The sequence below is a fragment of the Bos indicus x Bos taurus genome, chromosome 15 (assembly GCF_003369695.1).
Source record: "Bos indicus x Bos taurus breed Angus x Brahman F1 hybrid chromosome 15, Bos_hybrid_MaternalHap_v2.0, whole genome shotgun sequence".
Taxonomy (NCBI): domain Eukaryota; kingdom Metazoa; phylum Chordata; class Mammalia; order Artiodactyla; family Bovidae; genus Bos; species Bos indicus x Bos taurus.
The window spans coordinates 34554590-34625886 of record NC_040090.1 but is presented as its reverse complement, the minus strand read 5'-3'; the positions used below and the strand labels follow the sequence as shown (position 1 = coordinate 34625886).

The window sequence follows — 71297 nt, the reverse complement described above, 5'->3', positions numbered from 1 at the left end:
AGAAGAGGTGGCAAGGGTACACAGAACTATACAAAAAGATCTTCACGACCCACATAATGATGATGGTGTGATCACTCCCCCAGAGCCAGACATCCTGGAATGTGAAGTCAAGTGGGCCTTAGGAAGCATCATTATGAACAAAGCTAGTGGAGGTGATGGAATTCCAGTTGAGCTATCCTAAAAGATGATGCTGTGAAAGTGTTGCACTCATTATGCCAGCAAATTTGGAAAACTCAGCAGTGGCCACATGACTGGAAAAGGTCAGTTTTCATTCCAATCCCAAAGAAAGGAAACGCCAAAAATGCTCAAACTACTACACAGTTGAACTCATCTCATACACTAGCAAAGTAATGCTCAAAATTCTCCAAGCTAGGCTTCAATGATATGTGAACCATGAACTTCCAAATGTTCAAGCTGTATTTAGAAAAGGCAGAAGAGCCAGAGATCACAATGCCAACATCTGTTGGATCATCAAAACAGTAAGAGAGCTCCAGAAAAACAGCTGCTTTATTGACTATACCAAAGCCTTTGATTGTGTGGATCACAACAAACTGTGGAAAATTCTTCAAGAGATTGGAATACCAGACCACTTTACCTGCCTCTAAGAAATCTGTATGCAGGTCAAGAAACAACAGTTAGAAATGGACATGGATGCCAGTCCAGGTTCGATGCATGATACTGGATGCTTGGGGCTGGTGCACTGGGATGACCCAGAGGGATGGTATGGGGAGGGATGAAGGAGGTGGGTTCAGGATGGGGAACGCATGTATACCTGTGGTGGATTCATGTTGATATATGGCAAAACCAATACAATATTGTAAATTTAAAAAATAAAATTAAATTAGAAAAAAAAAAAGAAATGGACATGGAACAACAGACTGATTCCAAATCAGGAAAGGAGTACATCAAGGCTGTATATTGTCACCCTGCTTACTTAACTTATATGTAGAGTTCAGTTAAGTTCAGTTACTCAGTTGTGTCTGACTCTTTGTGACCCCAAGGACTGCAGCACACCAGGCTTCCCTGTCCATCCCCAACTTCAGGAGTTTACTCAAACTCATGTCCATTACGTTGGTGATGCCATCCAACCATCTCATCCTCTGTCATCCCCTTCTCCTCCACTTTTAATTTTTCCCAGCATCAGGGCCTTTTCAAATAAATCAGTTCTTCACATCAGATGGCCAAAATATTGGAGTTTCAGTTTCAACATCAGTTCTTCCAATGAATATTCAAGACTGATTTCTTTTAGGATGGACTGGTTGGATCTCCTTGCAGTCCAAGGGATTCTCAAGAGTTAAATATGCAAAGTATATTATATAAGTTAAACATGAAGAGCACATGATGCGAAATGCCAGGCTAGATGAAGCATAAGCTGGAATTAAGTTTGTCAGGAGAAATATCAGTAATCTCAGATATGCAGATAACACCACACTTATGGCAGAAAGTGAAGAACTAAAGAACATCTTGATGAAAGTGAACGAGGAGAGTGAAAAGTTGGCTTAAAACTCAACATTCAGAAACCTAAGATCATGGCATCCTGTCCCATCACTTCATGGGAAATAGATGGTGATACAATAAAAATAGTGGCAGATTTCATTTTCTTGGGCTCCAAAATCACTGAAGATGATGATGGCAACCATGAAATTTAAAGACACTTGCTTACTCCTTGGAAGAAAAGCTATGACAAACCTGGGCAACATATTATAAAGCAGAGACGTTACCTTGCCAACAAAGATCCATCTAGTCAAAGCTATGGTTTTCCCAGTATTCATGTATGGATGTGATATTTGGACTGTAAAGAAAGCTGTGTTACAAAGTATTGATGCTTTTGAACTGTGGTGTTGGAGAAGACTCTTGGGTGTCCCTAGGATTGCCAGGAGATCCTACCAGTTAATCCTAAAGGGAATCAGTCCTGAATATTCATTGGAAGGACTAATGCTGAAGCTGAAACTCCAATATTTTGGCCTGCTGATGTGAAGAACTGACTCATTGGAAAAGACTCTAATGTTGGGAAAGATTGAAGGTGGGAGGAGAAGGGGACAACAGAGGATGAGATGGTTGGATGGCATCACCTACTCTATGGACATGAGTTTGAGCAAGCTCCAGGAGTTAGTAATGGTCAGTGAACCCTGGAGTGCTGCAGAGGTCACAAAGAGTCGGACACGACTGAGTGACTGAATTGAACAGAGTTTCAGTGTAGGATGATGAAAAAGTTCTGGAGCTAAGTTGTGCTTATGGTTACATAAAAAATGTGATTATTCTAATGACACTGAACTGTATATTGAAAAATAGATAAAATTATAAGTTTTGTCTTATGGATATTTTACCATCACACACAAAAAAGTCTTTATCACACACTTTATTAAACTGAAAACAAGGAAACCCTATGGATTTCAAATCAAAATAGTTTCAATTTAGACATTCCAAAATGGAGATTCTAATAGGCTGAATAATGACCCACTAAAGATGTTTAAGGCAGAGGAACCAGAGACCAAACTGCCAACATCCGCTGGATCTTCAAAAAAGCAAGAGAATTCCAGAAAAACATCTATTTCTGCTTTATTGACTATGCCAAAGCCTTTGACTGTGTGGATCACAAGAAACTGTGGAAAATTCTGAAAGAGATGGGAATACCAGACCACCTGACCTGCCTCTTGAGAAATTTGTATGCAGGTCAGGAAGCAACAGTTAGAACTGGACATGGAACAACAGACTGATTCCAAATAGGAAAAGGAGTATGTCAAGGCTGTATATTGTCACCCTGTTTATTTAACTTCTATGCAGAGTACATCATGAGAAACACTGGACTGGAAGAAGCACAAGCTGGAATCAAGATTGTTGGGAGAAATATCAATAACCTCAGATATACAGATAAAACCACCCTTAAGGCAGAAAGTGAAGAGGAACTCAAAAGCCTCTTGATGAAGGTGAATGAAGAGAGTGAAAAAGTTGGCTTAAAACTCAACATTCAGAAAATGAAGATCATGGCATCTGGTCCCATCACTTCATGGGAAATAGATGGGGAAACAGTGGAAACAGTGTCAGACTTTATTTTGGGGCTCCAAAATCACTGCAGATGGTGACTGCAGCCATGATGCAGTCATTATTATTTATTATTATAAAAGACACTTACTCCTTGGAAGAAAAGTTATGACCAACCTAGATAGCATATTCAAGAGCAGAGACATTACTTTGCCAACAAAGGTCCATCTAGCCAAGGCTATGGTTTTTCCAGTGGTCATGTATGGACGTGAGAGTTGGACTGTGAAGAAAGCTGAGCACCGAAGAATTGATGCTTTTGAACTGTGGTGTTGGAGAAGACTCTTGAGAGTCCCTTGGACTGCAAGGAGATCCAACCAGTCCATTTGAAGGAGATCGTCCCTGGGATTTCTTTGGAAGGAATGATGCTAAAGTTGAAACTCCAGTACCTTGGCCACCTTATGCAAAGAATTGACTCACTGGAAAAGACTCGTATGCTGGGAGGGATTGGGGGCAGGAGGAGAAGGGGATGACAGAGGATGAGATGGCTGGATGGCATCACTGACTCAATGGATGTGAGTCTTAGTGAACTCCAGGAGTTGGTGATGGACAGGGAGGCCTGGCATGCTGCCATTCATGGGGTCACAAAGAGTCGGACACGACTGAGCAAATGAACTGAACTGAAAGATGTTTATGTCCTAATCTCTAGAACCTGTGAATACATCAGTTTACATATTGAAAGGGAATTTGCAAATGTGATTAAGTTAAGCATCTTAATATATAGAGAAGTTTATGCATTATCCAGATGAGATTAATAGTGAAACTTTTGAAGGTCAAAATCAGAGAAGGTAATGAGTCAACAGAAGCAGAATCATATTGGGAATACAATCTAAGGAATGTAGACAGTCTCTGAAAGCTGAAAATAGGCAAAGAAACAGATTCCTACTTAGACTCTTTAGCAGAACAGATACCTGGTAACCTATTTTAAACTTCTAACTTCCAAATCAGTAAGGTAATAAATCTATGCTTCAGCCCAACAGATTTGCAGTAGTTTGTTACAGTGATACTAGAAAACTAATACAGAAATATATTACAATCAGTTGAAGAAGCAGTTGCTGTTTTCAAAACAGGGCAAGATTAATCCTGTAGAAATTATTATATTGATGACCTATGGAGAAATAAATGGCAACCCACTCTAGTATTCTTGTCTGGAGAATCCCACAGACAAAGGAGCCTGGCAGGCTACAGTCCATGGAGTTGCAAGAGTCGGACACAACTTAGCAACTAAACCACCACCACTTTGAATTTGATGACTTAAATCCTGGTAGCAGTCTGTCTGTGGGTGTAATATCAACATAGGACCATCAGTGAAGTGGGCATTTTCAGAGATCTTGGTAACTGGATTCTAAAGCACTGGAAACATAGAAATGAATCAGAAATGTCTTCTAGAGAAAATGGTTAGAGGTTGCAGAAGGATGAAAGAAACATGTAGAATATTTTTGCATAATGTTAAAGATTCAATTTGAAAAAAATAAATAATTCAAATAATATATTCAATGTTGTTATATAATGGGACTAGAAATCCTTATGGACTCATGGTGCTATGATTTTACTGACTCAAATTCTCTCTGCAATGGGATGATATTTAGGGTTTGCTTGGCAGATGATGAAAGCATTATTTAGCATAGTCCTTATCTAGAATGGAAAAAAATAATACATTCATTGAAAAGCAGTTAGCCAATTATTTGTCTATGTAGATAAAAATTGCAACCATGTATTCCACTGCTCATATGAATTGAAAGATAATTCCATATGTGTCAAAATGCAGACTATTCTGGATAAGCCCATACCAACTTAGTGCAAATATAAAGCTCATTTTCTTCCTAGAAATACAGAAAAACATGGAAAGAAATATGTAACATTGCCAATAGATTTCTTCAGAATTCATTTATTCATTTGTTTTTTAAATAAAACTTGTATTGACAGTACCCGCTGACTCATGGCTAACTGTAGTATTGAGGATGATGTGTGGCAGAACCAATACAATATTGTAAAGTGAAAAAAAAAAAAGGAGAAAACTCAATCTCTTAAAAAATAAAATAAAATATAAGATAATCACTAAAAATGATGAATTCATCAAATCACCATGATGTACATTTAAAATATCTTAAAATGCAATGCCATACAGAAATCCTAATGGTAGCTAGCTGGAAGCATCTTTTCGGCACAGGGAACTCAGCTCAGTGACCTACAATGACCTTGAGGGATGAGACAGAGGCTTAAGATGGAGGGATATATGTATACTTATAACTGATGTTGTTGAATAGCACAAACCAACACAACATTGAAAAGCAGTTATCTTCCAATAAAATTTTTAAATAATTTTTTTTTAATTTCAAAAATAAAACCACTTACTAACTTTCATAAAGAAAGCTGAGTGCTGAAGAATTAATGCTTTTGAACTGTGGTGTTGGAGAAGACTCTTGAGAGTCCCTTGGACTGCAAGGAGATCCAACCAGTCCATCCTAAAGGAAATCAGTCCTGAATATTCATTGGAAGGACTGATGTTGAAGCTGAAACTCTAATACTTTGGCCACATGATGTGAAGAGCTGACTCATTTGAAAAGACCCTGATGCTAGCAAAGATTCAAGACAGGAGGAGAAGGCAATGACAGAGGACAAGATGGTTGGATGACATCACCGACTCAATGGACATGAGTTTGAGTAAACTCCAGGAGTTGGTGATGGACAGGGAAGCCTGGCATGCTGCAGTCCATGGGGCCACAAAGAGTCAGACACGACTAAGTGATTGAACTGAACTGAACCAGCTTTCAAAAAAATATTTAGTAAAAATGTAGAATGAAGTGTATTCATGCAATAATGTCATCTTAAAAGCATAGAGATAGATTAAGAAGACAATCTTTGCAATAGAGAAATTATCAATTTTCTTGTCAAAATTCCTTCAATAGACTTCCATAAGGTCACTAATGGGGAAAAATAACTAGATAAAAGGGAAGGTTCTGCATCAGTTTCAGATGATATTTACATCACCACTAGAAATGAGGGAAACCCAATTTTACTGCATCATATGTTTTGACATGCTGCTGCTGCTAAGTCACTTCAGCTGTGTCCGACTCTGTGTGACCCTATAGATGGCAGCCCACCAGGCTCCGCTGTCCCTGGGATTCTCCAGACAAGAGCACTGGAGTGGGTTGCCATTTCCTTCTCCAAAGCATGAAAGTGAAAGTGAAGTCGTTCAGTCGTGTCCGACTCTTAGCGACCCCGTGGACTGCAACCCACCAGGCACCTCTGTCCATGGGATTTTCCAGGCAAGAGTATTGCAGTGGGTTGCCATTGCCTTCTCTGGTTTTGACATGAACATTACATAAAAGTCTAAACCATAGATGTATTTTCAAAATTTTAGTTAATTAGAAATAGGTCTAGATGATTAACATATTGATGAATTTGGGGTAACACAATTTTTATATGATAATCATGTTTAAAGAATATGTCCATAAAATGTAGAGACATTCATTGTCATGTTTATAAGAACTATGATTACTCTACAGCAAATTTCAGAAGACTGTCATGGAATGTAGATTAGAAAAACTCAATTCTCACTTTTATGATTAGCAAGACATGTAAGTTCTTTATATTCAAGCCCTCATAAAAGAACAAAAAGTTATAGAAAATAATACTCAAAGTGTAAATGGTTGCACAAATAGGAACTAGCATATTGTGTTGTCATTATAGTATTCTTACTGATAAAAACAAAGAGTTGTACTACATTTTCAGAGAAAACCACTTCTTCATCCTGCTTCGAATCTGTTGGGTCTTTACACTATAGATTATTGGATTCATCATGGGAGGAAAGAGAATATAGATGTTGCCCATAAGGACATGAACCAAAGGTGAGAGATGCTTTCCAAAGCGGTGTACCATAGTGAGACCAATGATGGGAATGTAGAAAACCAGAACTGCACAGAGGTGGGAGACACGGGTCTCCAGAGCCTTGAGCCTCTCTTTTCGAGATGCAATCGCCAGCACTGTATGCAAGATGAAAACATAGGAGATGAGAATAAGGACAGCATCCAACAATAAGGTACAAACCACCAGAGCCAGGGCATAGAAGCTATTGAAGCGAATGTCAGAGCAGGCCAGCCGGAGTAGATCCTGGTGCAGGCAGAAGGAATGAGAGAGAATGTGGGGTCTGCAGTAAGGAAAGAACTTCAAACGGATGATGACAGGAAGAATAGACAAAGAGCTTCTTGTCAAAATGGTCACCATGAAGTAAATGATCCTGCTATTAGTCAGAATGGATGTATATCTCAGAGGATTGCAAATTGCTATAAAGCGATCAAAAGCCATGGCAAGAAGGACTCCAGACTCCATGAAAGATAGTCCATGAACAAAATAAGTCTGCGAAACACAGGCATCTAGACCAATCTCCTGGCTGAGCCCCCACATAGTCCCCAGCACTGTGTATACTGTGGACAACCCCATGAACAGGTCAGTGAGGGCCAGCATGGCCAGGAAGTAGAACACGGGCTCATGCAGGCTCGGCTCAGTATGAACCACATGCAGCACCAGGCAGTTTCCCAGGAAAACCACAGCATAGATCAAAGAAAAAGGAACTGAAAACCAGGGATAGTATTGTTCTAGGCCAGGGAACCCCGTGAAAATGAATATCGAAGAGTTGATATTGGAAGCAGAAGAAGCAGACATGAATATTTGAAAAATAATTTCCAAGTTAAAATAAATATTTATTCACATTTTTGTTTAAACTGTCTGCTGCCTATAAGAATAGTCAGATATAACACAGCCTCTTGGATTATCACCCAGGGAAAGCTGACTGTAGAATCCCAGGGAGTGTCAACTCTATTAGAAGTTACAGCACAAGATGACTTCATAGGGAACCTCCTTGGTATTAGTCTCAGAAGTTAGAGAAGATAATCAAGATCCTGATGATTTTAGGCAGAGTGAGTCATAAACTTCATTCCCTTTCAGTCTCTGAGAGACTAGCAGCATACAAGCCAGATGACAGTGACTGCAGTTAGTGAGAGCACAGTGCTGTCTGTTCTGCTGCTCCTGAGAAGCCTCTGCACACTCTCTCCATCCCAAGTCCTTGAGCCCAGGCAGTCAGAGTGTTCACATTTATGAGGAAGGAAAGTAGAGGACTGATTGTGTGAGTTCAGTGAACCCATGCTCCTGGGACACCTGTGTCCTCTTGGGTAAATGATGCAAGTGAGAGATTCTGTGTGGTCACTTAGAAACTAGTAGTTCCCTGGAAATGTGAGGAATAGACAAATAACTGAATTTTCCCAGGAGTCCACAACTCTTTTTTAATCTTCAGTTCAGTTCAGTCGCTCAGTCGTGTCTGACTCTTTGCGACCCCATGAATCACAGCACGCCAGGCCTCCCTGTCCATCACCAACTCCCGGAATTCACTCAAACTCATTTCCATCGAGTCGGTGATGCCATCCAGCCATCTCATCCTCTGTCATTCCCTTCTCCTCCTGCCCCCAATCCCTCAGAGTATCAGAGTCTTTTCCAATGAGTCAACTCTTCCCATGAGGTGGCCAAAGTACTGGAGTTTCAGCTTTAGCATCAGTCCTTCCAAAGAACACCCAGGGCTGATCTCCTTTAGAATGGACTGGTTGGATCTCCTTGCAGTCCAAGGGACTCTCAAGAGTCTTCTCCAACACCACAGTTCAAAAGCATCAATTCTTCGGTGCTCAGCTTTCTTCACAGTCCAACTCTCACGTTCATACATGACCACTGGAAAAACCATAGCCTTGACTAGACGGATCTTTGTTGGCAAAGTAATGTCTCTGCTTTAGAGGAACATAATTGCATGGACTGAAAATTCAACACTTACTCAAAAGAAGAAGGCAAAACATGAGCATTCAATAGGAAAATAGAATATCAGCATTCTGAAGCCTTTTTCTTGATTTGTTTTCACGTTGAAATAAGAAATATGTTTTAGTAAGTCTTATTTATTGTTTTATTTTTTACTTATTCATTATTTATTGCTTACTTATTATTTATTGCTTTATTCGTAAAGAGATGGGAATACCAGACCATCTTACCTGCCTCTTGAGAAATCTGTGTGCAGGTCAGGAAGCAGTAGTTAGAACTGGACATGGGACAACAGACTAGTTCCAAATCAGGGAAGAACTATGTCAAAGCTGAATATTGTCAACCTGCTTATTTAACCTACATGCAGAGTTCAATTCAGTTCAGTCACTCAGTCGTATCTGACACTTTGTGACCCCATGAATTGCAGCACGCCAGGCCTCCCTGTCCATCTCCAACTCCCAAAGTTCACTCAAACTCACGTCCATTGAGTCGGTGATGCCATCCAGCCATCTCATCCTCTGTCATCCCCTTCTCCTCCTGCCCCCAGTCTTTCCCAGCATCAGAGTCTTTTCCAATGAGTCAACTCTTCCCATGAGGTGGACAAAGTAATAGAGTACATCATGCAAAATGCAGGGCTGGATGAAGCACAAGTCAAGATTGCCAGGAGAAACAGCAATAACCTCAGATACGCAGATGACACCACCCTTATGGCAGAAAGCAAGGAAGAACTAAAGAGCCTTTTGATGAAAGTGAAAGAAGAGAGTGAAAAACCTGTCTTAAAACTCAACATTCAGAAAACTAAGATCATGGCATCCAGTCACATCATTTCTTGGCAAATAGGTTGGGAAACAATGAAAACAGTGAGAGACATTATTTTCTTAGGCTCCAAAATCACTGCAGATGGTGACTGCAGCCATGAAATTAAAAGACGCGTGCTCACTGGAAGAAAAGCTATGACCAAACTAGACAGCATATTAAAAAGCAGAGACAATACTTTGCTAACAAAGGTCCATCTAGTCAAAGCTATGGTTTTTCAAGTAGTCACGTATGGATGTGTGAGTGGGACTATAAAGAAGGATGAGCACCAAAGAATTGATGCTTTTGAACTGTGGTGTTAGAGAAGACTTTTGAGAGTCCCTTGGACTGCACAGAGATCCAACCAGTCAATCCTAAAGGAAATCTGTCCTGAGTATTCACTGGAAAGACTGATGCTGAAGCTGATGCTCCAATAATTTGGCCACCTGATGCAAAGAACTGACTCAATGGAAAAGACCCTGATGTTGGGAAAGATTGAAGGCAGGAGTAGAAAGGGACACAGAGGATTCTCGAGATGGTTGAATGGCATCACTGACTCAATGGACATACATTTGAATAAGCTCCAGGAGTTGGTGATGTACAGGGAAGCCTGGTGTGCTGCAGTTAATGAGGTTGCAAAGAGTTTGACATGATTGAGCAAGTGAACTGATTTATTGTTTTTCTCTAAATTTCTTTATTTTTTTTGGCTGATCTTTCTTCGGAACTATAGTTAAATATGTCTCCTTTTTGACAGGCATAATAAAGAGAACCATATAATAAAATTTTTTGAAAATATGCTATAATAATGACACACATTTGGGCTTCACAGGTAGCACTAGTGGTAAGAACACACCTGCAATCCAAGGGACATGGATTTGATCCCTGCGTGGAGAAGACCCCCTGGAGGATGAAATGGCAACCTGCTTTGGTTTTCTTGCCTGGAATATTCCTTAGAAAGAGGAGCCTGGCAGGTTACAGTTCATGGGGTTGCAAAAATCAGATAAGACTGAGCACATACACATATTGCTAAAACATTCAATTAGGGTTAATTATACTTAGTTCATCATGCACTTGTCTATGAAATACTTAATTTATTTTCTCATCTTCATACGTGTATAATTATTGTCAAGTGCTGAATATGAAATTTTAGATAACGTTTATTCAATTTGTTCCTCTGAGACAATTCAGTAAATTTTTTCTTGATTAAAACTTTCAAATATAGCACACAAAACAGTTTTACTGATTCATTTAGAGTAAGTTTCTTATCTGATGTCTCATGATCCTCAAATTCCTTAGTATGTGTTTTCTACAAATAATGACAATCTCCTACATGACAATAATACAACCATCAAATCATGAAATTAACACAGACACATTACTACCATTGAATTTGTAGAACCCAATGTAACTTTCTCCAATTGTACCTTTAATGTAAATTATATTAAAAAAATTCTGGTTCAGAATTATTTGTGTTAGTATTAATAGTTCTGTTATTTTAGTCTCTTCTCTGATACTTCCTCAAACTTGTCTTGTTTTATATGACACAAACTTGAACATCACAGGTCATGTAATTTGTAGAATGTCCCTCAATGGGGTTTGTTTGATGAATCCTCATGGTTAGATTCCAATTATGCAGGAATGCCATGATTGTCAGTCTCTTTTCTTCCCATGCATCTGTTTCAGGTTATGCCTGAATTTGCCCCATTGTGGATGATTATCTTGTTAGGTGAGGTTAGCCAGGTTTTGTCTCTATAAAGTTGCATATTTTCTTTTGTCATTTAATAAGTATTTTGGGGGAGAGAATATTCACTATCATTATTTTTATTGTTCAATTTAATGTTGATTTTATAATGTTCCAGATTTGGCCAGTGGGGGCACCATAATCTGGCTTTGGGATGTTTTTGACTTGTGTTCATTATTCTTGGAGCACTTCTTTGGTTTTTGGTACAACAGTGTATTCAATGTACTTTCACTAACCTGGCCCTGGAATCATCCATTTTCCCAAGAAGTTATGGCTCTTTTTCATACAGATCACTATTCAGAAGCTGAGATTTGCATTCTAGACAGGTCATTTCTATTGGATAAACAATGCTCCTATTGGTTCTTTCAGGGGCATTAGCTAGGTATTAAATCTACCTACTTATACTGAAAACCTTGAGTCCACCTTTATACAGCTAATTCTCATTATTCATGGTAGTTGTGTTCTATAAAGTTGCCACATACACTGAACTGGTGGCCACAGAAATATTGTTTCTAGGGGAAATACAAGGGTAGGTTTCTACAAGTCTTGATCACAGCATCTTTGTATTTCTTTGCTTTTGACAGCTTTGTGCATATAATAGCATAACAGAACTACTGTTATGTTATATAGATTCACTTGCCCATGACTCTATAAGACAAGCCAGTCTCACAAGCACTGAAAACTAGTTCACGCACAAAACTCTTTATTTTAAAAATATCTTCCTGACTCCTGAGGGATCACGTGTCAGAGCCCTGTGTCTGACACGATGACCAGCACCTCGGCCCCAAGCTTACTTTCAACATTCAGAGGCCTAGTGGCCTCCTCTCCATGCTACCCCAGGTCACAATGTGAGTAAAAACATTTCGAGCCCAGCAGTCATGGGACTTAAAGTACACTGGAGCAAGAGGCCAGTGCATGTTGGCAGTCCCAGGGAGAGCTCTGGGGAGTGGCCTGTAAAGGATGCCAAGAAGCTCTTTGAGGTCAAGGATTCCACCAGAGTTCTACACTGTGCTTTACTAAGATAAGCACTAGGTTTTCTATGAAACTGGATAAGATTCAAATCCCATATCTGTCTTCTATGAGTCTGTGACCTGAGGAACTACCTGCATCATACATCAATAAGCTCAAGCCCTGAACCATTGGAGTGGGAACACTGACTCAAAGACCCTAGACTACCAGAGAACTAATGTTAAGGAGTATCAAATAGCAAGAACTCACAGAAAGGAAACCATTTGAATACAAGACCTGGCATCACCCAACCACCAGTAGCACCCTGTGCAGGAGGCCTCATTTAAACAACAAAAAAAAGCAAAAATACAAACCCAAGTATCAGCAGACAGGATTACCACCTCACTCAGCCTTGCCCATCAGAGGAAAAACAAACAAAAATTCAGCACAAGTCTCACCCTATATGAAGCTTACACAAATGACTGGACCAACTTTAGGAGGGCAGAAACCAAAGGAAGAAAGGATTCAACCTTCTCCAAAGAAAGAATTCAACCTGAAGTCTGGGAAAAGAAGACCTCAAACACAAGAAGTTAAAAAAAAAAAAGTGACAAGGAAGAGAAATACTACACAAATGAAGGAACAAACTAGAAACACAGAAGTTCAAATAAATGAAGAAGAAAGAGGCAACCTACCTGAAAAAGAATTCAGAATAATGATAGTAAAGATGATCATAAACCTTGAAAACAAAATGGAGAAAATGCAAGAATCAATTAACAAAAAACTAGAAGAATTAAAAACTAAACATACAGAGACAAACAACACAATTACTGAAATTAAAAATACTCTAGAAGGAATCAATAGCAAATATTTGAAGCAGAAGAACAAATCAGTGAGCTGGAAGATAAAATGGTAGAAATAATTTCTAAAGAGCAGAATAAAGTAAAAAGAATTAAAGGAACTGAGGACAGTTTCAGACCTGTGGGACAATATAAAATGCACCAACATTCTCATTATAGGGATCCCAGAAGAGGAAGAGAGAAAGAAAGGGTATGGGAAAATTTTTGAAGTGATTATCGTTGAAAATTTCCCCAACATGGAAAAGGAAATAGCCAATCAAGTCCAAAGGGCACCAAGAGTCCCATATACAGGATAAATCCAAGGAGAAACACACCAACACACACACTAATCAAACTAACAAAGACAAAACAGAAAGAAAGAATATTAAAAGTAGCTAGGGAGAAGCAACAAGTAAAACATAAGGGGAATTCCACATGCTTAACAGCTGATCTTTCAACAGAAACTCTGCAGGCCAGAAGGCAATTGCAGGATATATTTTAAGAACTGAAAGGGGAAAATGTACAACCAAGATTACTGTTCCCAGGAAGGATCTCATTCAAAATTGTGGGAGAAATAAAAAATATTTTAGATAAGCAAAAGTTAAGAAAATTCAGTACCACCAAACCAGCTTTACAACAAATGTTAAAGAGACTTATATAGTCAAGAAATACAAGAGAAGAAAAAAAAAGATCTACAAAATCAACCCCAATTAATTAAGACAATGGCAACAGGGACATATATATCAATAATTACTTTAAACATAAATGGATTAAATGTTCCAACCAAAAGACACAGACTGGCTAAATAGATATAAAAACAAAACCCCGATATATGCTGTATACCAGAAACCCATTTCGGGCCTAGAAACACATATAGATGGAAAGTGAGAGGATGGAAAAATATATTCCACGCAAATGGGAAGCAAAAGAAAGCTGGAGTAGTAATCTTCATAACAGACAAAATAGAACTTAAAATAAAGAACATTACAAGAGATAAGGAAGGACACTACATAATGACCAAGGGATCAATCCAAGAGGAAGGCACAGCAAATGGAAATATCTAATTTATCCAACAAAGGAGCACGTCAATACATAAGACAAACACTAAAAGACATAAAAGGAGAAATTGACAGTAACACAATAATAATAGGAGACTTTAACACCCTACACATACCAATCATCAAAACATACAGATTGTCAAAACAGAAAATTAATCAGATCAGATCAGATCAGTCGCTCAGTCATGTCCGATTCTTTGCGACCCCATGAATCGCAGCACGCCAGGCCTCTCTGTCCATCACCAATTCCTGGAGTTCACTCAGACCCACGTCCATCGAGTCAGTGACGCCATCCAGCCATCTCATCCTCTGTCGTCCCCTTCTCCTCCTGCCCCCAATCCCTCCCAGCATCAGAGTCTTTTCCAATGAGTCAACTCTTCGCATGAGGTGGCCAAAGTACTGGAGTTTCAGCTTTAGCATCATTCCTTCCAAAGAAATCCCAGGGCTGATCTCCTTCAGAATGGACTGGATGGATGTCCTTGCAGTCCAAGGGACTCTCAAGAGTCTTCTCCAACACCACAGTTTAAAAGCATCAATTCTGCGGTGCTCAGCCTTCTTCATAGTCCAACTCTCACATCCATACATGACCACAGGAAAAACCATAGCCTTGACTAGATGAACCTTTGTTGGCAAAGTAATGTCTCTGCTTTTGAATATGCTATCTAGGTTGGTCATAACCTTCCTTCCAAGGAGTAATGGTCTTTTAATTTCATGGCTGCAGTCACCATCTGTAGTGATTTTGGAGCCCAGAAAAATAAAGTCTGACACTGTTTCCACTGTTCCCCATCTATTTCCCATGAAGTGATGGGACCGGATACCATGATCTTTGTTTTCTGAATGTTGAGCTTTAAGCTAACTTTTTCACTCTCCACTTTCACTTTCATCAAGAGGCTTTTGAGTTCCTCTTCACTTTCTGCCATAAGTGTGGTGTCATCTGCATATCTGAGGTTATTGATATTTCTCCTGGCAATCTTGATTCCAGCTTGTGTTTCTTCCATTCCAGCGTTTCTCATGATGTACTCTGCATAGAAGTTAAATAAACAGGGTGACAATATACAGCCTTGACAAACTCCTTTTCCTATTTGGAACAAATCTGTTGTTCCATGTCCAGTTCTAACTGTTGCTTCCTGACCTGCATACAAATTTCTCAAGAGGCAGATCAGGTGGTCTGGTATTCCCATCTCTTTCAGAATTTTCCACAGTTTTTTGTGATTCACACAGTCAAAGGCTTTGGCATAGTCCATAAAGCAGAAATAGATGTTTTTTCTGGAACTTTGTTGCTTTTTCTATGGTCCAGCAGATGTTGGCAATTTGATCTCTGGTTCCTCTGCCTTTTCTAAAACCAGCTTGAACATCAGGAAGTTCATGGTTCACATATTGCTGAAGCCTGGCTTGGAGAATTTTGAGCATTACTTTACTAGCATGTGAGATGAATGCAATTGTGTGGTAGTTTGAGCATTCTTTGGCATTGCCTTTCTTTGGGATTGGAATGAAAACTGACCTTTTCCAGTCCTGTGGCCACTGCTAAGTTTTCCAAATTTGCTGACATATTGAGTGCAACACTTTCACAGCATCATCTTTCAAGATTTGGTATAGTTCAACTGGAATTCCATCAACTCCTTTGTTCGTAGTGATGCTTTCTAAGGCCCACTTGACTTCACATTCCAGGATGTCTGGCTCTAGGTCAGTAATCACATCATTGTGATTATCTGGGTCGTGAAGATCTTTTTTGTACAGTTCTTCTGTGTATTCTTGCCTTCTCTTCTTAATATCTTCTGCTTCTTTAGGTCCATACCATTTCTGTCCTTTATCGAGCTCATCTTTGCATGAAATGTTCCTTTGGTATCTCTGATTTTCTTGAAGAGATTCCTAGTCCTTCCCATTCTGTTGTTTTCCTCTATTTCTTTGCATTGATCGCTGACGAAGGCTTTCTTATCTTTTCTTGCTATTCTTTGGAACTCTGCATTCAGATGTTTATATCTTTCCTTTTCTCCTTTGCTTTCCGTTTCTCTTCTTTTCACAGCTATTTGTAAGGCCTCCTCAGACAGCCATTTTGCTTTTTTGCATTTCTTTTCTATGGGGATGGTCTTGATCCCTGTCTCCTGTACAATGTCACGAACCTCATTCCATAGTTCATCAGGCACTCTGTCTATCAGATCTAGGCCCTTAAATCTATTTCTCACTTCCAGTGTATAATCATAAGGGATTTAATTTAGGTCATACCTGAATGCTCTAGTGGTTTTCCCTACTTTCTATAATTTAAGTCTGAATTTGGCAATAAGGAGTTCATGGTCTGAGCCACAGTCAGCTCCTGGTCTTGTTTTTGCTGACTGTATAGAGCTTCTCCATCTTTGGCTGCAAAGAATACAATCAATCTGATTTCTGTGTTGACCATCTGGTGATGTCCATGTATAGAGTCTTCTAAGGAAACACAAATCTTAAATGACCCATTAGATGAGATGGATCTCTTTGATATCTTCAGGACATTCCATCCAAATGCAGAAGAATACACCTTCTTCTCAAATGCACATGGAACATTCTCCAGGATAGACCACATCTTGGATCACAAATGAAGCCTCAATGAATTTAAGAAAAAGGAAATTGTATCAAGCATCTTCTCCAATGACAACACTATGAGACTAGATATTAATTACAAGAAAAAAGCTGTAAGAAACACAAACACATGGATATTAAACAACAGGTTTCTAAATAATCAACAGGTTACTGAAGAAATGAGAAGAGAAATCAAAAAAATTCTAGAAACAAGTGACAATGAAAACACAACTCAAAACCTATGGGATAAAGCAAAAGCAGTTCTAAGACAGAAGTTTATAGCAATACAATCCTACCTCAAGAAATAAGAAAAGCATCAAATACACAACCTAAATTTACAACTAAAACAACTGGAAAAAGAACTTAAAAACCCCAAATTAGTAGAAAGAAAGATCCTAAAGATCCGAGCAGAAATAAGTGAAAAAGAAATAAAAGAAACAATAGTAAATGTAAATAAAACTTAAAGCTGGTTCTTTGAGAAGATAAACAAAATTGACAAACCTTTAGCCAGACTCATCAAGGAAAAAAGAGAGAAGAATCAAATCAACCAAATTAGAAATGAAAAAGGAGATGTTACAACAGATAATGTGGAAATACCAAGGAGTATTAGAGACTATTATGAACAACTATATGGCAATAAATATAGATAACCTGGAAGAAATGGACAGATTCTTAGAAAAATTCTATCTCCTAAGACTGAACCAAGAAGAAATAGAAATTATGATCAACCCAATTAAAAGCACTGAAATTGCAGCTGGGATCAAAAATCTCCCCCCCAAAAAATAAACAAAACAAAAGCCCAAGACCAAATGGCTTCACAGGAGAATTCTATCAAACATTTAGAGAAGAGCTAATGCCTATCCTTCTAAAACTCTTTCAAAAAATTGCAGAGAAAGGAACACTTCCAAACTCATTCTTCAAAGTGACCATCATCCTGATACCAAAAGCAAAAAAAGACAACACACAAAAAAAGACAACTATAGGCCAATATCACTGATGAACATAGATGCAAAAATCCTCAACAAAATTTTAGCAAACAGAATTCAGCAACACATCAAAAAGCTCATACACCATGATCAAGTTGAGTTTATTTCAGGGATGCAAGACTACTTCAATGTATGCAAATCAATGTGATACACCATATTAACAAATGGAAAGATAAAAACCATATGATAATCTCAATAGATGCAAAAAAAGCATTTGACAAAATTCAGCACCAATTTATGGTTAAAACTCTTCAAAAAATGGGCATAGAAAGAACATACTTCAACATAGTAAAGGTCATATATCATAAGCCTACAGCAAACGTTATTGTTAATGGTGAAAAACTGAAAGCATTCCCTCTAAGAACAGGAACAAGACAACAGGGTCCACTTTCACAACTATCATTCAACATAGTTCTGGAAGTCCTAGCTACGGCAATCAGAGAAGAAAAAAATAAATAAATAAAATGAATCCAGATCAGAAAGGAAGAAATTCAGCTCTCACTGTTTGTAGATGACATGATACTGTATATACAAAATCCTAAAAATAGTATCACAAACTTACAGGAGCTAATCAGTGAATTCAGCAAAGTTGCAGGATACAAAATCAATACATAGATATGACTTGCATTTCTATATACTAACAATGAAAAATCAGAAAGAGAAATTATGGAATCAATCCCATTCACCATTACAACATAAAGAATTAAATATCTAGGAATAAAGTTACCTATGGAGACAAAAGAACTGCACACAGAAAATTATAAGACACTAATGAAAGAAATCAAAGATGACATAAACAGATGGAGAGATATTCCATGTTCCTGAGTAGGAAGAATCAATATTGTGAAAATGACTATACTATCAAATGCAATCTACAGATTCAATGCAATCCCTATCAAATTACCAATGGTATTTTTCACAGAACTAGAACAAAAAAATTCACAATTTATATGTAAACACAAATGACCCCAAATAGCCAAAACAGTCTTGAGAAAAAGAATGAAGCCAGAGGAATCAACCTTCCTGACTTCAGATTATAATACAAGCTACAGATGTCAAGACAATATGGTACTGGCACAAAAACCGAAATATAGACCAATGGAGCAAGATAGAAAGCAGAGAAATAAACCCATGTATTTATGGATATCTTATTTTTGACAAATAAGGCAAGAATATACAATGGGACAAAGAAAGCCTCTTCAGTAAATGGTGCTGAGAAAATTCGACAGCTACATGTAAAAGAATGAATCAGAACACTTGCTAACACCATACCCAAAAACAAACTCAAAATAGATTAAAGACCTAAATGTAAGATGAGAAACTATAAAACTCTTAGAGGAAAACATAAGCAGAACACTCAATGATATAAATCAAAGCAATATCCTCTATGACTCACCTCCTAGAGTAATGGAAATACAAACAGAAATAAACAAGTGGGACCTGATTATATTTAAAAGCTTTTACACAACAATGTAATATATTGTATATATATATAATATGCAAGGTGAAAAGACAACCCTCAGAATGGGAGAAAATAATATCAAATGAAACAACTGATAAAGGATTAATTTCCAAAATATACAAGCAGCTCATACAACTCAATATCAGAAAAACAAACAAGCCCATCAAAAAGTGGGAAAAAGATCTAAACAGACATTTCTCCAAAGAATACCTATAGATGCCCAACAAACACATGAAAAGATGCTCAACATCACTCATTATTAAAGAAATGTAAATCAAAACTACAATGAGATATCACCTCACACTGGTCAGAATGGCCATCATACAAAAGTCTACAGACAATAAATGCTGGAGAGGTTGTGGAGAAAAGGGAAGGCTCTTGCACTGTTGGTGGGAATGTAAATCAATACAGCCACTATGAAAGACAGTATGGAGATTCCCTTAAAAACTAGGTATAAAACTACCATATGACCCAGCAATCCCACTCTTAGGCATATACCCTGAGGAAACCAGAATTGAAAAAGACACATGTATCCCATTGTTCACTGCAGCACTATTTACAATAGCTGGAACATGGAAGCAATCTAGATGTCCATCAACAGATGAATGGATAAAGAAGTATGGTACATATACACAGTGGAATATTACTCAGCCATAAAATGGAACAAATCTGAGTCAGTTCTAATGGGGTGGATGAACATGCAGTGAAGTGAAGTCGCTCAGCCGTGTCCGACTCTTTGCGACCCCATGGACTGTAGCTCACCAGCCTCCTCCGTCCATGAGATTCTCCAGGCAAGAATACTGGAGTGGGTTGCCATTTCCTTCTCCAGGGGATCTTCCCGACCCAGGGATCGAACACAGGTCTCCTACATTGCAGGCAGATGCTTTAACCTCTGAGCCACCAGGGAAGCCCCAGATGAATGCAGAAACTATTAAACAAAGTGAAATCAGAAAGTGAAAGATAAATATCATATTCTAATGCATACATACAGAATCTAGAAAAATGGTACTGAAGAATTTATTTACAGGCAGCAATGGAGAAACAGACATAGAGAAGAGACTTATGGACATGGGGAGAAGAGAGGAGAGGGTGAGATGTATGGAAACTTATATTACCATATGTATAATAGATAGCCAACAGGAATTTGCTGTATGGCTCAGGAAACTCAAATTTGGGCTCTGTATCAACCTAGAGGTGTGGGATGAGGAAGAAGATGGGAGGAAGGTTCAAAAGTGAGAGGATATGTGTATATCTATGGCTGATTCATGTTGAGGTTTGACTAAAAACAGCAAAATTCTGTAAAGCAATTATCCTTTAATAAATAATAAATGAATTTAAAAAATCATCCTCTGCTTCCTCATATATAAAAACTATTCTGTCTAACATTTAATATTTACCATGCCAAAAGGCCATTTGAAACACTCAATCAGCTATCATTAGCTGAAAAGGGATAACATTTTTTGAAGCCTGAAATCTTGACCATTAGTTTCTTTGGTTTTCAATTACTCAACAATGATGTTCACCATGAATGGTTTTGTCAGCTGTCATCTCATGAATCCACAAATTTAGCTGTTATCCCATTTTCTTCAAGCTTCATGATGCACACTACAGATGTTATTATAGCACTTTCTGGAGGGCCCTCATATGTGGATGAAGGTATTTTCTCTCTCTCTCTCTTTTTTTTTTTTTTCTTCCTGGATGTACTCTATCGTGGATTCATTGACTTTGAACTCACAACAGCAGTATGAATCACACTTGAAGAAAGGTTGTGTAACACACACATTTTCTCTGTAAGGCACATTCCAGCCTTCTTGCTGTTATACTAGACAGCACTATGTTTGGAGGCATTTCAAGCAGCAAATTTATCATCAAAAGTACAAAAATGTTTAAATGATGGCACAAAATAAATCACGAAGATTATTTACAGTACGAGAGCTGAACCAAGAAAGGAGAGTATTACATCAGGGACATGTATTTACATCAGGAGACTCAATTTTCTCCCTCTCTGAGCATGTCCACAAATAGCCACAAAAGCTCTGAATACTAATTTTGGGTAAAAATTGTCCCCCCCACACCCCGTTTCTTTTTACTATGTCATGTACTACTTCATCATAATAGTTTTCACTGATCTGAAATCAGTTTTATCTGAAAACAATGTATTTAATTCAGATTTCTTTTTATCAGTGTTCATACAATGTTTTTTTTTTAATCTGTGCCTTTAAAGTGGTATCATGTAGACAATATATAATTATGTTTTTAAAATCTGCTCTGACAAGTTATCCCTATTACTTTTGATATTCAGATGTTTCACACCTAAAGTGATCTTTAATTTAATTGGATTAAAATCAGCCATGTTTGATATTGTTTTCTATAAGTTATACTTGTTCTACTTTTCTCTTCTTTCTTGTTTTTGTTCCCTTCTTCCTCTCTTTTTTCCCCTTCCCTAGTTTTAATTGAGCACATTAGATGATTCCTTTTTATTTGCTTGCATATCAATTTTACCTATTTTTCATTTTTGTTTAGTGAGTGCCTAATCCAAGTTCACTTTTAAACAATAATATATCACTTTATGTGCTTCCCTGGTGGCACAGCAGTAGAGAATCTGCCTGCTGTGCAGGAGATGTGGGTTCAACCCCTGGGTCTGGAAGATTCCCTGGAGAAGGAAATGGCAACTCACTCCAGTATTCTTGCCTAGGAAATCCCATGCATGGGGGAACCTGGCTGGCTATAGTCTATGGGGTTAAAAAACAGTCAGACACGACTTAGCGACTCAACAACATGCCACTTTATGAGTACTGAAGGTAACTTACATTAGAATAATCCCAACTCCCAGTTTCTCTTTCCCATGTTTTATAACATTGCTGTTAATCATTCACTTACCCATATAATCATAAAATAAATTCTTACAACTATTTCTTTGAATAAATGGTCATCTATTACATCAATTAAAAATAAAGTATCTAGCTTCATTATTCCATTTCTGATGCTTTTTTAATGTGGATCTAAATTTCTGACAATATCATTTTTCATTACTCTGAGAAACTTTTTAAAGTAATTCTTTCAGTGTCAGTTTATTACCTATTGATTCTCTGTTTCTGCACACCTGAGAAAATATTTCTCTTTCACTTTTGAAGGATAATGTCACTACATGTAGAATTTAGACTGTTTTTTTTTTTCCTTAGAATACCCAAATATTTCATTCCACTCTATTCTTGCCAAAGTGTTAAATATCTACCATATGATCTAGCTATTTCATGCCCAGCTATTACTCAAGATCTAATGCAAGCTTTGGATTTTACAGTCTAAAATGCATGACTTATATTTCATAGAAAGAATAAAAAGTAAAAGTATTGAGAATGTCAGAAAAGTTAGAAAGCTTTTAACAGGATAGAGAGATACATGAACATAGAGAAGAAAAACAAAGTACAACTAAAAGCAGTAAATAATTTATTAGAAGCTAAGCAGTGTGGAATCCAGCACATAACAGTTCTGATTCCACTTATTTTGTCAAATTTATTTTGGCTAACTTTATTTTATCCAAAGTTAGGTTACTTTAACAAGTCTATCCCCTTTGGGATCTTATGATACTTTGGTGATAGTAAAATGATCAGCTGTTCTACCCAAGAGAAAAATTACACATGCATTTCACATTTTCCCAATGGTGTTGCCAGCCATGGCAGCAGTATGCTCCTGTGGCTGTATATTATCTTCCTTTTGAAATAAACAGAGATCCCAGAAGTGTATCCCCAACCAAGTCTCATGAGCCTATTAACATTATTGTTTCTGCGTAAAACCCTCTAGTCTTCTGACATTCTTAGTCACTAGCACTGGAATAGCTATGTTTAGACAACTGGTTCTTGACCTAAAGAATAATGAATCAGGCCTCTACTTTGCGGAGTTCATGATACTTGAGGAAACTGTATTATATTTTCTTCTCAAAAGCAGACAAACATTACTAGAAATTAAAGGGTCATAAAGTGATCTAATTTTTAATACCTCTCTAGAAATATTTTTAATCCTCTATTAATGTCTGCTATCTCTATCCTGAACTTCAATAATTCCAGATTTACTCTCACTGGTTTTCCTGGCTTAGAAGTTGACTATCTCTGGCTCTCCATCCCTTTTGCCTCCATTTATGCTATGGTTTTCCTGGGGAACTGCATGGTGCTCCACGTGATCAGGACTGAGCCGAGCCTGCACCAGCCCATGTTCTACTTCCTGGCCATGCTGGCCCTCACTGACCTATGTGTGGGGCTGTCCACCGTGCACACAGTGCTGGGAATCTTATGGGGGGTCATTGAAGAGATCAGCCTGGATTCCTGCATTGCCCAGTCCTATTTCATCCATGGTCTGTCCTTCATGGAGTCCTCTGTCCTCCTTACTATGGCTTTTGACCGCTACATTGCCATTTGCAACCCACTACGCTATTCCTCCATCCTAACTAATGACAAAATCATGAAGATTGGGGTGGCAATCTTATGTAGGAGTTCTATGCTCATACCTCCAGTCATTATTCGCCTAAAGTTCTTAAATTATTGTCACCCCCACATCCTTTCTCACTCTTTCTGCCTGCACCAAGACTTAATTCGAATGGCCTGTTCAGACATTCGCTTCAATAGCATCTATGGTCTGGCCCTGGTGATCAGCAACTTGTTGTTGGATGCAGTGCTCATCATTATCTCCTATATCATGATCTTGTATGCAGTCTTAGCAATTGCATCACGAGAAGAGAGAATCAAGTCTTTGCAGACCTGTGTATCTCACATCTGTGCTGTTTTGGTTTTCTACATCCCAATCATTGGTCTGACCATGGTTCATCGTTTTGGCAGACACCTCTCACCCTGGGTTCATGTTCTCATGGGCAATGTCTATATCCTTTTCCCGCCCTTGATGAACCCCATTATTTATAGTATCAAGACTCAGCAAATACGAAGAAGAGTCCAGAGATTGTTTTACTTGAAAAAATGTAAGTCTTAATATCAAATGTGAATGTATTTAAAAGTCAGCAAAGCAGTTCAAAAGGGTAAGAGTCAGTGAATAATTAAAATATGTTTAATTACTTTCATTTGAATGAGGATTTCCATTTTACAAATACTTTTCTCTGCATTTTCCTTGAAACTATCATATCAGTGAAATCAGTTACACTGTCAATGATTTTTGTATATCTGAAAATACATATATAATAGCTTCCAAATCATAATAAGTTCTGAGGTAGTTTAGCTATTAAAATTCATCTCACTATGGCCAGTTTGGGAGTCATTCATTATAAAAAGGTACATTTTGCTGATTAAAATCCCCCAAGTAATTACTTAAGGACCAAAATTTATCTTACTCAAATTCTCCGTACTGTAAATGACATTCTTGTTTATTGTCTACCCATTTTCCCAGTTTAGTCCCATGGCAATGTAACTAAATAAGCCTAAAAGAAAATTTGACCTTTTTGAATAAATTTAAAAAGCAATGAAGCAAGCAAACAACAAAAAATTAATCTTGATGCTTTTTGCCCATCAGCCAGTCTTCCCCACTCCCACCCTACTGAACTGGAGAGAGAGACAATCAGTAATTTCCAGAGTAGAAAAAAATATATACTTTTGTGATTAGTTTTATTTTCTTAATCCAGGGAACAATACAAATAGCTATTCCACTTGAAAACCATTTGAAAATATTTCCAATGAACCCATAGATCATTTAAATCCAATGGGGAGAGAATGTTACTGTGATCAAAGAAAAACATTTCTAATTTATCTCCCCATCAAGACTCTGTGGTAGATGCTATTTTCTAATACATATATTATTTGTAGTTTAAAACACACAAAGATTAAACGATATGTCAAATTTTTAGGTGGTAGTAGGTGATGTGACTTGAATATATTCTGTTTTATTTTCAAATCACATGAAAAGTCTTTCTTTCCTATCTCCCCTCTGTACTTTTTAACATGAAGTTTGTTAAATGGTTCCACAACCCTCATAAAACTTTCATAAAATAAAAGTGAGCAAAAACACAAATAAATCATGGATAGCAAAATAATGCACACATTTGAACTCTTGGTATGTGTAAATTTCCTTAAGACATTATTGTTGCAAGGATATTTATATAATCTACTTGATATGTTTCAGGCATGTTTTGTTAATGCATACTTTCAAGTAGTAGTTCACTCGGTTTAGATGTACATGCACTGTCTGATAAATTCTCAAAAATATTTACAGTCATAAAATCACCACCACAATCAATCAAGATATGGAATATTTCCATCACCCCACAAGTGCCTTTTATCTCTTTGCAGTCACTCTTCTCCCACAGCCACAAATTCTCCACTGCCTCCAAACTAATTTCTATCATAGGTTTTGCCTTTAAGAGAGCCCCTATGTGTGTGCTCAATTGTGTCTGTCTCTTTTGTTACCCCATGGACTGTAGCATACCAGGATCCTCTGTCCATGGGATTATCCTGCCAAGAGTACTGGAGTGGGTTCATTTCCTACTCCAGGACATCTTCCTGACCAGGAATTGAACCCTCATCTTCTGTGTCTCCTGAATTGGCAGACAGATTCTTTACCACTGAGCCACCTGGGAAGGACCTTTTAGAGAAGATCCCATAAATTGAATCATAATCTTAATGTAATCTTTTTGTCCAGATCCTTTCACTTGGGATAATACTTTTGAGATTCACCTTGTTGTTGTTGCCTGCATTCACAGCTCTTTTTATATTTGAGTTTTATTCCATTATACTACATAGGGAAAACTATGCATTAATTGATTGGGTTAGCATTTTATAGTTTTGATTTTGAATGAAGCAGTTATAAACAGCTACACCATGCAATTTTAAAAGCAACTCGCTAATATTGTTAGAGTTTATTTTTAATCATCACAATAACAATTATAATGGTCATAAAATAATAAGTAGGTTATATTTATCAGATTCCTATTATATGCCAGGCACTGTGGAAGGACACAGTAATGATTCTCACTGTTGATCTTAGAGCCAGTCCATGGGTAAATCATAATCAGTCAGTTTTGCAGATGAGGAAGTTGAAGTAAAAGGATTTTAAAAAAGAAAACAATTGTGGGGCACTTTAGTCTCACAGCACTTTTCCCACTGCCATTACTGTACCGTTTTGCATTGCAGTTATCTCCCATCATTCTATTTGTTTTTATTGTTGGTGGTGTTCATGGTGTGAGTTAAAAATTTTAAATTGTGTGTTGCTGTAAATATAAGTTTTCAAATGCATTAGCACTTGACACAACCATTTAGTAGGCCATTCTTTCATCAGCCAGTATTATGATATAAAAAATTCTAATGTAACAGGTGTTGTACTTTATACTCAAATAATAACATATGATGAGTTTAGTTTATTTTTAGTCTTATCTTCTCTCAGAGGGCCAATGGTTCTTCCACTTAAAATGTCAATTAAAGTTTTTGAGTTTAAAAAAGATATTTGCTGTGGTGTCATATTTTCTGTCAATTGGAAACTGATATTCTCTGCCAGGAAATTTCTTTCTTCCACAGGTCTCTGCCACTAACTGTCACCTCTCTACAAACCCCTCATCACCGTGAGCATTGAAGGGGAAGCTGACATGGCCCTGCTTTCAAGAACTGGATGGGCCTCTTTTCTAAGTCTGTAACACTTGGCAGACCCTTGCTGAATGAATCTTATCTTACCTCCTCACTCTGTATGGAACGCTGATTTTTCTCATCCTCTGCTGCATTTTGACTGATTTTCTCTTCAGTCTAGTTAGTAATCCAACTGTAAATGGCTTTTAGTCTACAAGCTCTGAAAACTGACCCATTTTATCTTATTTCCCTGACTCTAAGTTGTTTGTTTGTTTGTTTAAAGCCTTTGGTTGCAGAATCATTTTTCCCTAGGCATGACAGTTCCCTTGACAACTCTACTAGTCAGCATTCACCATGATTTTTGTGTCCCCCACATGCTGTAAAGAACACCTAGATCCATGTGCTGCATTGTGGAAGAGCAAGAAACTGGTTCCCTCATTGAATATACCATGTGCTAATTTTTACCCTAATGCTGATCTCTGACTATGGCATGAGACAGTTTGCATGGAAATTTCCCTCAGGAGATAAACAAGTAGTAGGTTATTAATCTCCTTCTGCTTTTAACTTTTCCCTCAAAACACATTGGGTTTCTAGCTTCTCATGCCCTGACACTCTAAGTGAGGGGCAAAGAATGCAGCTGAACCTGAGACCTTGAAGATTATATCTTTTCAATTCTCCTTGCCTATCTGTGTTTCTCTTCTGCATCTCGTGCTGAAAGGGGTTCCATTACTCTTCTTTTTTTTTTTAATTTTTTAAATTTTAATTGGAAGCTAACTACTTTACAATATTGTATTTGTTTTGCCATATATCACTCTTCTTTTGTTTTAATATCTAAAAGAAACTTCCTCTACATCCCAAACTCTTTGCTTTCTGTCTTTGTTCTAGCTGGTACCTTCTAACAGAAGTAGTTGATAACAGTAGGATGCTGGTGAAAGAAAAGAAAAATCAATAATATCCAAAAGGCAAAATATTATATATATATATATATACACACACATATATACAAATATATACATACATAAATATATATATACATATTCTGAATGGTTTCAACTAATTCTTTTCTTATGATAATACATCTGAATTTTAGCAAATTCTACTTGTTATAAAATAATGCTAATACATTTTTGGCAAAAATAAAACATTTTTTTCCATAGTATTATATTTAAATCAAGTCCCAACACCAACATGACACTGCAAAAGTGCAAACTAAACTTTACTATTATATTTATAAATGATTATTGACATTTCAGTTCATTTCAGTCACTCAGTTGTGTCTGACTCTTTGTGACCCCATGGACTGCAGCATGCCGGGCTTCCCTGTCCATCACTAACTCCCAGAACTTGCTCAAACTCATGTCCACCGTGTCGGTGATGCCATCCAACCATCTCATCCTCTGGTGTCCCCTTCCCCTCCAGCCTTCAATCTTTCCCAGCATCAGGGTCTTTTCTAATAAGTTAGTTCTTCGCATCAGGTGGACAAAGTACTTGAGCATCAGCTTCAGCATCAGTCCTTAAATGAATATTCAGGACTGATTTCCTTTAGGATGGACTGGTTGGATCTACTTGAAATCCAATGGACTCTCTAGAGTCTTCTCCAACACCACAGTTCAAAAGCATCAATTCTTCAGCTTTCAGCTTTCTTTATAGTCCAACTCTCACATCCATACATGACTACTGGAAAAGCCATAGCTTTGACTACATGGACCTTTGTTGGCAAACTAATGTCTCTGTTTTTTAATATGCTGTCTAGGTTTGCCATAGCTTTTCTTCCAAGGAACAAGCGTCTTTTAATTTCATGGCTGCAGTCCCCATCTGCAGTCATTTTGGAGCCCAAGAAAATAATGTCTCTCACTGTTTCCACTGTTTCCCCATCTGTTTGCTATGTATCAATGGGGCCAAATATCATGATCTTAGTTTTTTGAATGTTGAGTTTTAAGCCAGCTTTTTCACTCTCCTCTTTCACTTTCATCAAGAGGCTCCTTAATTTCTGCCATAAAGGTGATATCATCTGCATATCTGGGGTTACTGATATTTCTCTCTGCAACCTTGATTCCAGCTTGTGTTTCATCCAGCGTGGCATTTCACATGATGTATTCTGCATGTAAGTTAGTAACCAGGGTGACAATATACAACCTTGACGTACTCCTTTCCCAATTGGGAACCAGTCTGTTGTTCCATGTTCACTTCTAATTGTTGCTTCTTGATGCACACACAGATTTCTCAGGAGGCAGGTAAAGTGCTCTGGTATTCCCATCTCTTTCAGAATTTTCCATAGTTTGTTGTGATCCACATAGTCAAAGACTTCAGTGTAGTCAATGAAGCAGAAGTAGATGTTTTTCTGGAAATCTCTTGCTTTTTCTATGATCCAACAGATGTTGGAAACTTGATCTCTTGTTCCTCTGCCTTTTCCAAATCCAGCTTGAACATCTGGAAGTTCTCATTTCACATACTGTTGAAGCCTAGCTTGGAGAATTCTGAGCATTATGTTACTAGCGTGAGAGTCTATCACAATTGTGCTGTAGGTTGAACAATCTTTGGCATTGCTTTTCTTTGGGACTGGAATGAAAACTGACCTGTCCTGTGGCCACTGCCGAGTTTTCCAAATTTTCTGGCATATTGAGTGCAGCACTTAACAGCATCATCTTTTAGGATTTGAAATATCTCAACTGGAATTTCATCACGTCCAGTAGTTTTGGTTCTGGTGATACTTCCTAAGGCCCACTTGCGTTCAGACTCCAGGATGTCTGACCCTAGGTGAGTGATCACACCATCGTGATTATCTAGATCATGAAGATCTTTTTTGTATAGTTCTGTGTATCCTTGCCACCTCTTCTTAATATCTTCTGCTTCTATTAGGTCCATATCATTTCTGTTCCTTATTATGCCCATCTTTGCATGAAATGTTCCCTTGGTATCTCTAATTTTCTTGAAGAGATCTCTAGTCTTTCCCATTCTATTGTTTTCCTCTATTTCTTTGCACTGATTCCTGAGGAAGACTTTCTTATCTCTCCTTGCTATTCTTTGGAACTCTGCATTCAGATATATCTTTCCTTTTCTCCTTTGCCTTTAGCTTCTCTTCTTTTCTCAGCTATTTGTAAGGTCTCCTCAGACAACCATTTTTCCTTTTCTCATTCTTTTCCTTGGGGATGGTTTTGATCACCACCTCGTGTACAATGTTACAAACCTCTGTCCATAATTGTTCAGGCTCTATCAGATCTAATCCCTTGAATCTATTTGTCACTTCCATTATATAATTGTAAAAGATTTGATTTAGGTCATATCTGAATGGTCTAATTCCCTACACTCTTTAATTTGAGTCTGAATTTGGCAATAAGGAATTCATGAGCTGAGCCACAGTCAGCTCCTGGTCTTGTTTTTGCTCACTGCAGAGAATCTCTCCATGTTTGGCTGTAAATAGTACAATCAATCTGATTTTGGTATTGACCATCTGGTGAAGTCCATGTGTAGAACTGTCTCTTGCATTGTTGGGAGAGTGTATTTGCTATGACCTATGCATTCTCTTGGCAAAACTCTGTTAGTCCCTATTGACATTTACTGGACACTTATTATGTTCCAGATATTGTTATAAAGGCCTTATATATTTCCTCAGTTTAACAAAATATCCACACATACAAAATAAGTTTCCTAAGATTTTATACCTAGGAGCAATGGAACCAAGATTTGATTATTAGAACTCTGACTTCAGAGATTTTCCTCTTTAGTCACAAGCCTACACTGTTTCCTAATGCTTCAAACTAGTAATTCCAATTAATTACATGAAAATGACTGCACTCTTATTTTTTTTAACTTCACTCTTAATAAAAGTATTTAAAGCCTTATACTTTTTCATTCTTAAGTTTTTCTATGATTCTATATATTCTCTGCACTATTTTGTCTTATAATTGCTAATCACAATTACACTTTCCTGACTCCTCTATTAACAGTTTCTTTTGTGATATACATTTCTTCAGTTTCTGCCTGATATGTCAGATACACATTCTTTTATCAAATGTAGTAATTATTTTTGCCACTCTGTGCTGCTTTGTGGCAGGATCTTAATTCCCTGACCAGGAATTAATTAATTAATTAACTTAATTCCCTGATTCAGCAGTGACAGTACTGAGTCCCAAAGCTTGACTGCTAGTAAATTACGCAGATGCACATTCTAAAGTTCATTTTAAGTAACATGATATTCAGATATCTAGGAAATGTTTTAAATGTTGTATTAAGACTCCTTAGCAAGGAAAAGAGATGAATCTTAGTCATTAGCTCCTGCAAGAAGACACATAGTTCCAGAACACATTAACTGGCCTTGTCTCTGTGAAGAACTCTTATTTTTTTTTGAACTTTTGCTGAATTTTATAGGGCTGGTGCTTTCCTCTTGGAATATTAAATCCTTGCACTTGCTGGATCCACTCTGAAGCCTCATTGATTCTCTCATTGCATCATTAGTTCTCATAGCCCTCCCTGTGTCTATGGCTGCAAGGCAATTTTGCAAACCATCCCAACCCCATTGTTTTTAAAAAATATGTGGTTGGATGTTGGAATAGCTGTTTAGAATTATTGCCTTTGTAACTAGTAGTCTGTTTCTTTAACCTGGTCCTACATTATAATTAAAACACATTTACTTCTCTTTTTACTTTTATTATCTTACCAGGACTATCGTGTTTTCAGATTTTTTTAGCTTCTCTATAACCTGGAGGTTGGTAAAGAGTTCCAGTGGGCTCTTAGCAATTTAAAGAAAACAACTGGAGTCACACTGTGCCAAATGCACAGTATTTGACAGTGACCTATGCTTTATCTATTTCTTTTAATCTTCAAAAATATTGATATTTATGAGATCTTGGACTTTGTGCCTGCTAAGTTGCTTCAGTTGTGTCCAACTCTTTGAGGCCCTATGGACTCTAGTTCACCAGGGTCCTCTATCCATGGGCATTCTCCAGGTAAGAATACTGGAGTGGGTTGCCATGACCTCCTCCAAGGGATCCTCCCGACCCAGAGATCCAGTCCACTTCATTTGCATGTCCTGCATTGGCTGGGGGATTCTTTACCACTAGCACCACCTGGAAGTTCAGTTCATTTCAGTCACTCAGTCATGTCTGACTCTTTGAAACACCATGGACTGCAGCACACCAGACCTCCCTGTCCATCACCAATTCCCAGAGCTTGCCCAAACTCATGTCCATTGAGTTGGTGATGCCATCCAACCATTTCATCCTCTGTCATCCCCTTTTCCTCTTGCCTTCAGTCTTGCCCAGCATCAGAGTTTTTTCCAATAAGCCCCTGTGAAAAGGTACTTGCTATCTCTGTGTAAGGCTGACAATGTAGCTAGAACTTAAATGTGTGAACTAATGTATGAGGCGGTGATCAGACCTTGTGAGGTACTTAACTCCACAGGAAGGCATGTCCAAGAATTGTAAATATGGGAATGCTCCATGATGCTGATCCACAGAGGAAAAAAATCCCAGGATTAGTGTGGCTTTAAATATAGACAGCTGAGGGAAGAACAAATATATGTGGAAAGAGAGGGGATTTTCTTTATAAAAATATTGTAGTGGTTTCTTTATCTTGCATACTCTCAATTACATAGCAACATAGAGCTGGTCTTATTAAATAATTTGGGATGGGCTTTATCCTTTACCATTTTCTGATAGAAGTTTTTATGGAATCCATATTATTTGCCTTCTAAATGTTTGATTCTATTCATCTAGCAAATTCATCTGGGTCTGGAAAATTCCTTGTTGGAAGGTTTCAAACTACAATTTCTCAAGTAGGTATGAGAGTAATTAGATTATCTATTTTTTTCAAAATGAGCTTCAGTAGTTGGTACATAGCAAGGGATTTTCTCTTTTGTCATAGTTATTAAATATAATGAAGCTAATTTTTATTTTGTAATTGTATATGGTTTATTTCCTGAAAATTTTGACTAAGTTTGTAAGTTATATTAATCTTTTAAAAAGTCAGTTGATACTCTCATTCTTGTAAATTTCAAGGAGATATGTGTGATATCCAGCAATAAAATAATAAAGTTATTCTTTGTAAACAGGTATCAACAGAACAATGAATCAAATTTAAAGTCCTAAAACAATATTTAGGCCAACTAGAACTCCAGGAGTTTGTGATGGACAGGGAGGCATGGTGTGCTGCGATTCATGGGGTCGCAAAGAGTCGGAAACGACTGAGCGACTGAACTGAACTGAAGAATTCACAGTCACTATAGTTGATTGTACATGAATACACTCACATTATGATTTTAAAAGTTTTAAAATGGACTTTAAAGATAAAACTTACAGAGTTTTTTCTTCTACAGAAGAGAAAGAAGAATAGAAAGTTTTACTGAGTATAATATACTTCTAAGTTTAAAATATTTTAAAATTTTGATGTTTATATATGTATGGGAAACAAAAATTTGCCAAAATCACTTCTGTATACTTCTGTTTTATTTCAATATCTAGGGGAAATAGCACAGAATTTAAGCAAAATAGTAAATACAGAAAGAATCAGAAACAATACAATTAATTGGTAATCATATAAAAATCTGGAAATCATGATAAACTTAGACTTCTTTTCCTCACTGCTAACTTGTAGAATAAAATAGAAATTCTATTTTTACTTACCTAAAAATTCTACTACAAAAATGTTCAAAATATCCTCCATCAGGGTAAAAAAAAAAAAGAAGAAGAATTTCAACAGACAATTAAAGTAATTAAATATAAATCCTGGATACTTAAGCAATTAAGAAAATAATAGGGACATCTGCAGGGGAGGTAGAATAATATAAAGTCATGCTAATGGTAAATATCTCATCATGTATGGGAAAGAATCACTAGATAAAATTTATTTATAATTAGTTTAATTTAAATGTTCTTTTAAAAATATACACACTATCAGGAGAATTCTATATATTCTACCAGAATTTCTATGCAAATACATTTGTGTGTAAGATTTCATACATTAATATATGTGTGTACATTCCCTTACTTAAGATCATCTGATATGTATCATTCTGCAACCTGTAATTTCTCTTTAAAATGGTTTAAGCTTATTTCCATATTAGCACTTTGTAGTAACATATTCAGTAATAATTCTACCCAATTTTTAAAATGTATTGCAATACATTCATCCTATGCATTTATATTTCTAGTTTTCATTTTTGTCATCAATGCTCTGAGGATATAAACATGTTAATGAGTTTTCATTAGTACTTGTACAAGTGAACATGTAAAATATTCTTTATTATTTATTATTTTATAAATCATTTATGTTCTCAGACATCTGTTTCTTTTCTTCCCTGATGAATACCTTTTACTGTTGCTAGTAAGAGTAATAATTATTACCACTATGGTAAAATAAATGCAATCTACACTGGGCTGGGAGAAACACAAGCTGGAACCAAAATTGCTGGGAGACATATCAGTAACCTCAGATATGCAGATGACGCCATTCTTTTGGCAGAAAGTGAAGAGGAACTAAAAACTCTCTTTTTAGTGAAAGAGGAGAGTGAAAACGTTGGCTTAAAGCTCAACATTCAGAAAACTAAGATCATGGCATCTGGTCCCAACACTTCATGGGAAATAGATGGAGAAACAGTGGAAACAGTGTCAGACTTTATTTTTTTGGACTCCAAAATCACTGCAGATGGTGATTGCAGCCATGAAATTAAAAGATGCTTACTCCTTGGAAGTAAAGTTATGACCAACCTAGAGAACATATTCAAAAGCAGAGACATTACTTTGCCAACAAAGGTCCATCTACTCAAGGCTATGGTGTTTCCTGTGGTCATGTATGGATGTGAGAGTTGGACTGTGAAGAAAGCTGAGCACCAAAGAATTGATGCTTTTGAACTGTGGTGTTGGAGAAGACTCTTGAGAGTCCCTTGGACTGCAAGGAGATCCAACCAGTCCATTCTAAAGGAGATCCGTCCTAGGTGTTCTTTGGAAGGACTGATGCTAAAGCTGAAAGTCCAGTACTTTGGCCACCTCATGTGAAGAGTTGGCTCATTGGAAAATCTCTGATGCTGGGGGGGGTTTGGGGGCAGGAGGAATAGAGGACGACAGAGGATGAGATGGCTGAATGGCATCACCCACTCAACGGACGTGAGTTTGAGTGAACTCCGGGAGTTGGTGATGAACAGGGAGGCCTGGCGTGCTGCGATTCATGGGGTCGCAAAGAGTTGGACATGACTGAGTGACTGAACTGAACTGAACTGATAGTATGATTATAAAGTGATTAAGAGGAGCTTTGGCATTCATTTGAGGAGCAGATGCAGATTTTTTATTCATTCCAGTGCTTTTACTAATGTATGGTGCTAGTGGTAAAGAACCCACCTGCAAATGAAGGAGACATAGAGACATGGGCTGGATCTGTGGGTAGGGTAGATCCCCTGGAGGACCCACTCCTGTATTCTTGCCTGGAGAACACCCATGGACAGAGGACCCTGGTGAGCTAGAGTCCATAGGGTCTCAAAGAGTTGGACACAACTGAAGCAAGTTAGCATGCATACATGCTAAAAATCCATAAAGTTCTACATCTGGCAAATTTTTCTCCTGTCTCCAGAGCAAAACTAATACAATTATGTAAAGTTTAAAAATAAAATAAAATTTAAAAAAATAAAATAAAATAAATTAGCTTGATGCCTCAAGATCACCTAAAATCATTATGTCCCATAATGCCTGAAATTATGCTTAGGAAAGAGGAAATATGGGCTTCCCAAGTGGCACTAGTGGTAAAGAACCCTCCGATCAGTGCTGGAGATATCAGAAGTGGGCTCGATCCCTGGGTCAGGAAGATCCCTTTGGGGAGGATATGGTAATCTACTCCAGTATTCTTTCCTAGAGAATCCCATGGCCAGAGGAGCCTGGTTGGTTACAATCCATGGGATCATGGAGTTGGACATGACTGAAGCATTGTGTATTACACACAAGGAGGGAATATAAAAGGAAATTCCTTTCTCTGTCCTGCAGGTCCAGTGTATGTAGGATGCAGACTGATTACAGTAGTATTACTGGTAATAGTAACAATAGACAACCTTCCTTCATTTTCATTACATGCTATGCAGTGTTTTATAAGCTTTAAATAAAACATTTTACTTAATCATTTTAACAACCTTATAAGTTACATAATAGTTTGTGCCTATTATAAAGATAAGTGTACAGAATTCCAGAAAGAGTAAATGTACTCTGCCAAGGCCATACATCTGAAATTCAAGACTTGAACTTAGAGCCCAAATGCTCAGCTAATACATCAGGATGCTAAATACATGAGTACTATTTTCTCTGATTTACAGAGGCCATATTATAGGAGAATAAACTAAAACCCTGATAAGCTGATTTGACTTTTTTTTTTTTTCATTTTTTTTAGTGTGTGTGGGTGGGCTGTGTCTTCAGTTCTCCTGTTTGTCTATATTAGCATAAAACTGAAATTAACTTTTGAATTTCTTTGCTTTAAACTTGTAACAAAGCTCATTATTACATGGACTCTAAAATGTCCATGGTCTGACACTGTCCTGAAAAAAAGCAGTGAAACAAGAGTTTAACATGATCTGATTTACTCAAATCTTAATGCTATTATTCTCTCTTAATGCTGACATGATATAAGATATCCAATATAATTGTAGGTACTCTTCAATTAGTGGAGTTACATAGAGAATTAAAGAACTACGCTGTTCAATCTACATCAGCAAAATTTCTTGCTCAAAGAAAAGACCTGGATAAATTTCTCCTGAATTTGCTTGGTCTTAACTCCATAAATGATGGGGTTGAGAGTGGGTGGTACCACCACATAAAGATTGGCAAGAAGGATATGTGTATGGAGTGGTATACTGTGGCCCCCGAATCGGTGAGCAAAGAATGAAAAAAAGGCTGGGGTATAGAATAGTAATATAACACAGACATGGGAGCCACAAGTACCCAGAGCCTTGAGCCGGGCATCTTGGGAAGGAATTCTAAGCACAGTACACAGTATTAGGGCATAAGAGATGATGATAAGCACCACATCCAGGCATGTGGAAAATAGAGCCACAATCACCCCATAGTAGATGTTGACTTGGATGTTATCACAGGCAAGCCTGGAAATGCCCATATGTTCACAGTATGAGTGATGAATAATGTTCCTTCCACAGTAAGTAAGCCGATAAACCAGAAAAACCAAGGGGAAACAGATGAGGAAACTCCTAATTATAGAAGCAATGCCTATTTTTCCAATGACTGAGGGTGTTAGAATGGTAGTATATCTTAGTGGATAACAGATGGCTACATAGCGATCAAATGCCATGGCCAGCAATATGGCAGACTCTGCCACAAAGATGAAGTGGAGGAAAAACATCTGGGACACACAGCTACTGAAAGATATACCCACTTCTTGGAACCAGAAGATTGCTAACATCTTGGGTGTGGTGACAGTGGAAAGAAAGATATCTGCCAAGGCTAACATGGAGAGGAAAAAGTACATGGGCTCATGAAGACTGCGCTCAGTGAAGATCAGAAATAGTAAGAGGGTATTTCCTACAACAGCGACTATGTACATGGAACAAATGGGGATGGAGATCCACTTGTGTGCATCTTCCAGTCCTGGGATCCCAATCATGGTGTACCAAATGTCTCTAAGGTTAGTGTAGTTTGAAGAGGTTGCCATCTTTTATTCTGTCCTCTGATGCTGAACCCTGAAATAGGGTGAAGGAGAGAGAAAGAGAATGAGAATCAAGTATCAGGGCTATTTTATCATATTAAGTGTGACTCTTGGCATTGCAGTAATTTAACTGCCTTAAAAAAGGATGGTAATAAGTAATGATTCAAAGATGATAAGCCAAATAGACTTCACTGACAAGAAAGTTACCATGACTTAATAGAGCTAATGCTATTGGTATTGATAATGAAAATAACAATCATAATAAACATTTAATGGGCTTATAATTTCATTTAGGCACTGTGACCAATACATTATATTTATTGACTTAGCATCATATAAGAAAACTTCTTTATAAGCTCTTAAGTATCATCAGTTTTACTTCTTGTCTGACTAGTCACTCCTGGTGATTAATTTTTTCTAGAGCTAAAGAAAAAAGTGTTTAGAATACTGGTGTGGCCTTTTAGGGAGAACAGTAACAATCATTATTCTTATGATTTAATATGAAGACTTTCATTATCAAATGAGAAGAACTTAGAGTAATATAAGTGTAGACAGTCCTTACTTTGAACAGTGTTTTTCTACCTTAAGAGTGTGCATATTGAAACCATGTTCTCTCTTTGTATGGTCCCAGGATGCATGCATTTCAGGTGAACTAATCCTGTGCAAAGCAAGGACTGATAAATCATCATTCTAACACAGAACATATGTCCTCTCATCACTCACATACATTATCTTCCTCCCTCCAAACTCACTTGCCAACCCCACTTTTTTTTCTCTTTTCCCATTTATTTCTCCCAGCTTATATTCAAATACCTGTCCTTTCCTTCTCTTCTTTTTTTTTAGCTCAAATTTGAATACTATTTACAGAGAAAAGAAAAAGAAAAAAAAAAAAAAAAAAACAGCTTGTATATAACAAAATAGAAAATGAGTTTCAAGCACTCAAGAATTAAACACACAAGCATTAAACAAGTTAATGACTATTTCTTTAAGCTCACTCTGTATTTAATAACTCACTGAGGAAGGAATCAAATATAGATCATAAATATTTTCTATTTCAAGGATTCCTACCCTTGTGAAGGTCATGAAACGTGGACAACAAAACACCTCCCTTCAAAGAAGATCATGATAAAATAATTTGAGATATTCAATCACATGTGTATGACACAAAGAAGCCTAACCTTCACTAGAGAGATAATGAAAAGATTCATGGAAGTGTGGTCAGAAACAAAAAACTTCAGGAAAGAACAAAAAGACAAACAAAAAGCTAAAGTAAGGTATTTAAATCACTGTAAAATGAGATAATCTAGCTTATTGAGAGCTTAGAGATATAAGAAATATGACTGAGCAAGTAGATTGTGTCTCGAAGATAAAGAATTTTAAAAGTCATGCTAATGGCTTCGTGGCTTTGAGTTTAGTTTGTCACATGAAGAACAAATTTATTAGTCAACAGTATTTACTGAGTCTCTAATATCTTAGCAAAGTTTAAGAAGAATATAATGTGATAAAAAATTAAGATTTATTTTTTCAGAGAAACTTTTGCTGGTGGGCAATTCTTTTTTTTTTAAACCTCCTATCTCCCAGTAGCATAGCTAAACAATTCTTAATTACAAACTTTGCAATATTGTTCACTAATACATTTCAATTTCCATGTAGCTATGAGTATATCTTCAGCATCCAGTATAATACATTTTGTTGAGTAAATATAGTTTAAAAGTTGGTGAAATTTATTGAAATGAAGGAAGATAGCTACCCAGAATTGCTCTAGGAAACTTTTCCAGCAGATCAAAGCATCCAGGAATGTAGCCTTAACAGTGAAAACAGGGTCTAAAGAAGAAATACGTCTAGAAAAAATTAAAAAATAGGTCAGGTGATAGGTTATATGAGGGATAAATGAAAGGCAATAAAACATTTTGAGACATTTTGTTCTGGGAAGAATAATGATACCTCTAACCAATAAAGGGAATAAGCTAGGAGATGCAGAATTCAGAGAAAGTTAATGCAATTGTTCTGAAACTATTAATATTTAACATGTCTATGGAATGACTGAGGAAATCAATGTGACTGACTGACTCAAACTTGCCTGGTACCCTGGAAAGAGAACTGGGCTAGGTATGAGGCTCTAGCTGAGCTGTAGCCTCAGTTATGCCATCAACAGACTGAGATCTTGGTAAAGGCATTTCACCACTCTGAACTCTCTATACATTCTAGATTAGAATCAAGTTAACTCATAGATGGTTCCCTTCTAGATACAGATATCTAAACTTCATTCCCCACTTGTGGGCAATCCCTTCTTTAAACTTTCTTCTCCTTTGATTTCCTTGATCCCAATATTGACCCCTGTCTTCCTACTACATTTGCATGGTTCTGAGTATTTTCTCCAAAGCTATTCTTATTATTTACAGTGTTATCATTATTGCTGTTATTATTATTGTTATTGCTCTTATTGTTCAGTGCTACTACCAGACTGTTGTGTTGAGGGCAGAATGTCAGATAAAAACATTAGACCTTCACTAGTGTCTAGTGAAGACCATTGGGCTTTCACTAGCATCTAGTACAATTTCAAGAAATTAGTGAGGATTAAGTCTGATCACAGAATGCAAGACACTGGATGTGTAACAGCTGAAAACAGCAGTGGTAGGCAACTTGAGAAGATTGGTGCTGAGGAAAGGAAAACAGTAACTAGAAGTATTAAAAGGTACTAGGAAGTTTTCTTTTGAACAAAAGAAATAAACATGATGCTTAAAGTCGGTGGAGTCTCACAATAAAGAATTTGAAGCAAGAAAGTGAACAACTTTTGCAATTAAGTTCCCATCATAGAAAAAAAACAAATCATTCAAGTTACCATATGGGTGTTCTTCTTCTTTCCTTAAGGCAAAATGGAGTCAGAAGAACATGGGGTACATGGGAAAGTTTCAAAAGAATCACATTTGATCCAGATATTTATAATAAATTGAAAGGCAATGCTTATTAGGGGACTTCTCTGATGGCTCAGCAGTAAAGAATCCACCTGCCAATGATGGAGACATGGGTTCAATCCCTGGGTCAGGAAGATCCCCTGGAGAAAGAAATGGCAACCCAGTCCAATAATCTAGACTGGAAAATCCCATAGTAAGAGGCAGTTGGCTGGCTATAATTCATGGGCTCACAAAAGAGTTGGACATAACTGGATGACAAAGCAAAAACAACAGCAACAAAATGCTTATTAGAGTTAGTGTCAAAGCTCATACAAAAACAAAATAGGGGGAGAAAAATAGAGAGAGACAGAGAGAGATACTATTGAAAACAAAATGTGTGTAGAACAGAAAACAAATGAATAAGCCATTGTCCAACAGAAGTGAAGGTTATCAAGGTGAAAGGAGAGAAATATTTTATAGCAGAGTTGAGGATGAGTCAACTGATTCTTCAGGAAAGTTCAATTTCTCAGAATCAAGAAAAAATAAATGGAAAGAGGAGAGCTAATCACAAGAGAGCATAGTTGGCTGGCAATTGAAGGAAATGATGAATGAATGCACAAGTGGTTCCCAAAGATAAATGGGATTCCAAGGGACCAAAAGAGAAAAAGCATGTTTGGTCAGGGAAGGGGTGGGGTAGGGAGGAATTTCTTTCCTGTTCACCTGGCGCTAATCAAGCACAAAATTCTGTCCTGGATCTTTCTAATCTCTTTCCTCCGTAACTACAGGTCTGAAATTATATTCCTCATTCATATTTTTTTTTCCTCTTACGCTCACTCTATCCACTTTCCTTTCAGAAGTACTTTCATCTTTTAATTGAATGTGTACTAATATATTAAAGTAAATCCATAAAGACACAGAAATGACCTGATTTTGAAAACCAGCTTAAATATCAATACAACCACAGTTTCTAAGATAAGTAGAGATACTATGATCCTCATAGCCCACTGTCTAGGCTTCAAAAAGAAGCCTTCAGCCATTCAGTTCTATTCTAAAGATTTAGAACCTAAATATTTTCCATTATAATTTCCATTATTTCCCTTCTCCCCAGTACTCACTGGTTACTTCACTCAAAGCAACTTCTTACTGCAGCAGTGGGATCATATTGAGGAACTGTGGTAGAAGGAGGTGCCATAAATAGTGAGCCAGCTGATCTGAGAGACCTTGGAACTTTGTCAGACACATGTCACGCAACAGACCTCGTGGGTTTGTTACTTACCAAGGAGGAAGTTGAAGTACATGTTCTTGTTTGAATTTTTTTCTTCTTCTTATTCCCAACCACTTATATTTTTCTTTCTCATATTCTCAGCTTGTGATTTAAGTCATAATTTATTATTTTTATTGTTTTTACTATCCTAATTCTATCTTGTTTCAAATAGATAAGAATACAATTCCCCATAAGGGGGGAAAAAAAAACCTCAGTATGTAAAAACCACTATCAAAGGCCTCCTGAGATGCCAGCTCTTTCACTTCTGTGAAATTGGCTTCCACACCCACTACATCTAGCCTTGTGTCTCAATTCCTTTTCTGTTTTAGATAAAATGATACAAACTCATTCTGCAATAAACTATTCCAAAGAGAGTTTTAACCAGAAAGCTGAAAATAAATAAAGAAACCACACAAAAACCTGTGAGGTAAAATATTAAAAAAAAAAAAAAGAACCTCAAGAATCTGTGACTGACTACAGTCAGAACAACAACAACAAAAAAACACCAGGCCCTTTTCTATTGATGATCCCGACTTTAGATTTATTCCAACTTTTAAATCCTGAAAAATTTCTTCCTCATAAAGACTGGCTGTTTCAAAAGTTACAAGTCACCCTTCAATGAACCCTTCATTAACCTGAAAGATCATGGTTTGGCCAGGTAGCCAGAGATTCTCATTATTAACAAATACCATTTCACAAGCATTGGACATGCCTCCACCTCCAGTCTTGGGTCTCCTTAAATCACAGCTCTGGGCAGGTGCTATAATGTAAGCATACACGGCAGGAAAAAAATCATAGGTCCTTTGGACTAGAAGTGAGACTAGTATGATATCTGAGACTTACAAGACCCCTTCAGAATTCATCAAGCAGTCACCTACTGTCCAATATCGGACACCAGGTCCTCATTACTTCATTTATTCTACAGCCACAGACTTACAGACATCCTGTAAGACAGGTTGTCTGTCCTTGATCTAGGTTCCAATGTTAACTCAGAGGCTGGTTCTATAGTTTTCTCTATCCCAGGAGAAATAAAACCCAAGAGAATTTGAGAATACAGAAAAGTATCTGTGGTATTCTGAGTTCTTGATCGTTTTATTAAGGCCAAGAAAGATCCACTGAATGAATAAATAGGCTTATGGGAAGATCATACTTCTTAGACAGCCCTGGGGAATTAACAACAGTTGTATTAGCGGCAGCAACCCATACATAGACTGCCCTGAAAGACACAAAAAAATCATAGAAATATAGGATGTTGTCAAGGTTCCCATTTACTAAATGCATGAACTGTTGTGAGAGTAGGAAGGTCTATTTTTTAGTGTTGAGGGAACATAACCCTTAAGAATTTACTGTCTTTCAGTATGGTACTGGCACAAAGACAGAAATATTGATCAATGGAACAAAATAGAAAGCCCAGAGATAAATCCACGCACATATGGATACCTTATCTTTGACAAAGGAGGCAAGAATATACAATGGATTAAAGACAATCTCTTGAACAAGTGGTGCTGGGAAAACTGGTCAACCACTTGTAAAAGAATGAAACTAGAACACTTTCTAACACCATACACAAAAATAAACTCAAAATGGATTAAAGATCTCAACATAAGACCAGAAACTATAAAACTCCTAGAGGAGAACATAGGCAAAACACTCTCTGACATACATCACAGCAGGATCCTCTATGACCCACCTCCCAGAATATTGGAAATAAAAGCAAAAATAAACAAATGGGACCTAGTTAAACTTAAAAGCTTATGCACAACAAAGGAAACTATTAGCAAGGTGAAAAGGCAGCCTTCAGAATGGGAGAAAATAATAGCAAATGAAGCAACTGACAAACAACGAATCTCCAAAATATACAAGCCACTCCTATAGCTCAACTCCAGAAAAATAAATGACCCAATCAAAAAATGGGCCAAAGAACTAAATAGACATTTCTCCAAAGAAGACATACAGAGGGCTAACAAACACATGAAAAGATGCTAAACATCACTCATTATCAGAGAAATGCAAATCGAAACCACTATGAGGTACCATTTCACACCAGTCAGAATGGCTGCAATCCAAAAGTCTACAAATAATAAATGTTGGAGAGGGTGTGGAGAAAAGGGAACTCTCTTATACTGTTGGTGGGAATGCAAACTAGTACAGCCACTATGGAGAACAGTGTGGAGATTCCTTAAAAAACTGGAAATAGAACTGCCTTATGATCCAGCAATCCCACTGCTGGGCATACACACTGAGGAAACCAGAAGGGAAAGAGACACGTGTACCCCAATGTTCATCGCAGCACTGTTTATAATAGCCAGGACATGGAAGCAACCTAGATGTCCATCAGCAGATGAATGGATAAGAAAGCTGTGGTACATATACACAATGGAGTATTACTCAGCCATTAAAAAGAATACATTTGAATCAGTTCTAATGAGATGGATGAAACTGGAACCTATTATACAGAGTGAAGTAAGCCAGAAAGAAAAATACCAATACAGTATACTAACACATATATATGGAATTTAGAAAGATGGTAACAATAACCCTGTGTACGAGACAGCAAAAGAGACACTGATGTATAGATCAGTCTTATGGACTCTGTGGGAGAGGGAGAGGGTGGGGAGATTTGGGAGAGTAGCACTGAAACATGTATAATATCTTGTATGAAATGAGTCGCCAGTCCAGGTTCGATGCACGATACTGGATGCTTCGGGCTGGCGCACTGGGACGACCCAGAGGGAGGGTATGGGGAGGGAGGAGGGAGGAGGGTTCAGGATGGGGAGCACATGTATACCTGTCACGGATTCATTTTGATATTTGGCAAAACTAATACAATATTGTAAAGTTTAAAAATAAAATAAAATTTAAAAAAATAAAGAAATACAAATAGATTAAAAAAAAAAAGAATTTACTGTCTTTGAAAAAACATTTAAAATCCATGGAGGGGTAGAACAATCAAATATTTATAAGACTTTTTTCTTATTAAATATGAGTCAGATATATTAATAAGTACTTGGGCAAACTTTGGGAGATGGTGAAGGACAGGAAGGCCTGGGGTGCTGCAGTCTATGGGGTCACAAAGAGTTGGACATGAATGGGTGACTGAACAACAGCAACATGTAAAGCAATATATGGGGCTTCCCTGGTGGCTCAGATGGTATATGAACCTGGGTTCAGTCCCTGGTTGGGGAAGATTCCCTGGAGAGTGAATGGCTACCCACTCCAGTATTCTTGCCTGAGAAATCCCATGAACAAACGAGCCTGGCAGGCTACAGTCCATGGGATCACAAAGAAGCAGACATGACTGAGCTACTAACCTTTTTACTTTCAAAGCAATATACACTCCTCAAACCCTGCTAACTGTTTAGTTTAGGAAGGGAGATATGTATGTGGGGGAAAATTAACCTTTAATATCAGCTACTATTGCCATAGTACTTAGCAAGTTTAAAACATATTTCTGATGTATCAGTACTATTAAAAACACAATGACTCCTGATATTATGTTTCCAGTGACTAGATGAGGGCATTGAAGTCCTGAACATTCACCTGCACATATAGTAAGAAATTGAGCTAAAAGTTGAATGTAGGTTTTCCTTTGTCCATCCCATGCTCTTCTTAGACAACATTGCCATTAAAAATTTAGAGTGATCAAGCAAAAGAAGTGCTTTTCCAACAGAACAAAAATCATTAATTTAAAGTCAGAAACTGTTTAGGCATAATTTATTATTTCTATATGGAAGATACTATGCAAATTGTATTGGAGTGTATGGATTAAACTTACACTCTATGGCAGAGATCCAATACCCCATCATGCACCCATCTCAACCAGAATTGCAATATTAAAAAGAAAGACTCCAATTTGAAAGGAGTGGGATAAAAAATGTGATAATAGATCTATCAGATCTATCTATATTTCTCTATATAGTATCACCCTGGTATAATCAGCAAGAGGTTATTTCTGGCTTGTGCATAACTCTACCTTTGGTTCTTTCTGATGTCCACCTGTGGTTTGCCCTCAGTAATCCAATATCCCCAGGAACACAATAGATAATGCAAGTTTATGATTAATGATTTAGCCAACATGAACTCATGGTTTTAGGGAACTGAAAGGACAACAAAATCTATAGTTCATTGATACAATGAGATTCTTAAAGAACTATGGCATTTACAGTTTTAACTATGTTGCTAATTTTTTTTCTTTTGAGGGCTTCCCAGTTGGTACTAGTGGTAAAGAACCTGCCTGCCAATGCAGGAGACTTAAGAGACACGTGTTCGATCCCTGAGACAGGACGATTCCCTGGAGGAGAGCATGGAAACCCACTCCAGTATTCTTGCCTGGAGAACCCCATGGGCAGAGGAGATTGGCAGGCTACAGTCCATATGGTCACAAAGACTTAGACCCAACTAAAGTGACTTAGAACACATGCATGCACATTTCCTTTCTCTAATGGTGGGAGATATGAAATCAGCAAGGGAGATGGCATGTTACAGCAAAGAACACAAACAGATAGTTCTTAGACCAGAAGAAGAAAAAACTAGAGCTTAAACACTATAAAAAATCTTCACATGCATTGATTTGGACAATAAGCAATATATAAATACTTCTTCTCTACCCATTATCCTAAATGTTCATTGAGAAGTAACTATGCCCCATGTTGGATTTTGCATTACACTTTTAATCAAACAATAAAACTGCTTATCCTGACAGAGCCCTATGCCAATTAAATATACTTTCCTATGACCTTCTCTATCCTAGGAGAGGCCCTGATGAAACTATTGCTATGAGGTTTATACTGGCCTCCAGAGAGAACCAGAAACTCCCTGAAGAGTAAAATTCTTCTGTATAGTAAGGTCAGATACAAGGATAATCTGCTTGGCCAGTGCCCTGCTGGCATTGAACACTGTCAGAAATGAGATAAGACTGTTGAGAAGGCAGATTAAGTTTAATTAGGGACAGAGAAAATTCTGAATCTACAATGTCTTATCTTCTTGATAATTGAGCCCAAATATCCCTTCATATTGTGCCTTTAGGATACATGTATTTGGGTAAAGTACAGAAGCAAGCAGAACGCTTTTCTTAGCATAATGGAGGTCCTCACAGAAGACTTCCATCAGATTTCAAACGTCCAAGGAGGCTTTTCTGTGAAAGTCTAGATATGTTGAACTTCTAAAAAGGTAGGTCAAATACTAAGGAATTTTAAAATATTGGTGTAAATTTTCTTTCCTGTTTTTTGTGTGTTTGTTTACTTCTATAGTAAAGTCATGTGGATTAATTTCCCAGGGAAGAGTATAGTATATATCCCTTAGAACGAAGCATAGGGACAGAGTGGTTACTAGATAGGGAAATGCTTATCACATACAAAGAAAAAATAAAAGCTCTTCCTGTAAGCAGTGATGGTGTGAAGTTTAGTAAGAAATGAAATATGGAAGAAGATGAAGACCAGTGCTCTCCTTTCATCTAGTCTTCATTCATAGAGTTGGTGAACATGCTGATAAACACCTAAAATATGCAAAGGGAGGCACCAAATACAAATGGTTCAGTTTCAAATAAGAAATTTGAAATAAAATTGATTTGCAGGCAGCACTGTGCTAACCCGGAGCAGTGCTTTGGACTATAAGTGGCATGTGGTATGTCTAGCTAGAGTATCTAGAAAGGCATTTACTGAATTTTCAACTTCCATAAGCTGTCCATGTGAAGCAGGGACCCTTAAGTGTCTCACTGAAGGTGGTTGAAAAGAGCTGTGAGTACTGCTCTAAACTTGTTATGTGAGTGCCAAGATGAGAAGAATGGTCTTAAAATCAGGTTCTATTAGTATAGTTAATACTGGACCTTTATTGAAATCATTAGCAAGTCAGTAAAGCTACAGAGCCAAGGCAACGAGTGGATTGATGACACTAATGTTTTTGTTGTTGTCATTACACTTTGACAAAAGATAGAAGCTACAGAAAATTCAGCAGTGGGTACATTTCAGGATCCAAGGAAGTATAAGCAGTCATTACACTGTTTTATGTTGATTTTTCCTTTCAGTGTAGTGAAATTTTTAGAAGGAAAATGTTTCAATATAAGGATTCAATTTTGAGTTGATTCAGGATACTCATAGCAAGAATGTTTAACACGGGCTTTCTTTAACTCAAAAGACATGATCTACCCTTAAGTGGGAGATTATGTCCATGGGATTTGCCAGGCAAGAATACATGTAGAAAGCATGGATTAACTTTTACTATCAACATTAATAAAAGTTCTGAACATAAAAGGTACTTATAAAATCAGTACACTGTGTTGGAATATAGTTTTATAACTGTTAGAAACTCCTTTCTTTTCATGATATAAACCCAGAAGTTCTAATTTAAAAAAATACTAAAGATATATGAAAATTCATGTCTGGCTTGAGGCAACACAGATAATATGTTAATTTGAAAAATGTAATTCTCAGATGTAATATATTGGCAAAATGCCCATCACATGATGGATTGACTGTCAAGGTATATACTTATTTTTCAAAACAAAATCAACTTAATATGTAAACTGAATAAGAATGGGACTTCTCTGGCAGTCGTGTGGTTATGACTCTGCACTTCCACTACAGGGGGTGTGGGTTCAATCCCTGGCCTGGGAACAAAGATCTTACATGCTCCACATCATGAGAAAAAACAAAACATGGGTAATAAAATTAAATACACTGGGTTTAATATAAACAAAGTTGGCTCTTCACGTTCCCCTTTCTCTTTTGTTTCCCTTTCCTTCCCTTCCTTTTATTTCTCATCCTGAATGATTATGTCCTATAATTGTTGGTTGAAGCACAGATGTAGACATATTCACTGTGTATGGGGTGGGGAGTGGGTATGGCTAATGTGCCTAAACAGGGCTCTTGGTCCTGACAGTTGTGAGGAGGGTGGTTTGTGAGGGATAGACCAGCATGGGATGTCAGAGCAAGAGAGAAAGATAATGATGTTCAGATGGGAGTGGAAGGGAGGGTATCAGCCCAGCAGAAAGTTGGATTCTAAATGTAGTCTCAGTGATAAGTGTCAGAGCCTGAGCAAAGTGGGAAGGGTATATACCTGCGAAAGGCGTCCCAAAATGAAATGTGGACCTGTGTGAGCTAAGAAGGATGTTCTCACACCGGGACATGGCAGCCTGACATGAAGTGCTGGAACCCAAGTTGGGTGAGGAGTCCTCCGCATGATAGGGGGAGCTGTACACAGAATGTCAGAGCCCATCTTGTGTGAAGAGGAAATCTGTACTGGAGAAAGTACAGCATTACTAAATATAACTCTCCACTATATACAGTAGTTCAGACTAAGTATTACTCCACTGTCTCTATTTAATTTGACATTCAGAATACAGTTATAACTATTTTAATATCCATGCCTGCTATTGCTAGTAGTGTGCATGCATGCCCAGTTGCTAAGTCATGTCTGACTCTTTGTGACCCCATGAATTGCAGCCTACCAGGCTCCTCTGCCCAATGGGATGTTCCAGCCAAGAATACTGGAGTGGGGTGCCATTTCCTTCTCCATTTGCTAATAGTATATACCTTTGCATATGTTTAAATGAGATGCAGAGTGTGTTGGAGCAGCTTAGAATTTTATGTTTATAAGAGAGTCTCACATCTTAGTGCTGTGAGATGCAGTGTGCTGAATGACTGTGTGTGGATAGTGTCTGTGGTATGATTGACGTCCTACTCTCTTATCAACCATGGATTTCTTCTTCTCTTTTTTAAAATGAGTGACTCTGACTCTTCATGTAATCTTAAAAAATTATATAAAACTTATTTCTAGTAATTTTCTGGTGGACTCTTTAGGGTTTTCTATGTAGAGGATCATGTCATCTGGAAATAGAACTGCCTTATGATCCAGCAATCCCACTGCTGGGCATACACACTGAGGAAACCAGAAGGGAAAGAGACACGTGTACCCCAATGTTCATCGCAGCACTGTTTGTAATAGCCAAGACGTGGAAGCAACCTAGATGTCCATCAGCAGATGAATGGATAAGAAAGCTGTGGTACATATACACAATGGAGTATTACTCAGCCATTAAAAAGAATACATTTGAATCAGTTCTAATGAGGTGGATGAAACTGGAGCCTATTATACAGAGTGAAGTAAGCCAGAAGGAAAAACATAAATACAGTATACTAACGCATATATATGGAATTTAGAAAGATGGTAACAATAACCCGGTGTACGAGACAGCAAAAGAGACACTGATGTATAGAACAGTCTTATGGACTCTGTGGGAGAGGGAGAGGGTGGGAAGATGTGGGAGAATGGCAGTGAAACATGTAAAATATCATGTAGGAAACGAGTTGCCAGTCCAGGTTCGATGCATGATGCTGGATGCTTGGGGCTGGTGCACTGGGACGGCCCAGAGGGATGGTATGGGGAGGGAGGAGGGAGGAGGGTTCGGGATGGGGAACACATGTATACCTGTGGCGGATTCATTTTGATATTTGGCAAAACTAATACAATTATGTAAAGTTTAAAAATAAAATAAAATTGGAAGAAGAAGAAAAAAAAAATTATATAAAACTTAAACTTCTAAGTCCCTAAGAAGTCAACTTCTCTACTAGGGTTCTCTTTATGATAGACTCAGTCCCTGTCTGAAAACATACACTTTGTAGAACACTCTTTACTAAGCATACTAAGAGAGAATGTAGTAGAATACAGAAGACACCATTGCTAAGAATACATGAATGGGTGACTGACTGTAGGCTGGGTGACTGACTGTATAAGTATAGGTCTTGATACATCAATGGATGGAAATGTATACATTGTGATTCATCTAGGATCTGCTCTTCAAAGATATATTTACATCTATAAAAATATAATTTTGTTTGTTTACATCTACATGATTTTAAAACAGCACTACAGTACTAATTTTTCCTGAGGACAAAAACAGAATATTGTTTTATCCCAATCCACCCTGTCTCTCATTTTCTTCCAGAAGGAATCCTTCATTAAGTTTTTAAAAATTTTGTTTCTGGTGTTTTATTTTTGGCTACACTTTTAAGTAATATGATTTTATTAAAAAGGGTGTATTGATTTCATATTTTTCCAGATAAGGTCAGTCATATTAACTCTCTTACATTCTCCCCCATACCCAAATGTAGTTACCTCACTATTTTGTTTCTGCTTCCAAATTTAAACACTTAAATATAACTGCATTTAAGCCATTGTGTATAATCTCTTTCTACTTACCACTGGAGGATAAACACATAAATATTAATGCCATTTCCTTCAGTTATGCCATGTTTAAGATGTTTATTGAAATGTGGATATTTATTATTTCCTAATATATTACATGAGGAGGACATGGCAATCCACTCCATTATTCTTGCCTGGAGATACCCACGGACAGAGGAGCCTGGCAGGCTATGGTCCACGGGATCGCAAAGAGTCAGACGTGACTGAGCAACTAAGCACATATGCACAATATATTATATATGTGTTTTAAACTAGAGATATTTCAGATTTTATTCAAGAAATCATTTGTTAATGTTTGATACTATTCTAGCACCAATGAACATAGATGCAAAAATCCTTAACAAAATTCTAGCAATCAGAATCCAACAACACATTAAAAAGATCACACACCATGACCAAGTGGGCTTTATCCCAGGGATGCAAGGATTCTTCAACATCCGCAAAGCAATCAATGTAATACACCACATTAACAAATTGAAAAATAAAAGCCATATGATTATCTCAATAGATGCAGAGAAAGCCTTTGACAAAATTCAACATCCATTTATGATAAAAACTCTCCAGAAAGCAGGAATAGAAGGAACATACCTCAACATAATAAAAGCAATATATGACAAACCCACAGCAAACATTATCCTCAATGGTGAAAAATTGAAAGCATTTCCTCTAAAGTCAGGAACAAGACAAGGGTGCCCACTTTCACCATTACTATTCAACATAGTTTTGGAAGTGTTGGCCACAGCAATCAGAGCAGAAAAAGAAATAAAAGGAATCCAAATTGGAAAAGAAGAAGTAAAACTCTCACTGTTTGCAGATGACATGTTCCTCTACATAGAAAACCCTAAAGACTCCATCAGAAAATTACTAGAACTAATCAATGATTATAGTAAAGTTGCAGGATATAAAATCAACACACAGAAATCCCTTGCATTCCTATACACTAATAATGAGAAAACAGAAAGAGAAATTAAGGAAACAATTCCATTCACCATTGCAACGGAAAGAAAAAAATACTTAGGAATATCTACCTAAAGAAACTACAGACCGAAGATGGCGGAGGAGTAGGACGGGGAGAACACTTTCTCCCCCACAAATTCATCAAAAGAACATTTAAATGCCGAGTAAATTCCACAAAACAACTTCTGAATGCCAGCAGAGGACATCAGGCACCCATAAAAGCAACCCAAGTCTTTGAAAGGAGAGAGAAGAAATACAGCTCCACCCAGCAGAACACCGACACAACCTTCCCTAACCAAGAAACCTTGACAAGCCACCTGTACAAACCCACACAAAGCGAGGAAACGCCACAATAAAGAGAACTCCACAAACTGCCAGAATACAGAAAGGACACCCCAAACTCAGCAATATAAACAAGATGAAGAGACAGAAGAATACCCAGCAGATAAAGGAATAGGATAAATGCCCACCAAACCAAACAAAAGAGGAAGAGATAGGGAATCTACCTGATAAACAATTCTGAATAATGATAGTGAAATTGATCCAAAATCTTGAAATCAAAATGGAATCACAGATAAATAGCCTGGAGACAAAGATTGAGAAGACACAAGAAAGGTTTAACAAGGACCTAGAAGAAATAAAAGAGAGTCAATATAAAATGAATAATGCAATAAATGAAATTAAAAACACTCTGGAGGCAACAAATAGTAGAATAACAGAGGCAGAAGATAGGATTAGTGAATTAGAAGATAGAATGGTAGAAATAAATGAATCAGAGAGGATAAAAGAAAAACGAATTAAAAGAAATGAGGACAATCTCAGAGACCTCCAGGACAATATTAAACGCTACAACATTCGAATCATAGGGGTCCCAGAAGAAGAAGCCAAAAAGAAAGACCATGAGAAAATACTTGAGGAGATAATAGTTGAAAACTTCCCTAAAATGGGGAAGGAAATAATCACCCAAGTCCAAGAAACCCAGAGAGTTCCAAACAGGATAAACCCAAGTCAAAACACCCCAAGACACATATTAATCAAATTAACAAAGATCAAACACAAAGAACAAATATTAAAAGCAGCAAGGGAAAAACAACAAATAACACATAAGGGAATTCCCATAAGGATAACAGCTGATCTTTCAATAGAAACTCTTCAAGCCAGGAGGGAATGGCAAGACATACTTAAAATGATGAAAGAAAATAGCCTACAGCCCAGATTATTGTACCCAGCAAGGATTTAATTCAAGTATGAAGGAGAAATCAAAAGCTTTTCAGACAAGCAAAAGCTGAGAGAATTCAGCACCACCAAACCAGCTCTCCAACAAATACTAAAGGATATTCTCTAGACAGGAAACACAAAAATGGTGTATAAATTCGAACCCAAAACAATAAAGTAAATGGCAACAGGATCATACTTATCAGTAATTACCTTAAACGTATATGGGTTGAATGCCCCAACCAAAAGACAAAGACTGGCTGAATGGATAAAAAAACAAGACCCCTACATATGTTGTCTACAAGAGACCCACCTCAAAACAGGGGACACATACAGACTGAAAATGAAGGGCTGGAAAAAGATTTTCCATGCAAATAGGGACCAAAAGAAAGCAGGAGTAGCAACACTCATATCAGATAAAATAGACTTTAAAACAAAGGCTGTGAAAAGAGACAAAGAAGGTCTCTACATAATGATCAAAGGATCAATCCAAGAAGATATAACAATTATAAATATATATGCACCCAACACGGGAGCGCCGCAATATGTAAGACAAATGCTAACAAGTATGAAAGGAGAAATTAACAATAACACAATAATAGTGGGAGACTTTAATACCCCACTCACACCTATGGATAGATCAACTAAACAGAAAATTAACAAGGAAACACAAACGTGAAATGATACAATAGACCAGTTAGACCTAATTGATATCTATAGGACATTTCATCCCAAAACAATGAATTTCAACTTTTTCTCAAGTGCACACGGAACCTTCTCCAGGATAGATCACATCCTGGGCCATAAATCTAGCCTTGGAAAATTCAAAAAAATAGAAATCATTCCAAGCATCTTTTCTGACCACAATGCAGTAAGATTAGATCTCAATTACAGGAGAAAAATGATTAAAAATTCCAACATATGGAGGCTGAACAACACGCTGCTGAATAACCAACAAATCACAGAAGAAATCAAAAAAGAAATCAAAATTTGCATAGAAACGAATGAAAATGAAAACACAACAACTCAAAACCTGTGGGACACTTTAAAAGCAGTCCTAAGGGGAAAGTTCATAGCAATACAGGCATACCTCAAGAAGCAAGAAAAAAGTCAAATAAATAACCTAACCCTACACCTAAAGCAACTAGAAAAGGAAGAAATGAAGAACCCCAGGGTTAGTAGAAGGAAATAAATTTTTAAAATTAGGGCAGAAATAAATGCAAAAGAAACAAAAGAGACCATAGCAAAAATCAACAAAGCCAAAAGCTGGTTCTTTGAAAGGATAAATAAAATTGACAGACCATTAGCCAGACTCATCAAGAAACAAAGGGAGAAAAATCAAATCAATAAAATTAGAAATGAAAATGGAGAGATTACAACAGACAACACAGAAATACAAAGAATCATAAGAGACTACTATCAACAACTATATGCCAATAAAATGGACAACGTGGAAGAAATGGACAAATTCTTAGAAAAGTACAACTTTCCAAAACTGGACCAGGAAGAAATAGAAAACCTTAACAGACCCATCACAAGCATGGAAATTGAAACCTTAGTCAAGAATCTTCCAGCAAACAAAAGCCCAGGACCAGATGGCTTCACAGCTGAATTCTACCAAAAATTTAGAGAAGAGCTAACACCTATCCTGCTCAAACTCTTCCAGAAAATTGCAGACGAAGGTAAACTTCCAAACTCATTCCATGAGGCCACCATCACCCTAATACCAAAACCTGACAAAGATCCCACAAAAAAAGAAAACTACAGGCCAATATCACTGATGAACATAGATGCAAAAATCCTTAACAAAATTCTAGCAATCAGAATCCAACAACACATTAAAAAGATCACACACCATGACCAAGTGGGCTTTATCCCAGGGATGCAAGGATTCTTCAACATCCGCAAAGCAATCAATGTAATACACCACATTAACAAATTGAAAAATAAAAGCCATATGATTATCTCAATAGATGCAGAGAAAGCCTTTGACAAAATTCAACATCCATTTATGATAAAAACTCTCCAGAAAGCAGGAATAGAAGGAACATACCTCAACATAATAAAAGCTATATATGACAAGCCCACAGCAAACATTATCCTCAATGGTGAAAAATTGAAAGCATTTCCTCTAAAGTCAGGAACAAGACAAGGGTGCCCACTTTCACCATTACTATTCAACATAGTTTTGGAAGTGTTGGCCACAGCAATCAGAGCAGAAAAAGAAATAAAAGGAATCCAAATTGGAAAAGAAGAAGTAAAACTCTCACTGTTTGCAGATGACATGTTCCTCTACATAGAAAACCCTAAAGACTCCACCAGAAAATTACTAGAACTAATCAATGACTATAGTAAAGTTGCAGGATATAAAATCAACACACAGAAATCCCTTGCATTCCTATACACTAATAATGAGAAAACAGAAAGAGAAATTAAGGAAACAATTCCTTCACCATTGCAACGGAAAGAACAAAATACTTAGGAATATATCTACCTAAAGAAACTAAAGACCTATATATAGAAAACTATAAAACACTGGTGAAAGAAATCAAAGAGGACACTAATAAATGGAGAAATATACTATGTTCATGGATTGGAAGAATCAATATAGTGAAAATGAGTATACTACCCAAAGCAATTTATAGATTCAATGCAATCCCTATCAAGCTACCAACTGTATTCTTCAAAGAGCTAGAACAAATAATGTCACAATTTGTATGGAAATACAAAAAACCTGGAATAGCCAAAGCTATCTTGAGAAAGAAGAATGGAACTGGAGGAATCAACCTACCTGACTTCAGGCTCTATTACAAAGCCACAGTTATCAAGACAGTATGGTACTGGCACAAAGACAGAAATATAGATCAATGGAACAAAATAGAAAGCCCAGAGATAAATCCACGCACATATGGACACCTTATCTTTGACAAAGGAGGCAAGAATGTAAAATGGATTAAAGACAATCTCTTGAACAAGTGGTGCTGGGAAAACTGGTCAACCACTTGTAAAAGAATGAAACTAGAACACTTTCTAACACCATACACAAAAATATACTCAAAATGGATTAAAGATCTCAACGTAAGACCAGAAACTATAAAACTCCTAGAGGAGAACATAGGCAAAACACTCTCCGACATACATCACAGCAGGATCCTCTATGACCCACCTCCCAGAATATTGGAAATAAAAGCAAAAATAAACAAATGGGACCTAATTAAACTAAAAGCTTCTGCCAACAAAGGAAACTATTAGCAAGGTGAAAAGGCAGCCTTCAGAATGGGAGAAAATAATAGCAAATGAAGCAACTGACAAACAACTAATCTCAGAAATATACAAGCAATTCCTATAGCTCAATTCCAGAAAAATAAATGACCCAATCAAAAAATGGGCCAAAGAACTAAACAGACATTTCTCTCAAGAAGACATACAGATGGCTAACAAACACATGCAAAGATGCTCAACATCACTCAGTATCAGAGAAATGCAAATCAAAACCACTATGAGATACCATTTCACACCAGTCAGAATGACTGTGATCCAAAAGTCTACAAGCAATAAATGCTGGAGAGGGTGTGGAGAAAAGGGAGCCCTCTTATGCTGTTGGTGGGAATGCATACTAGTACAGCCACTATGGAGAACAGTGTGGAGATTCCTTAAAAAATTTTTCTCAGAACTGAAAATTGTGATGTTGAGGGTGTTTGTAGAGGACTGAACTAAATTCAGTGGATTCTTGCTTTTAATGTGAGAGCATGGAAAGTGTGGATTACACATTCCTGGGGTGAGAGTATTTTTCTTTAGTTGGATTTCTCATTGTTAGTCTTCAGTACTGACCTTTGGGAAAGCATACTTTTTCACGGCTATGTACCAAATGCAGAGGCTCAACGAAGCATAAAGCTGGGAAGAGCAAGTTTTTCATTTATTAGCAAGCATAGCTGGTTTGGAAAGGGGTTAAAGCCTTAAGTGAACAAATCTAGCTGATGGTGAATGAACTAGGTAGTTAACTTGCATACTTTTGATTTCCTTTGGCTAAAGGTAACTCATACTTCTCTATCCAGAGATAGGCGAGGTGTGATTGCTTCAGTGTTAGTTTTCTTTCTTTTTTTTTTTTTTTCCTATTTGTCCCTAGTCAATTTTCAGCAAGCTAGAAAACTATGGATTCTACACAGGGCAGCTCTTTGTGAAAGTGGTTTATTTTGTCCACCGGAGAAAGAGTTGGGATTGAAAAATCAAGTGGTGCCTGTTTCTTGCCCCACAGAAAACACAGTTCCTATAATAAAATAGAGGAAAGAAGCTGCTGTGAGGAGCTCGGCTCCTAACAGGATCAGAGCTTTGTACAGGAACTCCCATGAATTGAGACTTCTCATTTTGTTTTATCAGAGTGCGTATATGTCCTATTTCAGGAAAAATAAAACAGTCATTTACAGAAGAGAGTCAGTCTGTATCTTAAGCGTTTTAATAAAAAGTTAAAAAAAAAAAAAAAAACTGGAAATAGAACTGCCTTATGATCCAGCAATCCCACTGCTGGGCATACACACTGAGGAAACCAGAAGGGAAAGAGACACGTGTACCCCAATGTTCATCGCAGCACTGTTTATAATAGCCAGGACATGGAAGCAACCTAGATGTCCATCAGCAGATGAATGGATAAGAAAGCTGTGGTACATATACACAATGGAGTATTACTCAGCTATTAAAAAGAATACATTTGAATCAGTTCTAATGAGGTGGATGAAACTGGAGCCTATTATACAGAGTGAAGTAAGCCAGAAAGAAAAACACCAATACAGTATACTAACACATATATATGGAATTTAGAAAGATGCTAACAATAACCCTGTGTACAAGACAGCAAAAGAGACACTGACGTATAGAACAGTCTTATGGACTCTGTGGGGGAGAGAGAGGGTGGGAAGATTTGGGAGAATGGCATTGAAACATGTATAATATCATGTATGAAACGAGTCACAAGTCCAGGTTCGATGCACGATACTGGAGGCTTGGGGCTGGTGTACTGGGACGACCCAGAGGGATGGTATGGGGAGGGAGAAGGGAGGAGGGCTCAGGATGGGGAACACATGTATACCTGTGGCGGATTCATTTCGATATTTGGCAAAACCAATACAATATTGTAAAGTTTAAAAATAAAATAAAATTAAAAAAAATAAAGGTAATGTCAATACACATTTTGATGATTTTATCACTCTCTCACATTTTGAAAAATCAACATATCATTTTAAAAGAACATGTCAAACAACAAAGAAATTAATTGTGAAAATGAACAGTATCACTTGAAGTATTTGTTTAAATAGCTTGAGGTTTATGTGTTTTATTGAAATATGTTACGCTTTATTTCTGCAGGTGTAATTAACAGGAAAATTGTCCAGGTTTCAAGATGCTTGAAAATTTTTTGTGTGTGGCCAGTAGAAAAATTTAGAAACTGATTTGTGCTGTGTGCCCAAATAATATTTTTATGGAGCTTATGAACAGTAGCTGGTTCCAGCCACCTACTCTCCTTTTAACAGGCATCCCTGGACTGGAAGCTGTGCAAATATGGATTTCTATCCCACTGTGTATCACATACCTAATTGCCCTCCTAGGTAACAGCACTATCCTCTTCATTATCAAAACCACCTCCAGGCTTCACGAACCTCAGTACATCTTCCTGTCTATGCTGGCAGCCACACATGTGGGTCTGTCTTTATCAACTCTGCTTACAGTACTCAGTGTCTTTCTCCTGAATCACAGAGAGATTGAATTCTACTCCTGCCTAACGCAGATGTTCTTTATCCATACCTTCTCCTCCATGGAGTCAGCCATCCTGCTGGCCATGGCCTTTGATAGATTTGTAGCTATTCATAACCCACTGCACTACACAGTAGTCTTAACCTATTCTCGGATTATGGGGATGGGGCTTGCAGCCATGATTAGGGGTGTGGTGTTGATGGTACCTTTGCCAATTCTGCTCAAGCGATTGCCCTTCTGCAAGGATGTCATTCTATCACATTGTTATTGCTACCACCCTGATGTTATGAAGCTGGCTTGTGGCCCTATCACAGTCAACATCATTTATGGGTTGTCCCTTGTCCTGTGCTCCTTTGGAGTTGACTCTATGTTCACTGTCATTTCATATAGCCTAATTTTGAAAACAGTGCTGGGTATTGCCTCCAAAGATGGTCAGCTCAAGGCACTTAATACTTGTGTTTCCCACATTTTCACTGTCTGCATCTTTTATGTGCTACTCATTGTGCTGGCTCTAATTCATAGGTTTGGTTCACATCTCCTCTTCTTCATGTCACCATGGCCAACCTCTTCCTCTTTTTGACTCCTGTTCTTAACCCCTTGGTTTATAGTCTGAAAACAAAACAAATAAGGTTTGCAGTGCACAAGATATTCAAGAGCAGGAAAAACTTGCTCACATAATCAGATATGAGTTACATTAAAAAGCTAAACTGATAAAAACAGAGAGTAGAATGGTACTTGGCAGGGACTAGGGAGATGAGGAAATAGGAAAACTTTGGTCAGACTGCACAAATTTCTAATTATGAAATGAGTAAATTCTGGTTATCTCATGTATAACATGGTGACTATAGTTAACAATAATGCATGATATACTTGAAAATTGCTTAGAATACATTTTAAGGGTTCCCACCACAAAAAGGAAGTGATAATTATGTAACTGTGTAGATCACAGCAAACTGTAGAAAATTCTTCAAGAGATAGGAATACCAGACCACCTGACCTGCCTCCTGAGAAATCTGTATGCAGGTCAAGAAGCAACAGTTAGAAGTGGACATAGAACAGACAGTTTCCAAATTGAGAAAGGAGTACATCAAGGATGTATATTGTCACCCTGCTTATTTAACTTATATGCAGAGTGCATCATGAGAAATGCTGGGCTGGATGAAGCACAAGCTGGAATGAAGATCACCGGGAGAAATATCCATTGATATTTCTGCCTCAGATATGCAGATGACACCACGCTTATGGCAGAAAGCGAAGAAGAACTAAAGAGCCTCTTGATGAAAGTGAAAGAGGAGAGAGAAAAAAAGTTGGCTTAAAATTCAACATTCAGAAAACTAAGATCATGGCATCTGATCCCATCACTTCATGGGAAATAGATGGGGAAACTGACAGATTTTATTGTTGGGGGTTCCAAAATCACTGAAGAAGATGGCTGAAGCCATTAAATTAAAAGACACTTGCTCCTTGGAAGAAAAGTTATGACCAACCTAGACAGCATATTAAAAAGCAGAGACATCACTTTGCCAACAAAGGTCCGTCTAGTCAAAGCTATGGTTTATCCAGTAGTCATGTATGGATGGAGAGTTGGACTATAAAGAAAGCTGAGAGCCGAAGAATTGATGCTTTTTGACTACTGTGTTGGAGAAGACTTGAGAGTCCCTTGGATTACAGGGAGATCCAACCAGTCCATCCTAAAGGAAATCGGTCCTGAATATTCATTTGAAGGACTGATGCTGAAACTGAAACTCCAGTACTTTGGCCACTTGATGTGAAGAACTGACTCATTTGAAAAGATTCTGATGCTGGGAAAGATTAAAGGCAGAAGGAGAAGAGGACAACAGAGAATGAGATGGTTGGATGGCATCACCGACTCAGTGGACACGAGTTTGAGTAAACTCCAGGTGTTGGTGATGGATGGGGAGGCCTGGTATGCTGCAGTCCATGGGGTCACAAAGAGTTGAGCACTACTGGGTGACTGAACTGAACTGACTGAATTATGTGATACAATGGCAGTATTAACTAACTCTACTATGTAATAATTTTGCAATATATAAGTGTATCAAATACATACATTATATGCCTTATACTTGCAGAATGTTATATGTCGATTATAGTTCAATAAGACAAGGGAAATTTGTTTTGTGATTTTCAAAAAGAAGGAAAAAATAAAAAGCCTAAACAATAGAGTCAAGGGCACAATTGGCAGACAGCAACAGAGTCATAATAAAGTTCATGCTTCTTCAACCACAAAAATGGATATATTCAAATACAAATTTTATATAAAATAAATTATAAAATACAGATAAAGTCAATGTCCAAATAGGAGGCAGACAAAAATATGTCATATTGTTGGAGTGCAAAACAAAGAGATGATTTCACCTGCACTTTAAAAACTTTCCTTCAAATTGCACTGTAATTGTGATATAAGATCCTCATATGAGATAATTAATCCCTAGATAAATCTGATTTAGCTCTATCTAAAAGTAATAATGATATAAATGTAGAAGTAATCTAGAGATTAAAATGGAGCAAAATTCATGATAAAATAGATTAGAATTGACAGATACCGTGAGGTAAGGGCCTTGGAGAAATTCTTGATGAAATAATAATTGTTTGCCAGGCAAGCAAATACACCTCATTAAGTGCATGCTAAGTCGCTCAATTGCAATCCTCTGGACTGTAGCCTGCCAGGCTCGTCTGTCCATGGGATTCTCCAGGCAAGAATACTGGAGTGGGTTGCCATGCCCATCTCCAGGGGATCTTCCCAACCCAGGGATTGAACTCTTGTCTCCTGCACTGCAGGCAGATTCTTTACCATAAGCCACCAGGAAAGACCCTAGTTAAGTGATACTTATACTGTTCTAAGAAACAACTGGATGACTTATTGTTTCATGTCAAGAATACTACTCTTTCCACTCCAGTAAGTCATTTACAGGCCAAAAAAGAAGTAAATGATAATTAAAATATTAAAATGTGAGGCTTTATAAAGATATGCTCAGATTATTACTAAATTCCATTTATTATTAGGAGAGGATAAATGCTTCAACACCATGCAGACAACCCTGGCCAAATACTGAGATTAGAAGCTTGGTTTTTGTCTTCTGTCTTTTAAAAAAAATTTTTTTTGTATATGTATGTTGTGTTAGTTATTTTAGATAAAACTTTTAATTTTAATTGTGCTTACATTTTTCTATTTGAGAAACTGAGAGGCCATGTAATACATATTTTCTCTTGTTTGGTTGGTTTTTTGGGTTTGTGATGATCCAAACATTTGTTCTGTACTTTTTTAATGGAATTTATGAAGAGAATTTTATCTCTTCTCATTCTCTAAATTGCTTTAGCACACAAGAATTGGACCTCCAACTGGAATTTAAGGAGTTATAACTCAAGTCTTTGGTGATATATTGTTTTGTTTATATCTCATTTATGGGGAAAGCAGGATCTTTTGTCCCTTCAAAGCAGACTAAAACCTATAAACTCCTATCTTCATTTGCTGTTGTAGTAGGGGGTCTGTATTTAAGGGTTACTTCAAATGTCACTTATCTTTTTGAAGATATTGAAAACCATGAATTGTAGGCTTTAAAATGACAGTATGGAATATGAATTACATATTTACTCTTTAATTAATAGTTATAAATTTTAGAAGAATGCTTAAAACTGTATATGATTGAAACTATAATAAACTAAACTATCTACAAAAGGATGGAGGATGATACCAAGTCTGATAATAAGTGTGTTAGGAGTGTGGAGATTGTGAGTGATTCATATACTATCAAATGTTCTAGACTTTTAACAAACCTGTTATGTTTGTTAATATTTGCCCATCTAAAATTTTAGTTATGTTATTTGTAATAATTTAAAATTTCCATACATTTACATTTAAAATCTTAAGTTAAAAGTCTGTGAGCAGCCTACAGTGGTGGGAAGAGGTGGGAGGTGCGAGGAGGTTTAATAGGATGGGGACATATGTGTACCTCTGGTTGACTCATGTATGCCAGAGGCCAATACAATATTGTAAAGCAAGTATCCTTCAATTAAAAATAAATAAATTTACTTTAAAAGTCTGTGAGCCTAGTTTATAAAGATTCTAATAATATCACATAGTAAAAAATGTCATAAGTAACACCTTTATAGTCTTTGATCTATGTCAGGACATTTTAAAATATGAAACAAACTCTGTACTTATTTTAAAGGATTATTGCAAAGGGAGGAAAAATTGATCAGTGGAGACAAAATAGCTCAGCTAATCATTTATGAGATTTAAAAAAAAAGGGAATTTAAATGGTGTGTGTATGGCCTTGTCATAGGTAAGGAAGACAGCATCACTAAAGCTCATCTGCGTCATACGGGGAAGGGTGGTTCCTTACAGTAAGCTGCTTCCTAGACTAAAAAAGTTAAAGAACTCTTAAACTTTGCTGTGTGCAAAGTAATCATGGGAAACCTCACAAAAATGCAGTTGGAAAGCCAAAAGGGGCAGCTCTCATGCTTGATGTCAATACAGATCCTGACCTGAAGATAGGCTTTGTGTATCTGGCAGGAAGTGACAGTAATTTATTATTAGCAGGAGGAAGAAATATTTTCTCCTTGCCTGGCAATAGCTCAGTCAATGAAGACTGTTACCACTTAGCCAATAAACAGCTGCTATACTACAAATTCCATTTCCTCCAATTATTTTTGTTTTTAATACTCCCCAGCCCTGGCCCCAACTTCCCCTTCTCTGTAAAAGTTTCCTCTCTTGTGCTTTATGGGGATTGCATGTTGTTTGCCATAATTTCAAGTGCGTGTGTGTGCTCAGTCGTGTGTGTGTCTGACTCTTTGCAACTCCATGGACTGTAGCCCTCCAGGCTTCTCTGTCCATTGAAATTTCCAGGCAACAATAGGGGAGCAGGGTGCCATTTCCTACTCCAGGGGATCATTCCAACCCAGGGATCAAACCCATGTTCTTCTGTGTCTATTACATTGGCAGGAGGATTCTTTACCACCAAGCCACCTGGGAAGCCCTTAATTCCATGTAACCAAATTGCAATTCTTTGTTGCTTCTGAATACACCAGCTTTGCTGGTAAAATAACTGGTTACTTTATTATTTTAGATTAACAGCTGTATTTCATGGTCACTGGGCTCAGATAACATGCATGCATGCTCATTCTTATCTGATTTTTTGGGACCCCATGGACTATAGCTCACCAGGCTCCTCTGTCTGTGGAACTTTCCAGGCAAGAATATTAGAGTGGATTGTCATTTGCCAAATATACTATACTCTTTATATATAGTAATGCATTACTACTCATAAATACCCATTTTATAGATAAGCAAACAAAGGCACATTTCATTAAAATAATTTGTTAAAGGACACCAAATTGCCCAAGTTTAATGGAGCTTTGACCCCAGGCAGTATGGCTACAAAATCTTGGCTTGTATTATTGAACTCAGTGACTCTGTAAACTCAGTTTAAAAACTTGGACTTATATTTTTAAACATACAACAAATAGATTTCATGAGCATGGACAATGCATTTTTTTTTTTTTTTTACATTTAGCAAGTTCACAATTTTGTAAGTTCTTATGTTCTTGCTCAGTTGCTCAGTCATGTCTGACTTTTTGCAACCGGATGGATTGCAGCATGCAAGGCTTCCCTGTCCTTCACCATCACCTGGAGCTTACTCAAAACTCATGTCCATTAAGTCAGTGATGCCATCCAACTATCTCATTTTCTTTCATCCACTTCTCCTCCTGCATTCAATCTGTCCCCAGATCAGGGGCTTTTCTAATGAATCAACTCTTATCATCAGGTGGCCAAAAACTGGAGCATTAGCTTCAGCATAAGTCGTTCCAATGTATATTCGTGGTTGATTTCCTTTAGGATTGACTGGTGTGTTCTCCTTGCAGTCCAAGGGACTCTCAAGAGTCTTCTCTAACACTGCAGTTCAAAAGCATCAATCCATTGTTGATCAGCTTTCTTTATGGTCCAACTCTCACATCCATACATGACTTCTGGAAAAATCAAAGCTTTGACTACATGGACCTTTATTGGCAAAGTAATGTCTCTGTTTTTAATATGCTATCTAGGTTGGTCATAGCTTTTTTTCCAAGGAGCAAGTGTCTTTTAATTTTATGGCTGCAAAACCATTTAATTATATGGCTGCAGTGATTTTGGAGCCCCCCAAAATAAAGTCTGTCACTGTTTTCCCATCTATTTGCCATGAAGTGATGGGATCAGGTGCCATGATCTTCGTTTTTTGAATGTTGAGTTTTAAGCCAGCTTTTTTACTCTCCTCTTTTCACTTCCATTAAGAGGCTCTTTAGTTTTTCTTCACTTTCTGCCATAAGGGTGGTGTCATCTGCATATCTGAGGTTATTGATATTTCTTTTTTTTTTTGAAGATTTGAATACTTTAATCATTATTATTAATATTTGTATCTACTTGGACATGATAATATAGGAGTTATATCTTTATTTTATTTTTATTTTATTTTATTTTTAAACTTTACAATATTGTATTAGTTTTGCCAAATATCGAAATGAATCCGCCACAGGTATACCTGTGTTCCCCATCCTGAACCCTCCTCCCTCCTCCCTCCCCATACCATCCCTCTGGGTCATCCCAGTGCACCAGCCCCAAGCATCCAGTATCGTGCATCAAAACTGGACTGGCGACTTGTTTCATACATGATATTATACATGTTTCAATGCCATTCTCCCAAATCTTCCCACCCTCTCCCTCTCCCACAAAGTCCATAAGACTGATCTATACATCAGTGTCTCTTTTGCTGTCTCGTACACAGTGTTATTGTTAGCATCTTTCTAAATTCCATATATATGTGTTAGTATACTGTATTGGTGTTTTTCTTTCTGGCTTACTTCACTCCGTATAATAGGCTCCAGTTTCATCAACCTCATTAGAACTGATTCAAATGTATTCTTTTTAATGGCTGAGTAATACTCCATTGTGTATATGCACCACAGCTTTCTTATCCATTCATCTGCTGATGGGCATCTGGGTCGCTTCCATGTCCTGGCTATTATAAACAGTGCTGCAATGAACGTTGGGGTACACGTGTCTCTTTCCCTTCTGGTTTCCTCAGTGGGTATGCCCAGCAGTGGGATTTCTGGATCATAAGGCAGTTCTATTTCCAGTTTTTTAAGGAATCTCCACACTGTTCTCCATAGTGGCTGTACTAGTTTGCATTCCCACCAACAGTATAAGAGAGTTCCCTTTTCTCCACACCCTCTCCAGCATTTATTGCTTGTAGACTTTTGGATCACGGCCATTCTGACTGCCGTGAAACGGTACCTCATAGTGGTTTTGATTTGCATTTCTCTGATAATGAGTGATGTTGAGCATCTTTTCATGTGTTTGTTAGCCCTCTGTATGTCTTCTTTGGAGAAATGTCTATTTAGTTCTTTGGCCCATTTTTTGATTGGGTCATTTATTTTTCTGGAGTTGAGCTATAGGAGTGGCTTGTATATTTTGGAGATTAGTTGTTTGTCAGTTGCTTCATTTGCTATTATTTTCTCCCATTCTGAAGGCTGCCTTTTCACCTTGCTAATAGTTTCCTTTGTTGTGCAGAAGCTTTTAGTTTAATTAGGTCCCATTTGTTTATTTTTGCTTTTATTTCCAATATTCTGGGAGGTGGGTCATAGAGGATCCTGCTGTGATGTATGTCGGAGAGTGTTTTGCCTATGTTCTCCTCTAGGAGTTTTATAGTTTCTGGTCTTACATTGAGATTTTTAATCCATTTTGAGTTTATTTTTGTGTATGGTGTTAGAAAGTGTTCTAGTTTCATTCTTTTACAAGTGGTTGACCAGTTTTCCCAGCACCACTTGTTCAAGAGATTGTCTTTAATCCATTGTATATTCTTGCCTCCTTTGTCAAAGATAAGGTGTCGATATGTGCGTGGATTTATCTCTGGGCTTTCTATTTTGTTCCATTGATCTATATTTCTGTCTTTGTGCCAGTACCATACTGTCTTGATAACTGTGGCTTTGTAGTAGAGCCTGAAGTCAGGTAGGTTGATTCCTCCAGTTCCATTCTTCTTTCTCAAGATCGCTTTGGCTATTCGAGGTTTTTTGTATTTCCATACAAATTGTGACATTTTTTGTTCTAGCTCTGTGAAGAATACCACTGGTAGCTTGACAGGGATTGCACTGAATCTATAAATTGCTTTGGGTAGTATACTCATTTTCACTATATTGATTCTTCCAATCCATGAACATGGTATATTTCTCCATCTATTAGTGTCCTCTTTGATTTCTTTCACCAGTGTTTTATAGTTTTGTATATATAGGTCTTTAGTTTCTTTAGGTAGATATACTCCTAAATATCTTATTCTTTCCATTGCAATGGTGAATGGAATTGTTTCCTTAATTTATCTTTCAGTTTTCTCATTATTAGTGTATAGGAATGCAAGAGATTTCTGTGTGTTGATTTTATATCCTGCAACTTTACTATAATCATTGATTACTTCTAGTAATTTACTGGTGGAGTCTTTAGGGTTTTCTATGTAGAGGATCTTGTCATCTGCAAATAGTGAGAGTTTTACTTCTTCTTTTCCAATTTGGATTCCTTTTACTTCTTTTTCTGCTCTGATTGTTGTGGCCAAAACTCCCAAAACTATGTTGAAAATAATGGTTAAAGTGGGCACCCTTTTCTTGTTCCTGTCTTTAGAAGGAATGCTTTCAATTTTTCACCATTGAGGATAATGTTTGCTGTGGGTTTGTCATATATAGCTTTTATTATGTTGAGGTATGTTCCTTCTATTCCTGCTTTCTGGAGAGTTTTTATCATAAATGGATGTTGAATTTTGTCAAAGGCTTTCTCTGCATCTATTGAGATAATCATATGGCTTTTATTTTTCAATTTGTTAATGTGGTGTATTACATTGATTGCTTTGCGGATATTGAAGAATCCTTGCATCCTTTGGATAAAGCCCACTTGGTCATGGTGTATGATCTTTTTAATGTGTTGTTGGATTCTGATTGCTAGAATTTTGTTAAGGATTTTTGCATCTATGTTCATCAGTGACATTGGCCTGTAGTTTTCTTTTTTTGTGGGATCTTTGTCAGGTTTTGGTATTAGGGTGATGGTGGCCTCATAGAATGAGTTTGGAAGTTTACCTTCCTCTGCAATTGTTGATATTTCTTTCAGCAATCTTGATTGCAGCTTGTGCTTCATCCAGCCTGGCATTTCACATGATATACTCTACATATAAGTTAAATAAGCAGGGTGACAATATACATCCTTGACATATTCCTTTTCCAATTTGAAACCAGTCTATTGTTCCATGTCTGGTTGTAACTGTTGCTATTTGACCTGCATACAGATTTCTTAGGAGGCAAGTGGTCTGGCATTCCCATCTCTTGAAGCATTTTCCACAGTTTGTTGTGATCCACACAGTCAAAGGCTGTAGCATAGTCAACGAAGTAGGTATTTTTCTGGAATTCTCTTGCTTTTTCTATGATCCAATGGATGTTGGCAATTTGATCTCTGGTTTCTCTGCCATTTTAAAGCCAGCTTCAACATCTGGGATTTCTTGGTTCACAAACTGTTGAAGCCTAGCTTGGAGAATTTTGAGCATTACTTTGCTAGTGTGTTCAGTTCAGTTCAGTTTATTAGCTCAGTCATGTCTGACTCTTTGCAACCCCATGAATCTCAGCACGCCAGGCCTCCCTGTCCATCACCAGCTCCCGGAGTTCACTCAGACTCACACCCATTGAGTCGGTGATGCCATCCAGCCATCTCATCATCTGTCATCCCCTTCTCTTCCTGCCCCCAATCCCTCCCATCCTCAGAGTCTTTTCCAATGAGTCAACTCTTCGCATGAGGTGGCCAAAGTACTGGAGTTTCAGCTTTAGCATCAGTCCTTCCAAAGAAATCCCAGGGCTGATCTCCTTCAGAATGGACTGGTTGGTATCTCTAGTATTCTTGAAGAGAGCTCTACTCCTTGCCATTCTATTGTTTTCCTCTATGTCTTTGCCTTGTTCATTTTACATTGAAGTATAGTTGATTAACAATGTTATGATAGCTTTAGATGTACAGCAATGTGATTCAGTTATATGTATATATGTATTCATTCTTTAAAAATTCTTTTCCCATTTGGTTGTTACATAATATTGAGCAGAGTTCCTTGTAATATACTATAGGTCCTTGGTGTTTACCCATTTTAAATATAGCAATGTGTACACGTTGATACCAAACTCTGTAACTGTCCCTTTGCCCTCCTTCCCAACCCGCATGATCATAAATTCATTCTCTAGTCTGTAAGTCAGTTTCTGTTTTGTGAATAAGTTCATTTGCATCATTTCTTTCTAGATTCTGCATATAAGAATATTATATGATATTTCACTTTGATTTACTTCAGTCAGTTTGACAATCTCTATTTCATTCTTTTTAATGGCAGAGTAATATTCCACTTTATATATGTACCATGTATTTATCCATTCCTCAGGGACTCACATCTATAAATGAGAATCTATGATAATCTTCCATTCATTTTTGTTCTAACAGTCTATGTGTGCATGGCTCTAAAGGAAAACTCATCAGTAACTGAATTGGTATATTTTTGTCTATTTTGGGGGATCTTCTTTAAACAATCTTGAATTCTTTAATCTATCCAAAAGAAAACTAACTAGCATGCTTTAAATTTTTCTGTCAAAACTGATCTGGCTCAACTTGCATTGTCTCAAATGTGTGACAGTGTTTTTCACATTGAGTATAGTTGAGATTGACGTTTTTAAAGAAGGTTCTTGAAAAACATATTTTTAACTAAAAATAATAAGTCCTAATCTTTTGATACTATTCCATTCACACAGGCATACACTCTCAGACACATGCACACACTCAGACACAGCACTAAATCTTATTGTGATCTAGCTACTTCCATTATCTCTTCACAGAAATGTTTAGACACTGAAACTGTTTTCTCTGTATAAAGAAAATGAAAGAATATTTTTTTCTGGCCTGATTTCTTTTCAATTTTAGTGCCCCAACCTTATTCTCTGAGGAATTCTGTGATCTCCTAAGACATTGTAAGACCTGGCCAATCCTCAAGGGATTTGGAAGGCCAGATGGCTTTTTAACTAAACTTTTCCACCTGGAACATGCCCCAACAGTGCCAAAACACTACAGCATGTGAATAAATGCTCCAACCATTGTCCAGAGTTCAGCTACCCTGCCGTAGGTGCTGTGGCCCCAAATGTGACCTAAGACTTTTCTGACTAAACTTTAAGTGTGGAGACCTGAAAGCAGTAATTTATTATAACTCAGAGGAAGTTCACAGGAAAAGGTTGGCTAAAGCTGAAAAGAAAAGTGTTCTCACAGTGGCTGAATTTAAGGTCAGTGAACCATTAATATTGCTTGTGCCCTTAGAGTGCTTCCTCTCATGATTATCATGTTAGACTTTATTTTTCATGTCTTCTCACATCCTGAAGTACTGTTTTGAAGCTGATATCCTTCCTATTTTTTGAATATCTCCATTTCCACAAGCTCCCATTATTCACTTTCTCCTTTTCTCAAATATTTTTATCTTTCCCAGCATTAATTCTCTAGCATGGAAGGAACAGATACAAAGTTATCTAAATGTTAAATGTAACATAAGTGATTTATGATAGTACTATCCACCCTCTATTATGAAAGGGAGGCAGATTCTCACATTCTTTATTTTGTAGGAATGTTTGAGGATAACACATAGGATGAGAGTTACTAGGTAGTTTAGTCTTATTGCTCCTTGTACTGGGTCTATGGAGGCATTCTGCCACTTCCAACAGCAAGTAAAGTCCTTCCTGTCTTCCTACCACAGGACTAGTTCAGAGAGACCAATGCTCCACAGCTCTAAAATGACCTAGAAAAAATACGATTCTGTACCTAAGCATCTTCTTTGTTTCAGGTTCCCCAAGGGAAATTATATGATACACCGTATATTTTCTGAAAGTATACTTTAGGAGAAAAAGCAAGCCCTCCTCTGTGTGTATTGTGCAGCATGACAAATGACAAGAGTTGTGAACTTGAACAGTGCAGTTGTTCTTTTGTATTCTACAGTGGAAGGACTTCACAAAACTAGGGCTTTGAAAGGAAGATGTCCTTGCTTTCCAAACCCCCTCTTTCCTGCTAAGCCCTATCCAACCTTCCTTCCTTGTTACCGCTCTCAGCTTCCAACAGTGCACTCTCTGCTTATCTGCTTAGTTTAAAGCTTTACTTTAGTGGCAGTATGATAGGATCCCTTTGGTTCATTTTACAGGGAACAAAATGGTTAAGCTGCTAACCAAGATCACAAGTCTAATATATTATAGGAGTGGTGGGAGCAGGAGTTTGATTTGGGGATTTCTGATTCCAGAGCTTAAGCTCTTAAACTCTATTTCAAATTGTCTTTTTTATTCCTGCTATCTTGCAAAACTGACTCATTGGAAAAGATCCCAATGCTGGGAAAGATTGAAGGCAGGAGGAGAAGGGGACGACAGAGGATGAGATGTTTGGATGGCCTCACTGACTCAATGAGTTTGAGCAAGCTCTGGGAATTGGTGATGAACAGGGAAAGCTTCCATGCTGCAGTAGTGGGGTTGCAAAGAGTCAGACATGACAGAGTGACTGAACTGAACTGATGTTGCAAAAAGCTAGTACTGTTTTTTGCCGTAA

The 71297-nt window shown here is 37.3% G+C and overlaps 3 protein-coding genes and 1 pseudogene across 3 annotated transcripts; 2 read left to right on the top strand and 2 right to left on the bottom strand.

Annotated features, from left to right (window-relative positions):
- Positions 1–6762: 6762 nt before the first annotated feature.
- On the bottom strand, positions 6763–7704 carry LOC113904936 (olfactory receptor 51V1-like). The gene has a single exon (XM_027562002.1). It carries the CDS (start codon positions 7702–7704, stop codon positions 6763–6765), a length of 942 nt encoding a protein of 313 aa, XP_027417803.1.
- Positions 7705–23243: 15539 nt separating this feature from the next.
- Positions 23244–24194, top strand: LOC113904935 (olfactory receptor 51V1-like). The gene has a single exon (XM_027562000.1). The coding sequence runs from the start codon at positions 23244–23246 to the stop codon at positions 24192–24194; it is 951 nt and encodes a 316-aa protein (XP_027417801.1).
- Positions 24195–35841: 11647 nt separating this feature from the next.
- Positions 35842–37425, bottom strand: LOC113904772 (olfactory receptor 52Z1-like). The gene has a single exon (XM_027561863.1). The coding sequence runs from the start codon at positions 37400–37402 to the stop codon at positions 36446–36448; it is 957 nt and encodes a 318-aa protein (XP_027417664.1). The 5' UTR covers positions 37403–37425; the 3' UTR covers positions 35842–36445.
- Positions 37426–58397: 20972 nt separating this feature from the next.
- LOC113904934 lies at positions 58398–59347 on the top strand (annotated as a pseudogene).
- Positions 59348–71297: the final 11950 nt, after the last annotated feature.

Excerpts from the sequence above, each read along its gene's own strand:
- LOC113904936 (XM_027562002.1), bottom strand. The coding sequence starts at position 7,704 with ATGTCTGCTTCTTCTGCTTCCAATATCAACTCTTCGATATTCATTTTC.
- LOC113904935 (XM_027562000.1), top strand. The coding sequence starts at position 23,244 with ATGTCTGCTATCTCTATCCTGAACTTCAATAATTCCAGATTTACTCTC.
- LOC113904772 (XM_027561863.1), bottom strand. The coding sequence starts at position 37,402 with ATGGCAACCTCTTCAAACTACACTAACCTTAGAGACATTTGGTACACC.